The sequence below is a fragment of the Aquarana catesbeiana genome, linkage group LG02 (assembly GCF_042186555.1).
Source record: "Aquarana catesbeiana isolate 2022-GZ linkage group LG02, ASM4218655v1, whole genome shotgun sequence".
NCBI classification, from domain to species: Eukaryota; Metazoa; Chordata; class Amphibia; order Anura; family Ranidae; genus Aquarana; species Aquarana catesbeiana.
The window spans coordinates 15,426,243-15,485,826 of NC_133325.1; the positions used below are offsets into that span (position 1 = coordinate 15,426,243).

The 59,584-nt window shown below is 46.9% G+C and overlaps 1 long non-coding RNA gene across 1 annotated transcript; it reads left to right on the forward strand.

Annotated features, from left to right (window-relative positions):
• The first annotated feature begins 6,113 nt into the window (after positions 1–6,113).
• LOC141126662 (uncharacterized) lies at positions 6,114–45,013 on the forward strand. The gene is made up of 3 exons (XR_012241420.1): positions 6,114–6,247; positions 36,672–36,719; positions 41,412–45,013. It is a non-coding gene; the product is annotated as an uncharacterized lncRNA (long non-coding RNA).
• Positions 45,014–59,584: the final 14,571 nt, after the last annotated feature.

The window sequence follows — 59,584 nt, forward strand, 5'->3', positions numbered from 1 at the left end:
ACCCCCTGCCACCATCACCCCCTGCCTCCATCACCCCCTGCCACCATCACCCCCTGCCACCATCACCCCCTGCCTCCATCCACCCCGGTGCCACCATCACCCCCTGCCACCATCACCCCCTGCCTCCATCACCCCCTGTCTTCATCACCCCCTGCCTCCATCACCCCCTGCCACCATCATCCCCTGCCACCATCACCCCCTGCCACCATCACCCCCTGCCACCATCACCCCCTGCCTCCATCACCCCCTGTCTTCATCACCCCCTGCCTCCATCACCCCCTGCCACCATCATCCCCTGCCACCATCACCCCCTGCCACCATCACCCCCTGCCACCATCATCCCCTGCCACCATCACCCCCTGCCACCATCACCCCCTGCCTCCATCACCCCCTGCTACCATCACCCCCTGCCTCCATCACCCCCTGCCACCATCACCCCCTGCCACCATCACCCCCTGCCTCCATCACCCCCTGCCACCATCACCCCCTGCCACCATCACCCCCTGCCTCCATCCACCCCGGTGCCACCATCACCCCCTGCCACCATCACCCCCTGCCTCCATCACCCCCTGTCTTCATCACCCCCTGCCTCCATCACCCCCTGCCACCATCATCCCCTGCCACCATCACCCCCTGCCACCATCACCCCCTGCCACCATCACCCCCTGCCTCCATCACCCCCTGTCTTCATCACCCCCTGCCTCCATCACCCCCTGCCACCATCATCCCCTGCCACCATCACCCCCTGCCACCATCACCCCCTGCCACCATCATCCCCTGCCACCATCACCCCCTGCCACCATCACCCCCTGCCTCCATCACCCCCTGCCACCATCATGCCCTGCCACCATCACCCCCTGCCACCATCACCCCCTGCCTCCATCACCCCCTGCCACCATCACCCCCTGCCACCATCACCCCCTGCCTCCATCACCCCCTGTCTTCATCACCCCCTGCCTCCATCACCCCCTGCCACCATCATCCCCTGCCACCATCACCCCCTGCCACCATCACCCCCTGCCACCATCACCCCCTACCTCCATCACCCCCTGCCACCATCACCCCCTGCCACCATCACCCCCTGCCTCCATCACCCCCTGCCACCATCACCCCCTGCCACCATCACCCCCTGCCTCCATCCACCCCGGTGCCACCATCACCCCCTGCCACCATCACCCCCTGCCTCCATCACCCCCTGCCACCATCACCCCCTGCCTCCATCACCCCCTGCCACCATCACCCCCTGCCATCATCACCCCCTTCCTCCATCACCCCCTGCCACCATCACCCCCTGCCACCATCACCCCCTGCCTACATCACCCCCTGCCACCATCACCCCCTGCCTCCATCACCCCCTGTCTTCATCACCCCCTGCCTCCATCACCCCCTGCCACCATCACCCCTTCCACCATCACCCCCTGCCTCCATCACCCCCTGCCACCATCATCCCCTGCCACCATCACCCCCTGCCACCATCACCCCCTGCCTCCATCACCCCCTGTCTTCATCACCCCCTGCCTCCATCACCCCCTGCCACCATCACCCCTTCCACCATCACCCCCTGCCTCCATCACCCCCTGCCACCATCACCCCCTGCCTCCATCACCCCCTGCCACCATCACCCCCTGCCACCATCACCCCCTGCCTCTATCACCCCCTGCCACCATCACCCCCTGCCACCATCACCCCCTGCCACCATCACCCCCTGCCACCATCACCCCCTGCCTCCATCACCCCCTGCCACCATCACCCCCTGCCTCCATCCACCCCGGTGCCACCATCACCCCCTGCCACCATCACCCCCTGCCACCATCACCCCCTGCCACCATCACCCCCTGCCTCCATCCACCTCGGTGCCACCATCACCCCCTGCCACCATCACCCCCTGCCTCCATCACCCCCTGCCACCATCACCCCCTGCCTCCATCACCCCCTGCCACCATCACCCCCTGCCATCATCACCCCCTGCCTCCATCACCCCCTGCCACCATCACCCCCTGCCTCCATCACCCCCTGCCACCATCACCCCCTGCCACATCACCCCCTGCCTCCATCACCCCCTGTCTTCATCACCCCCTGCCTCCATCACCCCCTGCCACCATCACCCCTTCCACCATCACCCCCTGCCTCCATCACCCCCTGCCACCATCATCCCCTGCCACCATGACCCCCTGCCACCATCACCCCCTGCCTCCATCACCCCCTGTCTTCATCACCCCCTGCCACCATCACCCCTTCCACCATCACCCCCTGCCTCCATCACCCCCTGCCACCATCACCCCCTGCCTCCATCACCCCCTGCCACCATCACCCCCTGCCTCCATCACCCCCTGCCACCATCACCCCCTGCCTCCATCACCCCCTGCCACCATCACCCCCTGCCACCATCACCCCCTGCCTCCATCACCCCCTGCCACCATCACCCCCTGCCACCATCACACCCTGCCTCCATCACCCCCTGTCTTCATCACCCCCTGCCTCCATCACCCCCTGCCACCATCACCCCTTCCACCATCACCCCCTGCCTCCATCACCCCCTGCCTCCATCACCCCCTGCCACCATCATCCCCTGCCACCCTGCCACCATCACCCCCTGCCACCATCACCCCCTGCCTCCATCACCCCCTGCCACCATCACCCCCTGCCACCATCACCCCCTGCCTCCATCACCCCCTGCCTCCATCACCCCCTGTCTTCATCACCCCCTGCCTCCATCACCCCCTGCCACAATCACCCCTTCCACCATCACCCCCTGCCTCCATCACCCCCTGCCACCATCATCCCCTGCCACCATCACCCCCTGCCACCATCACCCCCTGCCTCCATCACCCCCTGCCACCATCACCCACTGCCACCATCACCCCCTCCCACCATAACCCCTGTCTCCATCACCCCTGCCACCATCACCCCCTGCCTCCATCACCCCCTGCCTCCATCACCACCTGCCACCATCACCCCCTGCCACCATCACCACCTGCCTCCATCACCCCCTTTCTTCATCACCCCCTGCCTCCATCACCTGTCACCAACAGCCCCTGTTTTCATCATCCCCTGCCTCCATCACCAGTCACCAACACTCCCTGTCTTCATCACCCCCTGTCTTCATCACCCCCTGCCCCCATCACCCCCTGTCTTCATCACAACCTGCCATCATCACCCCCTGTCTTCATCACCCCCTGCCACTATCACTGCCTGCCTCCATCACCGCCTGCCACCATCACCCCCTGTCTTCATCACCCCCTGCCACCATCACCCCCTGCCTCCATCACCGCCTGCCACCATCACCCCCTGCCTCCATCACCCCCTGCCTCCATCACCCCTGCCACCATCACCCCCTGCCTCCATCACCTGCCACCATCACCCCCTGTCTTCATCACCCCCTGCCTCCATCACCCCCTGTCTTCATCACCCCCTGCCGCCAACACCCCCTGCCACCATCACCCCCTGCCTCCATCACCTGCCACCATCACCACTTACCTCCATCACCTGTCACCAACATTAATTATTAATATATACTGCAGATAATTCCATCACTGACCCCTCTATAGATCTGCAGAACATCGCTCCAACCCAGATTCCTAATAATATATGCAGCACCCTGGAGTTTAGTCAGGGAGCTCCTCACCAAATTCCTTGTCAGGGGTAGCTACCATAGTTAAATTGTTAGAGATCCATTGATCTCTAAGTTTCTAAGTTTGGCCTTGTTGTACTTTTTTCTTCTACCACTAGGTGGCCGGGCACTTGGTGGTACTAGATATGAGAAGGACAACTCAAGGTCAGGTTATGGGTATATGGGGTATCTCAGCCAATGGGCAGGGGTTTTCTTGAATCCCTTGGCCTGCTGGGAGGACGCGTATTGTCTTCCCCGGGCTGCTAGGCCGGAGATTGGGCCTATCCCGGGGGCATCTGGCTTCCAGGCTGTGTGAGGACCTATCCAGAAGTAAGAGGGCAGCGCAGGGTTGGGACTGCAGCTTGCAATCCAACCAAAAGTGAAGGTTCTGCCGGGAGGAGAACCTGTCATGGTTGGAGGTAGAAGGGAATCTGTTTCCAATAAGGGACCAACCACCTTTAGCAGGGACCACAGTGAGTAACTGAAGCAAGTACCGGAGCAGTATTCTCACCGAAAGAGCACGGACAATCTGGAAACTTCAGGCGATGATCAAGTCAGGGACCCAACCAACGGAGGTGACGCTTGCAAAGCAGCCTTGTGAGTCAAGCCAGGGACCGAGCTGGTCAGCAGCGGTGAAGCTTGAAGGTATCCGAAGGGCCAAGCTAGGGACCCAGCAGGGAAGCGGGGGTGACGCTTGAGGGAGATACCACCGCAAAAGCCTTGAGGAGCTCATGGGATTCAGAGTCAGTGAATCAGAGAGTTCAGTGAAAGATCAGGAGCTCAAGAGGCTGAAGGACTACAAGGAGCCATTGTAGTGGAGCTGAGAGAACTGTTACGTTTGAATTAGGAACTGTTATGGGGCGTACACACAGTCGGACTTTTCGGCTACAAAAGTCAGACGGACGCTGACGGACCAAATCCGGCGGACAATCCGATCGTGTGTGGGCTTCCCCGGACTTTCAGCGGACTTTTCCAGTCGCAAATCTGACAGACTTTAGATTTGGAACATGCTTCAAATCTTTACTTCGTAACTCCCTTGGACCCAGAAATCCGCTCGTCTGTATGCTAGTCCAACGGGCAAAAACCGACGCTAGGGCAGCTATTGGCTACCGGCTATCAACTTCCTTATTTTAGTCCTGTGTACGTCATCACGTACTAATCCATCGGATTTTTGTATGATCGTATGTAGGCAAGTCCGTTCGTTAGAAAGTCCGCCGCAAGTCCGCCAAAAGTCCTTCGAAAGTTTGTCGGACGGGCTGTCGGACTTTTGTAGCCGAAAAGTCCGACCGTGTGTACGCCCCATTAAATACTGTAGCCATAGGGGGCAGCAAACCTGCGCGTGCAGAAGTGACACCTTGCTGGGGCCTTTAAGCCCTGTGCAGCTGTCCTCCTATTGGAGCCTTGGAGTCTGCCTATTGAAATTGCAACTATTTAAGGGTGTCCTGGCCCTCACCCTCTTTCCCTTGCAAAATATAAAAGGACTGTTAAAAGAAATAAAACCTCTTACATCCAAGAAGTGTCTGGCGCCCAATGACTTTTATCACCTTTGCACCCACTATGCCTCACAACCCACCACATATTGAAGGATTGTCAGCGGTCTGTGGCCTCAGGTTCTCATCAGACTGGAAGAGGTTAGAGATTCTGCTACATATATATACTGCAGATTATTCCATCACTGACCTCTCTAGAGACCTGCAGAACATTGCTCCATCCCATCACCCTCCTGACAGATCCATACTGATATATTCTGCAGATTATTCTATCACGGACCGTTCTAGAGATCTTCAGAACATCGCTCCATCTCATCCTTCCCCTGACAGATCCATATTGAGATATTCTGCAGATTATTCCATCACTGACCTCTCTAGAGACCTCTAGAGATCTGCAGAACATTGCCTCATCCCAGATTCATACTGATATATTCTGCAAATTATCCCATGACTGACCTCTCTGGAGATCTGCAGAACATCGCTCCATCTCATCCCCCTCCTGACAGATCCATGTTGATATACTCTGCAAATTATCCCATCACTGACCTCTATAGAGATCTGCAGAGCATTTCTCCATCGGTCCCATCCCCCTCCTGACCAATCCCTATAGATATACCCTTCAGATTATTTGATCACTGTTCCTCTAGAGATCTGCAGAACATTGCTCCTTCCCATCCCCCTCCTGACAGATCCATATTGAGATATTCTGCAGATTATTCCATCACTGCCCTCTCTAGAGACCTGCAGAACATCACTCCATCCCATCCTCCCCCTCCTGACAGATCCATATTGAGATATTCTGCAGATTATGCCATCACTGACCCCTCTACAGTTCTACAGAACATTGCTCCATCCCATTCCCCTCCTGACAGATCCATATTGAGATATTCTGCAGATTATTCCATCACTGACCCCTCTACAGTTCTGCAGAACATTGCTCCATTCCATCTCCTCCACATACATACCAAGTCTCTGATGCAGTTTGTGTATCTTCTATTTCCATCCCTCACACCCCGTCCCTCCCTCCCCCCGCTCACTCCTCGGACTCATTTCCCCTCTTGTCCTGGTAGAGAAGTGTTCTGTGATGGGATTGTGTCTGCCGTACCAGCCAGAGCCGGCCCAGAGGGTCCAACACACCCGCAACCCGGTGAGTACCACCCTTTATTGTCCCCCCATAAACCATGGGGTATCAGCCAGACACACCTGTTGGTATCATATGACGATGCAAAGATAGTGCAATCAGCACCTCCCTAGAACAGATTTGTGTGGCCTGACTCCTGTGTAATACAAACTCTGATCTATATGTGCGTCCCGTTATCATTTAACTATTGTAGTACATTAGAGAGTCGTAGATCGCACCCAACGATCGTTTTTATTCTCCGCAGCACTTGTTGCTGCCAATTTCCATATACGGGTGGAACTTCCCCGAGGATGTGACCACTGCCTACAATTCATTCTCTGTTTACCTTGTCGGCTCTGCCAGAGCTCAGGACTGGGAGAAGTGGGCGAGGGCCCCCTCCGTGTCTGTCCGGGGGGGGGGGGGGAATAAAATAATCTTTTCCACGATAAACCACAAAATGATATCAGAGAGCAGGAAAAGAGGAACAGGGACCGATCGTCCTTCCGGGACTGAGATCTCATCAGGAAATGGAGAAAAGAAACAAAGCATATGATGTATAGTATGAGATATATACTGTAATATGTATAGTCCAACCGTCCCGGGTCAGGACAGCGCTGGATATATAGAGAGAGGGAGAGAGAGAGAGAGTCCAGAAAAAGAGAGATTTTTTTGATAGGGCCATAAAAATGTTTCTATTGTTGTATATCTAAAAATAATTTTGTAATGAAGGAGAAATTTCCCTGAGAGGAAGATGATGGAACTCATTTGTAGTAATCTAAGTGCCTTCCGGGTCCCTGGCCTCCGGTTTTTGCAAGTGGACAGTGGAACGCACGCCGGCCCATGAGCTTGGTGGCGGCGTTTTCCCCTCAGCCTACATGCAGTGTATCATGTAAGCAGCTATCTTTTGTTTTTAATCAATTATTTTAATAAACTGTATCACGCTATTGGCTCATCTTTCTCTTGCCTTGGTGTGGTGCTGTGGTGGAGAGGAGGAGAGATTCATGACCAACATTAAAGTGGTGCCAATCAAGAACATAGACCCAACCATATAGACTCTATTTGACCCTCTTTTCAGTTAAAGGGGTCATGGTCTTCTGCTGAGTGGACATCTAAATCAGCATGTTTGGGTGATTGCAATTATGTTTTACGCTGGTGATGATCTTCCACAACTCGCCTTATGAACTTTGTTTAAGGACATTTTGTATATTTTGTTAATTATTTGTTGTATGATTATTTAGCACATTATACTGCACTAATTATGCCACAAGTTTAATATCCAAGGATTTTTTTTTATAGTGATTCTAGTTTCTAAATAATCACTTGAATATTCTTTCACTATTAGCACCCCCCCACAATTATTCTCTTTGCTGGACTGGGCTGTCTCTTTGCTGGACTGGACTATCTCTTTGCTAGATTTGGCCTTCCCTTTGCTGGATTGGGCCGTCTCTTTGCTGGATTGGGCCGTCTCTCTCCTGGATTGGGCCGTCTCTTTGCTGGATTTGTCTGTCTCTTTGCTGGATTGGTCTGTCTCTTTGCTGCATTGGGCTGTCTCTTTGCTGGACTGAGCCGTCTCTTTGCTGGACTGGGCCAACTCTTTGCTGGATATGAGCCTGTCTCTTTGCTGGATATGGGGATGTCTCTTGATGGTTATAGGGCTGTCTCTTTGCTGGATATGGACCTGTTGAAATCTCCTGGAAGTGCCTCTGAGCTTACTTTGGTAAGTTCTGGATATTTCTAATGTTTTGTGCAATATTCGTTCACTATTAGCGCCCCCTCACAATTATTCTCTTTGCTGGACTGGGCTGTCTCTTTGCTGGACTGGGCTGTCTCTTTGCTAGATTTGGCCTTCTCTTTGCTGGATTGGGCCGTCTCTTTGCTGGATTGGGCCATCTCTTTGCTAGATTGGACTGTCTCTTTGCTGGACTGAGCCGTCTCTTTGCTGGACTGAGCCAACTCTTTGCTGGATATGAGCCTGTCTCTTTGCTGGATATGGGGATGTCTCTTGATGGTTATAGGGCTGTCTCTTTGCTGGATATGGACCTGTTGAAATCTCCTGGAAGTGGCTCTGAGCTTACTTTGGTAAGTTCTGGATATTTCTAATGTTTTGTGCAATATTCGTTCACTATTAGTGCCCCCTCACAATTATTCTCTTTGCTGGACTGGGCTGTCTCTTTGCTAGATCTGGCTTTCTCTTTGCTGGATTGGGCCGTCTCTTTGCTGCATTGGGCCGTCTCTTTGCTGGATTGGACTGTCTCTTTTCTGGATATGGGGATGTCTCTTGATGGTTATAGGGCTGTCTCTTTGCTGGATATGGACCTGTTGAAATCTCCTGGAAGTGCCTCTGAGCTTACTTTGGTAAGTTCTGGATATTTCTAATGTTTTGTGCAATATTCGTTCACTATTAGCGCCCCCTCACAATTATTCTCTTTGCTGGACTGGGCTGTCTCTTTGCTAGATTTGGCTTTCTCTTTGCTGGATTGGGCCGTCTCTTTGCTGCACTGGGCCGTCTCTTTGCTGGATTGGACTGTCTCTTTGCTGGATATGGGGATGTCTCTTGATGGTTATGGGGCTGTCTCTTTGCTGGATATGGACCTGTTGAAATCGCCTGGAAGTGCCTCTGAGCTTACTTTGGTAAGTTCTGGTGATTTCTAATGTTTTGTGCATTTTACTACATTGCTTTTTATTAATAAATTCCATAAAAACTACTTGTATAGTCCCCTAAAATATACTTGGGCCTCTAAAGGGGCAATGCTAGGAGGTGTGTAGGGGTTGAGACAAGGTGTGGTCCTAGGGGGCAGTTCTAAGGGTGGGTAGGGGGTATACATACAGTGTATGTATATATGTATATATATCAGGGCCCGACAAATCCCAGGTGCCAGGTCGTATTGGCGCCTAAAATTACACTGCGGCAGGTGCCTTGTCCCCATGCGACTCCCCGCGGGTGCGTGGACTAGTATGCTATGCCGGCCGGTAATTGAGGCCATGGCTTTTTGGCCTGCTGGAGTGCAATGCAGCGCTCGCTATGTTGACTGAGGGCATTGCCCTTACATTGTGTACACTGGCAGGGGAACTGGCGCACTCTTCTGGCAGCCGAGGCTGCGACAAGCAGTCACTGACAGCACTGAGGGCTTCCCCTGCCTGCTCTCACTGCCCAACAGCTGGGAAGAGGTTGAAGGCGTTGTGGGCTTCATCTGGCACCCTTTCCATAACGGTGAGCGGACAGGGAGTGTGGGGCAGCTGGTTGGAACAACTTCAGTTCCATTTACACACCCCCTCCCCCACAAAGATGGAAATAGTTTTTTTTTCTGATTTATTTATTTATTTATTTTCATTAAAATAAATTTGTATTTTTCATTCTCTTCAGTTTTGCACTCACTCCGGGTCATGCAGGCCGAAGGCCCCTTTCACACTGGCTGTCCGATCGGGTCCTTCTGTCAGTTTTTCAGGCGGACCTGATCGGACCCTCCAGTCTGAGATCCCCCATTGAGACACTTAGCGGAGGCGTCCATGTGGAAGGGGCCTAAGGTGGCATGAGTCACTGGATCACTGGATCTCCTATCACCCCCACCTTGCTGCCCTATCCTTCCCTATTGAACCAATGCCCATCACACCATCAAGCCTAGTGCACACGAGCCGAATGCCAGACAACATCAGCCGGTTAATTAGAAACCAGCCGAGATTCGACCTGTCTGTGTGTGTGGCAGCTGGTCCATCAAAAGCTTTGCTGTTAAAAAAATAAAAACTTGTTAAAAAATAAAAACTTGTTAAAAGGGGGGCGTGGCTTGGCCGAGCTGAGAGATGGCTGCCTGAGAGACCTGCTCCCGCCGTTGCTGTCTTTTCAGAAGTCCTACCGGAGGTAATTGTCTCTATAACCGTCCGCGCTGCGATGGGAACAGCCTCCCGACACACCTCCACCTCGAGGTCCCGTTCACCCCGAGAAAACACGGGGAATTCGACCCAAAACATCCCTGAAATGTTCAGGACGCAGAGGACCAACATGGCGTCGTCCCGCCAAGACTCCTTACAGGCCCCGGCAGCACAGCTAGCGGGACAGCTCTCTGCCTCCCACCCGTCACTCCCTCTAACCGCGGGATCACAAGAAAACCCACAACCACCATCCCTCAATATAAATGATCTGAGGGCAATTGCTGCTGATATTAAAGATACTTTATCAGCCGCCATTGCGGAATTGAGAATGGACATCCACACCCTAAATGACCGTGTTCTTGAGGTAGAAAAAACTACAGCGAAACATGCTATGGTCCTCCGCAAAGCGACACATAGGATAGATACTCACACCCTACAACTGAGAGAGACACAACGCCGCATCGAAGACCTGGATAACCGCGGTCGCAGACATAACCTCCGCATAAGAGGCCTACCGGAGTCCATTGAAGCGGATAATTTGACCTCTGCTGTGACTGAAATGTTTAATAACTTACTAGACAGACCACCTCAAACCCGCATAGAACTAGAGAGAATCCACAGAGCATTACGCCCGAAAGGCAGAGAAAATGACCCACCAAGGGATATAATATGCTGCCTTGTGGATTACAAGTTAAAGGAGGACATCCTGAAGCAGGCAAGGATCAAACAACCATTGCAACATAATGGTGCGCATCTTCAGATTTTTCAAGACTTGTCAGGAATTACACTACAGCAGCGCAGAGATCTGAAACCACTGCTGGATGTGTTACGCGCCAACGGGATTATCTACCGATGGAAGTTTCCCTTTTGCCTGGCAGCTACTCATCTCGGCCGTACAGCATTTTTAAAAGTGCCTGAAGATTTACATTACTTTTGTGAAAGCCTGGGTATACCTTTGGTTGAGGTACCAAACTGGTATGCAGACTTCCGCCATAACGCTGCAGGACGACACGCTCTGCAGGAGGAGCCGATGGAAGCACAGGATTCGCGCTCACAAAGAAGGAGATCTCCATCTAGCAGCAGAACACGCGCAGGACATCAGGAGTTTCAACAACGCCACAGCCCTACGGACTTCTCACGTTTTAGAAGAGCCCGTAGAGACTACTGATCCCGGTCATACTCAAGGCGGCTGCTAAAGGCCCGGATTACAGTCATCACCTCCGGTGATGATAATCGCCATTTCAGGTTCCAATAGTTTGTTTGGTTCAATGTTTCTGAATATATAAATGCTGTACTCAGTCATAGTTCTAGACCATCCCAGTATCCTCTATAAAAAACTTAAACTGTATACTAGCTCTGCGCAGTATTCCTCAAGAAAAACACCATTTCACTTTACTACCATTATATACCTACTCAGTATGAACCGCGGCTGACGAATTTTAGTCCAATAATACTCAGCCCTGTGAATACTGACACTCTAAACTACACCGACCCTCCTCAATAGGTTCGAAATGACACATACAGCTGCAGACTCGAGTAGAACTACTCCGGTCCCACACATGAAAGCAATACTGCAAATTATATATGATCTGCACAGTAATAAAGGTTTCATGTCTTAGCAACAATAGGAAGAATACCACCCGTTCGTATAACAGGATGGTGTAGCTCATGTGAATGTAGACCTGTTTCCAAAGATGGCTGATTTTGTAAGATACGACGTTTGGTTGAGCTAAGCTTCACTAGTTGCCCATATGCTATATGGACCCCGCATTCACAGTCGGAAAGGGCATTGATATACAACCTTTTCCTGCTGCATCTTTTCACCTCCACCCTTCCAAACAAATAGTACATGCGACTCACAATTGCACCAAATGAGAACATACTCTTCTAACAGTATACTATACAGCAGTTTACCCAATCAATATTTCTACGCCCAGAATACATGCGAAATCGCATATTAGGTTCATAGTGGGGCTCTACTTCTATTGGTCGATCCCCACGTAAGTAGACTGTTCTTTAAAGTAAACTGACTTAAGTAATGATACTGACAGGTGCAATAAATCAGTCGCAGCAGATGACACCCGAAATAAATTTGCCCATATCTCTACTTGCCCCCCTCCTCCTTGTTCCCACATTTCTTTGTCAATGATTCTGACTGGTTGGTACATTTCCCTTTTAATGGTGGAGAGATCAGATGTTAGAGGAATAGATTGAGCCTCAGTATGAGGGAACACAATTTAGCAATATAGCAGGAACTAGTACATCAGAAGCTCATACCTCCTACCATACTTTAACGTTTCACAGGTTTCAATGTTCACACTGTTACTGTTTTCATAGATCAGTTTGCTTTAGGTGTCAATTACATTGTGATGTGAGTTTAAATATCACTGCTTCCAAACCTCAATATCATTTGTGTAGCAAAGATTTGCAGAACGACTATTACAGAATGACTATTACTGAATGCATATCCCACCCACAACACTATGCCATAGGTGACATTTATTCAACTAGGAAATTCCCATACCCTCTACTTTCTACTCTAAAACCATCAGTAAGATTTAGAGAGGGATAGCAGTATAGCGGCTGATACACTCAAGACATTATAATTTATAATTCTTGATCGGACCCCCTCCTGATATAGTAGTAAATAGACTGCAACGGCGGAATACCTCCTTCCATACATCTCACGGTTGATCTGTTGCTTGGTACATACCAACCCCCACACAGTGCAGTGAGAAGGCTTGGACTGGTTCCTAACCCTTCCCACACCCATTGTGCACTGTAATCTTCTGACCTTTCTTTAAGTAGATAAGGTCAGTCAAGTATACCCTCCCCCTTCCATATCCGTCCACCCTCCCCTATCTAGATACGCAGCTTCGTCTCAAGCTTCACATTTTAATCGAAGGAACAGTACCCACATCTTACACAAGGTCTGATACCCTACCAATACTAGACAATGACAGACACTGGCCATAATACTCGCAAGCAGACAAACTCTGATAAACCATGTAAAAATGTCCAGATAAGAATTGAATCCATAAACATCAGAGGGCTGAATACTCCCGAAAAACGGTCACAACTGTTATATTCACTACACAAAAATAAAACGCAAATCGCATTTATTCAGGAAACCCACTTCCGTACTGATAACGTACCCAAACTTGGAAATTGCCACTATCCTACGGTATACCATGCTTCCAATTCATCCTCCAAAACAAAGGGAGTCGCCATACTAATTTCGAAACATTGCCCTTTACAAATCACAGAAACCAAACAAGACCCCAATGGCAGATACGTATTTCTCAAAGGAACTTTATATAATAAACCCATCACTCTTGCGAACATATATGCCCCCAACACAAGACAGGTTACATTCTTTAGAGATACCTTGCAATTGCTCACAGAATTCTTCTCTGGCATCCTTGTACTGGGTGGTGATTTTAATGTAGCGTTAAACCCCCAACAAGATTCATCAAATGGAAAGACATCCTTGCCATATAGAGCTCTGAGAGCGATCAAAAAACAACTCCAGGAGTTGACACTACATGATACATGGCGCACGACCCATCCAAACGATAGGGATTTTACATTTTTTTCACCGCCCCATAACAAGTATTCCAGAATCGATCACATTTTTATTTCCCAGAATGATCTATCCTATATCAAACAGGCGACTATAGACCCTATGATCCTTTCTGATCACAATCCCATTTCACTGACATTAACTATCCCGCTGTCACGCCCCTCACACTCGATATGGCGTTTAGACAACTCTCTACTGACAGACCTAGACTCTACATCCAAAATTACTACCCGACTCCTCCAATACTTTAGAGAAAATGCCAATGGGGAAACCAGCCCATCCGCTGTATGGGCTGCCCATAAATGTGTAATACGAGGTGAATTAATCTCAATAGCTGCATCCAAAAATAAACAACGAAAAGCCCATATAACGTCTTTGACCTCCAAAATCCATGCACTAGAAAGGATTCACAAAGCATCACTAGCCACTAAATCGCTTGCAGAATTGTTGCAAGCGAGGGAAGAACTCAGAGAAGAGCTACATAAATCATTACGGCGCAAATACGTTCTTACTCAAAAACTGTATTATGAATGTGGAAATAAATCCGGTAAACTAATGGCCAATGCACTGCAACGCAAGAAAACAGCTTTGACCATCCACGAAATTAAAGATTCTAACGGGAAGTCTTTCACATCCCCGGAAGACATTGCCACACAGTTTGTAAATTATTTCACCAAGCTATATAACATCCCACAAACAGAAATCAAAGACAATTCACAAAATAGACAAGAAATTATATCCACCTTTTTGTCCCTACATGGTATACCACACATCTCCCCTGAAGAATCTAAGACCCTTGAAGGACCCATTAGTATTGAGGAAACCACTACTGCATTAAAACAACTCAAAACAGGAAAAAGCCCTGGCCCAGATGGGCTTACGGTCGGATATTACAAAGCATTCCAAGAGACCCTGACTTCCCATTTTGTTACGGCTTTCAACACACTCTATACCACCCCACAATATAATAAGGATTTCCTAGAAGCACATATTACCCTTATCCCGAAACCCGGCAAAGACGATACACTAGTGACTAACTACAGACCTATATCCCTCCTCAACGTAGATCTTAAACTTTATGCTAAAATTCTTGCCAATAGATTACTCCCTCTCATCCCTGACCTCATCTCTCTTGACCAAGTTGGTTTTGTCCCTGGCAGAGAAGCTCGGGATAACACCATCAAAGCACTACATATCCACCATATCCTCTCGTCATCATCCTCACACAACAGTAAGGGCTTTCTGCTGTCGCTCGACGCGGAGAAGGCGTTCGACAGAGTGGCATGGGACTACATGTCAGCAACACTACAAGCAATGGGCCTCCCTTTACAATTTCTTCAAATGATATTGGTGCTGTACTCAAGCCCCACTGCCAGAATAAGAATTAATGGACGCCTGTCGGACGCCTTCTCCGTGTCGAATGGTACACGTCAGGGATGCCCCTTATCACCTCTTATTTTTATACTCACGCTAGAACCTATCCTACGCAAACTGCGAGCTAATCCTGACATCAAAGGTATCGACATAGACAAAAAACAGTATAAAATAGCTGCATATGCGGACGATATACTACTTTTCCTTTCAGAACCCCTAATAACATTACCCAATTTATTAAAAGACTTTGCTTTCTTCCACAAAATCTCCAATTTAAAAATTAATTTCACAAAATCTAAAGCCCTGAATATCTCCCTTCCACAGACAGTAGTGACACAATGTAAACTAAATTTCCCTTTCCACTGGGAAACCAGCGCCCTTACCTATTTAGGAATCCAAATACCAATACACCTTGACGAACTATATGACAAAAATTATTTGTCATTACTCAGTAATATTCAAAAAGATCTCATTAAATGGCAGTCAGGACCTTTCTCTTGGTTTGGCAGGATTGCCATTATAAAGATGAATATATTACCTCGCATACTATATATCCTTCAGACGATTCCAATCAAACTGCCCCCATCATTTTTTACCTCATACAAGAGAATCTGTCGCAACTTCATTTGGGCAGCAAAATCCCCCAGACTGAGCTGGACTAAAATGACTATCCCCAAACTAAAAGGAGGCCTCGGCCTCCCGGACATCCAGAAATATCATTGGGCATGCCATCTTACGAGAATCATTGACTGGCACATTCACAGATCTACTAAAGACTGGGTTAACAAGATTCTTCCACCCAACTGCCACTTTCCCACATACCATGGATTAATACGCAGTCAATTCCCAAAAAATACATCACACATCCGCTGACAGGGCCCACTATCCAAGCTTTTACAACAATAACCAAAACTCTGGGATGGTGCACATCTCCAGGACCATTGACCCCCCTGACTAATAATCCAGACTTCGAACCAGGAATATCACTTCAGGACAGATCCCAACCACTAGCACATCATCCCCTTAGAGCATCACAATTGTTTCATAAAGGTATACTTCGGCCTTATGCCCAGATACAATCACAACTCTCTGAATACCATATACCATTTTACAAATTTCTTCAAATCAGGCACTTTCTGGCTACAGCAAAACCCACTTCTCAATGGTGTAGAGACTTAACCCCCTTTGAAGCGCTTTGTACCAGTACGCCTCCACAAAGACATCTCATCTCAGAGGTCTATTCATTAATGTTTACCGATATAGACCCCGCGATTAGGGCAGCTAACCAAAAATGGGAAACTGAACTCGAGATAAACCTTTCTACAGACGATTGGAGAAACATTTACGAACACATTCATAAGGGTTCAGTGAATGTTTCAACACAAGAAAACTCATACAAAATATACTCCAAATGGTACAAAACGCCAGATAAAATTCACAAATACCACTCTTCGGTCTCTCCTATGTGCTGGAGGTGCAATCAGGATGTAGGCTCCCTACTTCATATTTGGTGGAAATGTCCACTGATACAACAATTCTGGAAAAAAGTACATGAGGTGATACACCATGTCACTACATACTCCCTATCCTTTACACCATCTCAATACCTCTTACATCATTCTACGATGTCACATCATGCATATAAGAAATCCCTCACGCTCCACCTAGTAAATGCTGCTAAACAGTGCATACCAATACACTGGAGGAGTAACTCCCCGCCTACTATAGCAGAATGGTTTAAGCGTATAGAAAAAATATCTGAAATGGAAAACTTAATCCACCAGGCCAATGATAATCCTACAAAATTCGGGAAAATTTGGGCTTGTTGGATACACTTTAGGGACTCCCCAAAATACCAAGAGTTTCTACAACACATGTGATCTCACTAGAGCTCTACCAATGTATTGCAAATCTTTCCCCGCTTCATGGTCAAAACAACGACAAAATACTTCTGGGTTCCTTCCCGTCCCCCCTCCTTAACTGACATGAAGCGACATACACCTTTATATGTTAACCTTATATGTTAACCTTATATGTTAACCCTTATGTGTTAATCGATATGTTACTTTGCGTTGAACTCTCACATTACCTGACGTTCAGTACACATATTCCCATTCTACACAATCATTAGTACAGCATCCCAATTGTACATTCCCCCATATCTTTTCTCTCATTGAGAAGCACAATCCATCCCTATAATATCATATAAGCATATTACACCTAAAGATATAACCATACGAGAAAGCCAGAATAAATAAATGTTTGGTTACTAATAAACACCGCACAGAAAGATCCCATTGGGGGTGCGGGCAGATGAAACTGGTGACTTTTGTTTTACCTACCCAATGTAAAGAAAATTATAGGCCTCAGTGATCAAAATGACATACAGGATAGCCTATGTTACTTCTTCCTTCTATTTCAGATTACATGTGTTATGTTCACACATCCATTACGTTGCTCACTACAGTCGATATCATAATTACCAATATTACAATCTGTACCAGTACAGAACGCTGTTCAATTGGATGTACTTGAAATTGTACCGATTATATATGAGGAATGTTTAATGTTCATCTGAAGTAACTGTCATTCATGCTTCATGTAAGTTTTGAACATGTAATGTTTTATCATCTGTACAACAATTATTTCTGAAAATACAATACAATTGTTTGAAACAAAAAAAACTTGTTAAAAAATAAAAACTGGCTCCTAGCTTTTTTAGCTGGCTTCTAAGTTCCAAGCAAATTTGTCAAGCCCTGATATATATATATATAAAAACACTATATTGTCAAAAGTATTGGGACACCTGCCTTTACACACACATGAACTTTAATGACATCCCAGTCTTAGTCCACAAGGTTCAATATTGAGTTGGCCCACCCTTTGCAGCTATAACAGCTTCAACTCTTCTGGGAAGGCTGTCCACAAGGTTTAGGAGGGTGTCTATGGGAATGTTTGACCATTCTTCCAGAAGCACATTTGTGAGGTCAGGCACCGATGTTGGACGAAAAGGCCTGGCTTGCAGTCTCCGCTCTAATTCATCCCAAAGGTGTTCTGTCGGGTTGAGGTCAGGACTCTGTGCAGGCCAGTCACGTTCCTCCACCCCAAACTCGGTCATCCATGTCTTTATGGACCTTGCTTTGTGCACTGGTCCAAATCATTTGGAGGGGGGATTATGGTGTGGGGTTGTTTTTCAGGGGTTGGGTTTGGCCCCTTAGTTCCAGTGAAGGGAACTCTTAAGGCGTCAGCATACCAAGACATTTTGGACAATGTCATGCTCCCACCTTTGTGGGAACATTTTGGGGATGGTCCCTTCCTGTTCCAACATGACTGCACACCAGTGCACAAAGCAAGGTCCATAATAACATGGATGAGTGAATTTGGGGTGGAGGAGCTTGACTGGCCTGCACAGAGTCCTGACCTCAACCCGATAGAACAGGGCTCAAAATTTCAAGTCCTGAGCTACTAGCCAGGCCTCAAGAGTTACTCGCCATCAGTTGCCCCACCCAACCCCTACCCTGCCCCGCCCCTAATTCAGCCTCTAAACATGCCCTCATAAATCATCTCATGAACACATGTTTAATGCAGAATTAAGTTCTAAAAATAAATATTAACAACAAGTTTATCCATGTCCACCAACACAGCCTGCCCTGTGTCCACCAACGGAACTGATGCAGCCTACCCGTGTCCACCAATGCAGCCTGCCCGTGTCCACCAATGCAGCCTATCCTTGCCCAACAATGCAGCCTACCTGTGTCCACCAATGCAGTCTACTTGTGTCCACCATGCAGCCTACCTGTGTCCACCAACACAGCCTGCTCTGTGTCCACCAAGGCAACCAATGCAGCCTGCCTGTGTCCACCAATGCAGCCTACCCTTGTCCACCAATGCAGCCTACCCTTATCCACCAATGCAGCCTACCCTTATCCACCAATGCAGCCTACCCTTGTCCAAAATGCAGGATACCCTTGTCCACCAATGCAGCCTACCTGTGTCCACCAATGCAGTCTACTTGTGTCCACCAATGCCATCTACTTGTGTCCACCATGCAGCCTACCTGTGTCCACCAACGTAGCCTGCCCTGTGTCCATCAACGCAGCCTGCCCTGTGTCCACCAACGCAACAAATGCAGCCTGCCTGTGTCCACCAATGCAGCCTACCCTTGTCCACCAATGCAGCCTACCCTTGCCCACCAATGCAGCCTACCCTTGTCCATCAATGCAAGATACCCTTGTCCACCAATGCAGCCTACCTGTGTCCACCAATGCAGTCTACTTGTGTCCACCAATGCAGTCTACTTGTGCCCACCATGCAGCCTACCTGTGTCCACCAATGCAACTAATGCAGCCTGCCAGTGTCCACTAATGCACCCTGCCCATGTCCACCAATGCAGCCTGATCGTGTCCACCAATGCAGCCTGCCCGTGTCCACCAATGCAGCCTGTGTCCACCATGCAGCCTACCCGTGTCCACCATGCAGCCTACCCGTGTCCACCATGCAGCCTACCTGTGTCCACCAATGCAGCCTACCCTTGTCCACCAATGCAGCCTCCACCCCAAACTCGCTCATCCATGTCTTTATGGACCTTGCTTTGTGCACTGGTCCAAATCATTTGGTGGAGGGGGGATTATGGTGTGGGGTTTTTTTCAGGGGTTGGGTTTGGTCCCTTAGTTCCAGTGAAGGGAACTCTTAAGGCGTCAGCATACCAAGACATTTTGGACAATTTCATGGTCCCAACTTTGTGGGAACGGCTTGGGGATGGCCCCTTCCTGTTCCAACATGACTGCACACCAGTGCACAAAGCAAGGTCCATAATAACATGGATGAGTGAATTTGGGGTGGAGGAGCTTGACTGGCCTGCACAGAGTCCTGACCTCAACCCGATAGAACAGGGCTCAAAATTTCAAGTCCTGAGCTACTAGCCAGGCCTCAAGAGTTACTCGCCATCGGTTGCCCCACCCAACCCCTGCCCTGCCCTGCCCCTAATTCAGCCTCTAAACATGCCCTCATAAATCATCTCATGAACACATGTTTAATGCAGAATTAAGTTCTAAAAATAAATATTAACAACAAGTTTATCTATGTCCACCAACGCAGCCTGCCCTGTGTCCACCAACGGAACTGATGCAGCCTACCCGTGTCCACCAATGCAGCCTGCCCGTGTCCACCAATGCAGCCTATCCTTGCCCACCAATGCAGCCTACCTGTGTCCACCAATGCAGTCTACTTGTGTCCACCATGCAGCCTACCTGTGTCCACCAATGAAGTCTACTTGTGTCCACCATGCAGCCTACCTGTGTCCACCAACATAGCCTGTCCTGTGTCCACCAACACAGCCTGCCCTGTGTCCACCAAGGCAACCAATGCAGCCTGCCCGTGTCCACCAATGCAGCTTACCCTTGTCCACCAATGCAGCCTACCCTTATCCACCAATGCAGCCTACCCTTGTCCACCAATGCAGCCTACCCTTGTCCACCATGCAGCCTACCTGTGTCCACCAATGCAGTCTGCTTGTGTCCACCTTGCAGCCTACCTGTGTCCACCAATGCAGCCTACCCTTGTCCACCAATGCAACCTACCCTTGTCCACCAATGCAGCCTACCCTTGTCCACCAATGCAGCCTACCCTTGTTCACCAATGCAGCCTACCCTTGTCCACCATGCAGCCTATTGTGTCCACCAATGCCATCTACTTGTGTCCACCATGCAGCCTACCTGTGTCCACCAACGTAGCCTGCCCTGTGTCCATCAACGCAGCCTGCCCTGTGTCCACCAACGCAACAAATGCAGCCTGCCTGTGTCCACCAATGCAGCCTACCCTTGTCCACCAATGCAGCCTACCCTTGCCCACCAATGCAGCCTACCCTTGTTCATCAATGCAGCCTACCCTTGTCCATCAATGCAGGATACCCTTGTCCACCAATGCAGCCTACCTGTGTCCACCAATGCAGTCTACTTGTGTCCACCAATGCAGTCTACTTGTGCCCACCAATCTAGTCTACTTGTGTCCACCATGCAGCCTACCTGTGTCCACCAATGCAACTAATGCAGCCTGCCAGTGTCCACCAATGCACCCTGCCCATGTCCACCAATGCAGCCTGATCGTGTCCACCAATGCAGCCTGCCCGTATCCACCAATGCAGCCTATCTGTGTCCACCGTGCAGCCTACCTGTGTCCACCATGCAGCCTACCCGTGTCCACCATGCAGCCTACCTGTGTCCACCATGCAGCCTACCTGTGTCCACCATGCAGCCTACCCGTGTCCACCATGCAGCCTACCTGTGTCCAGCATACAGGGGAAGAGAGGAGAGGAAGAGGATTGCCGGCCGTATGAGCACTGAGGGACATCACTGTAACAGCTTTTATTTTGATTTTTGATTGTGTCACATACAGCCCCGAACTTTGATACACGTCACTCATCCCGGACAGGTGATGTGTCTATCAAAGTCCTGGGACCAGGGGATGGGGCTGTGTGTGACAGCAAGTGCGGGGAAAACTCTGCTATTGAAATGAAAGCCACTAGTGATGTTCCTCGCGCTCTGATGATGCGGCCGCCTGCTCTCCTCTCTCTTCCCCTCGCTGGGAGAAGGACCCCCATACAACCCCCTCCCAGGCATCCCACGCATCCCACGCTTGCCAGCCCTCGAAATCCACTTGCAAAATGCGAGCAGGTGAGTGGAATTTTTGAGGACTGAGATAAAACACCTTTGGGATGAATTAGAGCAGAGACTGCGAGCCAGGCCTTCTCGTCCAACATCAGTGCCTGACCTCAGTTGATTCAAATGATAAAATAAAAAATCACCACCATGTTGCTATAATTAACCTAAGTAAAGAGTAACCAATTAGATGAAGTTACCCCCAGCTGTGTGTCCAGTCACACCCTCACATAATATTCAAGGTGTGGTCCCTTAAGGAAAAAACAGCATATAAGAAAAAGGATTAAATATTATATATATATATATATATATATATATATATATATATATATATATATATATATATATATATAAACTATATTGTCAAAAGTATTGTGACGCCTGCCTTTACACACACGACGTTTAACGGCATCCCAGTCTTAGGGGTCAATTCACTAACGTTTACCTCATACAATAAGGGTATCATGTGACTCATTTACAGAAAATATTGCATGTGGTAAACTAAGTCCAATCCACTAAACCAAAATAATGATTATGCGGTATTTACAGAAAAAAAAAATGTGTCAGTAGATACCACATAAAAACCTCTTAAGTCCAATTCACAAACGGACCAGAGAGTAAAAAAGCATGCGATAATTACCACCAGGGTTTAGCTGGCGGTATCACATGCCGCATTTATCAAAGAAAAAGGTTGGGGGTCGGGGGACCCCCCAGGCTGTTTTTTGACAAATAGCTGGTTGCTAAGCAGCGGGCTGGGAAGCCGTCCGCCGCGTCCTTAAACAGGAGGTCCGCCCCCCCCCCACCGAAAAATTAAAAGTCAGCAGTTACAAATACTGCAGCTGCTGACTTTTAGTATACGGACATATACCTGTCCAGGGAGCCCGCAATGTTGGCACGGGCAGCTGATCTTCAGTGCTGCCAGAGCTTTTGTGACAGATAAAAGAGTGCGTCTGTCCACAGACTCTGTTGAGCGGCTGACATTTTTGAAAATTAATCAGTCCTGGGTTAGCAGCAGCTATCAAGCCCCTGATACAGTTGTTGCTGATTAAATTTCTTGGCTGCCTAGCTTTGTGGGTGTTGATTTTATCTTGAAGTATTTTTTTGGTATAGGTTTCATGGACACAATTAAGACCCAAAGCCAAATTTTTCTGCACATGTTTGACAGGTGCATATGATATCTATTTTTTTTTAAAGCAAGGCCAATTCCTACTTTCATCAAGCGTACCTTTATAGGGTTATGGGGTGAAGGCACCACCAACACCCAAAGACCAATTTTTCCGCAACTGTTTGACAGGGGCATCAAATTTTATTTTTTTACATCAAGGCCAATTCTTGCTTTCATTTTTTTTTTGAACCTTGCTTTGTGCACTGGTCCAAATCATTTGGTGGAGGGGGGATTATGGTGGGCACTAATTGGCAGCATTGGTGGGCACTGATTGGCAGCACTGGTGTGTCACAGCTGAAATCGAGATTCATTAGACAGGCACTGGTGTGCAGTCATGTTGGAACAGGCAGGGGCCATCCAAAAAACTGTTCCCACAAAGTTGGGAGCATGAAATTGTCCAAAATGTCTTGGTATGATGACGCTTTAGGAGTTCTCTTCACTGGAACTAAGGGGCCAAGCCCAACCCCTGAAAAACAACCCCAAACCATAATCTCTCCTTCACCAAATGATTTGGACCAGTGCACAAAGCCAGGTCCATAAAGACATGGATGAGCGAGTTTGGGTGGAGGAACATGACTGGCCTGCACAGACCTCAACCCGATAGAATACCTTTGGGATGAATTAGAGCGGAGGCTGCGAGCCAGGCCTTCTCGTCCAACATCAGTGCCTGACCTCACAAATGCACTTCTGGAAGAATGGTCAAACTTTCCCATAGACACAGTCCTAAACCTTGTGGACAGCCTTCCCAGAAGAGTTGAAGCTGTTATAGCTGCAAAGGGTGGGCCAACTCAATAATGAACGCTACGGACTAAGACTGGGATGTCATTAAAGTTCATGTGTGTGTAAAGGCAGGCGTCCCAATACTTTTGGTAGTATAGTGTGTGTATATATATATATATATATATATATATATATATATATATATATATGAAAGAAAGAAGTGTTATGTTAATATGCTAAAATGTTTTAATATGTGATAACATATTAATAAACTATAAAAATTTAAAACCAAGAAAAAAATTGAATACTAAAAATGTGTATTTATATATATATATATATATATATATATATATATATATATATATATATATATATATATATATATACAGTATCTCACAAAAGTGAGTACACCCCTCATATTTCTGTAAATCTTTTCTTCTATCTTTTCATGTGACAACACTGAAGAAATGACACTTGTCTACAATGTAAAGTAGTGAGTGTACAGCTTGTATAACAGTGTAAATTTGCTGTCCCCTCAAAATAACTCAACACACAGCCATTAATGTCTAAACCGCTGGCAACAAAAGTGAGTACATCTCTAAGTGAAAATGTCCAAATTGGGCCCAATTAGCCATTTTCCCACCCCGGTGTCATGTGACTCGTTAGTGTTACAAGGTCTCAGGTGTGAATGGGGAGCAGGTGTGTTAAATTTGGTGTTATCGCTCTCACTCTCTCATACTGGTCACTGGAAGTTCAACATGGCACCTCATGGTAAAGAACTCTCTGAGGATCTGAAAAAAAGAATTGTTGCTCTACATAAAGATGGCCAAGGCTATAAGAAGATTGCCAAGACCCTGAAACTGAGCTGCAGCACGGTGGCCAAGACCATACAGCGGTATAACAGGACAGGTTCCACTCAGAACAGGCCTCACCATGGTGAAGTTGAGGTCACGTGCTCAGCGTCATATCCAGAGGTTGTCTGTGGGAAATAGACGTATGAGTGCTGCCAGCATTGCTGCAGAGGTTGAAGGGGTGGGGGGTCAGCCTGTCAGTGCTCAGACCATACACCGCACACTGCATCAAATTGGTCTGCATGGCTGTCATCTCAGAAAGAAGCCTCTTATAAAGATGATGCACAAGAAAGGCCACAGACAGTTTGGTAAAGACAAGCAGACTAAGGACATGGATTACTGGAACCATGTCCTGTGATCTGATGAGACCAAGATAAACGTATTTGGTTCAGATGGTGACAAGCGTGTGTGGAGGCAACCAGGTGAGGAGGACAAAGACAAGTGTGTCTTGTCTACAGTCAAGCATGGTGGTGGGAGTGTCATGGTCTGGGGCTGCATGAGTGCTGCCGGCACTGGGGAGCTACAGTTCATTGAGGGAACCATGAATGCCAACATGTACTGTGATATACTGAAGAAGAGCATGATCCCCTCCCTTCAGAGACTGGGCCGCAGGGCAGTATTCCAACATGATAATGACCCCAAACACACCTCCAAGATGACCATTGCCTTGCTAAAGAAGCTGAGGGTAAAGGTGATGGACTGGCCAAGCATGTCTCCAGACCTAAACCCTATTGATCATCTGTGGGACATCCTCAAACGTAAGATGGAGGAGCGCAAGGTCTCTAACATCCACCAGCTCCGTGATGTCGTCATGGAGGAGTGGAAGAGGACTCCAGTGACAACCTGTGAAGCTCTGGTGAACTCCATGCCCAAGAGGGTTATGGCAGTGCTGGAAAATAATGGTGGCCACACAAAATATTGACACTTTGGTCCCCAATTTGGACATTTTCACTTAGGGGTGTACTCACTTTTGTTGCCAGCGGTTTAGACATTAATGGCTGTGTGTTGAGTTATTTTGAGGGGACAGCAAATTTACACTGTTATACAAGCTGTACACTCACTACTTTACATTGTAGACAAGTGTCATTTCTTCAGTGTTGTCACATGAAAAGATAGAAGAAAAGATTTACAGAAATGTGAGGGGTGTACTCACTTTTGTGAGATACTGTATATATATATATATATATATAGAGAGAGAGAGAGAGAGAGAGAGAGAGAGAGATTTTTTTTTATTTATTATATACTTTTCATTTACAGATTTTTAGTATTCATTTTTTTTCTTAGTTTTTAATTTTTATAGTTTTTTAATATGTTGTTACATATTAACACATTTTAGCGTATTAACATAACACTTCTTTCTTTCTCTTTCTTTCCTCTCTCATTCCTATGTGTCACCATCCTGTAGTTATAAATGACTTGGCCTCCATGACTACATTGTGAAAAGTCCCACCCAGGTGTTATCCGGGGACCCCGGGGCCCTCCTCCAGACGTTGTACACTTGTCTCTTGTCTGTCTTCCATACCCTTTGGCTGGGTTGGTATTCCATTGTGGAGACACGTGGAATTTGTTCTATCTATTCGTGGCTTGGGGGTCACATGTCCCCCACGTGTCCTTGGAGCTCCTTTCAGCGCACTAAATATAATCCAGACTTTATGTCACAAAGACATTATAGTGGAGAAGTAGAAAGGAGGGGATGTGAGCGGAGGATGGAGGGGAATTGTATATTGTTAATGGATAGATTGATACATTTGCTGATTTGTCGATAACGGCTCTAGGATAGAGTAGAAAAGGACCCCCCCTCTATTAGTCCTGTCACCATTGACACCAAGACAGGAAGTGATGGAAAGTACATTTTCCCGTTGTCACCAGAACAGGAACAGAGAGAAAAGCTTCCAATGAGGACACCTGTATCACTGACAAAGGTCTGCAGGGGATTTCTTCTTATTTTGGTGAGATTTGCGCTCATTTCTTGTTGAAGCCCTGAGACAGTGCTGCTGATCTCCTGCAGCTTCTTTGCAACCACTTCCTGTCTACATGCACTCCAGCAGTGGCCACGTGGCATTTCTCAGGGCGGGTTTCCTGATGGTGACCGCAGTGGACTGTCCGTGTGATGTGTTTGAAATGGGCGCTTGTAGTCTCCATCGGAAGCCTATGTGACCCGGTGACAACCCAGGAGAACAACTAGGAGATGGACAGAGTGTTGTCACCCTATAACAGGAAGTGCCTGAACAAGGACTTCTATGGCGGGATCACCAGGGATTTGTATCATGAAAGCTGCAGATTTATAGTGTTTGAATGTGAATGCTGGATGATAGAAAATGTCATTTATAAAAAATGATGGTTATACAATGAGCAGTGCACTCCGGGAAGGACCTTTCTCTTTCCTTCGCAATAAACTCAGGATCAAGAATTATTTCAGAATCTTTTCCTTACTGTGCTTGTCACCATTAATACCCGGCTCCTCTCCATCATTATTACCCGACTCCTCTCCATCATTATTACCGACTCTTCTTCATCATTATTACCCGACTCCTCTTCATAATTATTACCCGGCTCCTCTTCATTATTACCCGACTTCTCTCCATCATTATTACCCAGCTCCTCTTCATAATTATTACCTGGCTCCTCTTCATTATTACCCGACTTCTCTCCATCATTATTACACAGCTCCTCTCCATCATTATTACCCGGCTCCTCTTCATTATTACCCGACTCCTCTCCATCATTATTACCCAGCTCCTCTTCATAATTATTACCTGGCTCCTCTTCATTATTACCCGACTTCTCTCCATCATTATTACACAGCTCCTCTCCATCATTATGACCCGACTCCTCTCCATCATTATGACCCGACTCCTCTCCATCATTATTACCCAGCTCCTCTTCATCATTATTATCCAGCTCCTCTTCATCATTATTACCCGGCTCCTCTTCATTATTACCCGACTCCTCTCCATCACTATTACCCGACTCCTCTCCATCACTATTACCCGGCTCCTCTCCATCATTATTACCCATCTCCTCTCCATCATTATTACCCATCTCCTCTCCATCATTATTACCCAGCTCATCATCATTATTACTCGGCCCCTCTTCATTTTTATTACACAGCTCTTCATCAATATTACCTGGCTTTTCTTCATTATTATTACCTAGCTCCTCTTCATTATTATTGCTTCTCATCATTAATTCATGACTCCTCTTCAACAGAATTACACACCTCCTCGTCATTATTTTTACCCAGCTCTTGCTCAAGAGAAGCAAAATGATATCCCAGCTCCACTGCCAATATGATGATCTATGAACTGTGGACCGGTGCTCTAGTCTACCCAGCTCCTCTTCATAATTATTACCCGGCTCCTCTTCATTATTACCCGACTCATCTCCATCATTATTACCCGACTCCTCTTCATAATTATTACCCGGCTCCTCTTCATTATTACCCGACTCCTTTCCATCATTATGACCCGACTCCTCTCCATCATTATGACCCAACTCCTCTCCATCATTATTACCCGACTCCTCTCAATCATTATTACCCGACTCCTCTTCATCATTATTACCCAGCTCCTCTTCATCATTATTACCCGGCTCCTCTTCATTATGACCCGACTCCTCTCCATCATTATGACCCGACTCCTCTCCATCATTATGACCCGACTCCTCTCCATCATTATTACCCGACTCCTCTCCATCATTATTACCCGACTCCTCTTCATCATTATTACCCAGCTCCTCTTCATCATTATTACCCGGCTCCTCTTCATTATTACCCGACTCCTCTCCATCATTATGACCCGACTCCTCTCCATCATTATTACCCGACTCCTCTTCATCGTTATTACCCGGCTCCTCTTCATCGCTATTACCCGGCTCCTCTTCATCATTATTACACAGCTCTTCATCATTATTACCCGACTCTTCTCTATCATTATTACCCGACTCTTCTCAATCATTATTACCCGGCTCTTCTCCATCATTATTACCTGGCACCTCATCATTTTTATTACACAGCTCTTCATCATTATTACCCAGCACCTGCTCATCATTACCTGCTCATCCTTATTACACAGCTCTTCATCAATATTACCTGGCTTTTCTTCATTATTATTACCTAGCTCCTCTTCATTATTATTGCTTCTCATCATTAATTCATGACCCCTCTTCAACAGAATATTCTTCTCATCATTATTACCCACCTCCTCGTCATTATTTTTACCCAGCTCTTGCTCAAGAGAAGCAAAATGATATCCTAGCTCCACTGCCAATATGATGATCTATGAACTGTGATCCGGTGCTCTAGCCAGGACGTTCAGGCCCCAAAATGCAGTACTTGAATCAGAAAAGGGCTGGTGACTTGGATGCTCTTGAATAAAAGTCCTTCATTTGGTTACATGGGTACACGGGTACAGGCTACACTGACGCGTTTTCAGATATGATGAAGGCTTCTTAGCCGAAACGCGTCAGCGTAGCCTGCACCCGTGTACCCATGTAACCAGATGAAGGACTTTTATTCAAGAGCATCCGAGTGGCAAACCCTGGTCTGATTCAAGCTCTTGCTCAACCTTGTTACCGAAGAAATGGAGAAAACTCCCCCTGACGGGACTTTATGGCCCAAATGACAATACGCTTTTAAGATTGAGGCGGATGCTCTGCGAGATTGGGTAGACTTTTGAGTGGAGGATACTCTAAAACGTGTCTAGAAAAGGGGTTACAGGCGCGCTGCTACACCTACAAGACATTCGCTTCTCTACGCCCCTAAAAAAAACGTAAGTCAGACAATAGTACTCGTATAATAACTCGCTATTGTAGTCAGCACTCGCGGGTCAGAATTATGGAAAAGTATTGGCACCTTTATATCAGAAAGGCCAGCTATTACCTATAGACCTGCAAAATCGCTCAAAAATCGATCATTCCACAGCCAATTTAAAAGGCAGTGTCAGAAAAGATCCATGCAAGTATCTTGGCACCTTTCGCTGTTGAAGGCTGCAACTATTGCCGGTAGTACAGATAAGGTGATTTGTTTGCCAAATGGTGCCGTATTTAATCACCGACACTACGCAAATTGTAAAACGATTGGCGCAGTGTATCTCCTGACCTGCGAGTGCGGCTGCTTTTACGTGGGTAAAACCATTCAAGAATTCTGGAAAAGAGCATATCGGCATATTCTAAGCATTAAGTACAAAAACCCTGATGTACCATGGGGGCCATCATGTTATATCTGTCCACAATGGCAGATTTCCCCATATACAGTTTCTTGCCCTGGATAGAGTCCACGGCGGCTCGGTGATTTCCTGCATGAGAGATGGTGAGGCTGCAGATGGGCATCAGACTGCATTGATGGGGCGCAGATTAGGTGGCAGATGGGCACAGATCATGCTGCATTGAGGCTGCAGATGGGCACATAGGCTGCATTGAGGCTGCAGATGGACACATATCAGGCTGCACTGAGGCTGCGGATGGGCACAGATCAGGCTGCACTGAGGCTGCGGATGGGCACAGAGCAGGCTGCAAATGGGCACAGATCAGGCTGCATTGAGGCTGCAGATGGGCACAGATCAGGCTGCATTGAGGCTGCAGATGGGCACAGATCAGGCTGCATTGAGGCTGCAGATGGGCACAGATAAGGCTGCTTTGAGGCTGCAGATGGGCACAGATCAGGCTGCTTTGAGGCTGCAGATGGGCACAGATAAGGCTGCTTTGAGGCTGCAGATGGGCACAGATCAGGCTGCTTTGAGGCTGCAGATGGGCACAGATCAGGCTGCTTTGAGGCTGAATATGGGTACAGATCAGGCTGCTTTGAGGCTGCAGATGGGCACAGATCAGGCTGCATTGAGGCTGCAGATGGGCACAGATCAGGCTGCATTGAGGCTGCAGATGGGCACAGATCAGGCTGTTTTGAGGCTGCAGATGGGCACAGATCAGGCTGTATTGAGGCTGCAGATAGGCACAGATAAGGCTGCAGATGGGCATAGATCCGGCTGCATTGAGACTGCAGGTGGGAACAGATAAGGCTGCTTTGAGGCTGCAGATGGGCACAGATCAGACTGCTTTGAGGCTGAAGATGGGCACAGATCAGGCTGCTTTGAGGCTGCAGATAGGCACAGATCAGGCTGCATTGAGGCTGCAGATGGGCACAGATAAGGCTGCTTTGAGGCTGCAGATGGGCACAGATCAGGCTGCTTTGAGGCTGCAGATGGGCACAGATAAGGCTGCTTTGAGGCTGCAGATGGGCACAGATCAGGCTGCTTTGAGGCTGCAGATGGGCACAGATAAGGCTGCTTTGAGGCTGCAGATGGGCACAGATCAGGCTGCTTTGAGGCTGCAGATGGGCACAGATCAGGCTGCTTTGAGGCTGAATATGGGCACAGATCAGGCTGCTTTGAGGCTGCAGATGGGCACAGATCAGGCTGCATTGAGGCTGCAGATGGGCACAGATCAGGCTGCATTGAGGCTGCAGATGGGCACAGATCAGGCTGTTTTGAGGCTGCAGATGGGCACAGATCAGGCTGTATTGAGGCTGCAGATATGCACAGATAAGGCTGCAGATGGGCATAGATCCGGCTGCATTGAGACTGCAGGTGGGAACAGATAAGGCTGCTTTGAGGCTGCAGATGGGCACAGATCAGGCTGCTTTGAGGCTGCAGATAGGCACAGATCAGGCTGCATTGAGGCTGCAGATGGGCACATATCAGGCTGCATTAAGGCTGCAGATGGGCACAGATCAGGCTGCAGATGGGCACAGATCAGGCTGTTTTGAGGCTGCAGATGGGCACAGATCAGGCTGTATTGAGGCTGCAGATGGGCACAGATCAGGCTGCTTTGAGGCTGCAGATGGGCACAGATCAGGCTGCTTTGAGGCTGAAGATGGGCACAGATCAGGCTGCTTTGAGGCTGCAGATGGGCACAGATCAGGCTGCATTGAGGCTGCAGATGGGCACATATCAGGCTGCATTAAGGCTGCAGATGGGCACAGATCAGGCTGCAGATGGGCACAGATCAGGCTGTTTTGAGGCTGCAGATGGGTACAGATCAGGCTGTATTGAGGCTGCAGATGGGCACAGATCAGGCTGTATTGAGGCTGCAGATGGGCACAGATAAGGCTGCTTTGAGGCTGCAGATGGGCACGGATCAGGCTGCTTTGAGACGGCAGATGGGCACAAATCAGGCTGCTTTGAGGCTGCAGATGGGCACAGATTAGGCTGCATTGAGGCTGCAGATGGGCACATATCAGGCTGCATTAAGGCTGCAGATGGGCACAGATCAGGCTGCAGATGGGCACAGATCAGGCTGTTTTGAGGCTGCAGATGGGCACAGATCAGGCTGTATTGAGGCTGCCGATGGGCACAGATAAGGCTGCTTTGAGGCTGCAGATGGGCACGGATCAGGCTGCTTTGAGGCGGCAGATGGGCACATATCAGGCTGCTTTGAGGCTGCAGATGGGCACAGATCAGGCTGCTTTGAGGCTGTAGATGGGCACATATCAGGCTGCATTGAGGCTGCAGATGGGCACATATCAGACTGCAGATGGGCACAGATCAGGCTGCATTAAGGCTGCAGATGGGCACAGATCAGGCTGCATTGAGGCTGCAGATGGGCACATATCAGACTGCAGATGGGCACAGATCAGGCTGCATTAAGGCTGCAGATGGGCACAGATCAGGCTGCATTGAGACTGCAGGTGGGAACAGATAAGGCTGCTTTGAGGCTGCAGATGGGCACAGATCAGACTGCTTTGAGGCTGAAGATGGGCACAGATCAGGCTGCTTTGAGGCTGCAGATAGGCACAGATCAGGCTGCATTGAGGCTGCAGATGGGCACAGATAAGGCTGCTTTGAGGCTGCAGATGGGCACAGATCAGGCTGCTTTGAGGCTGCAGATGGGCACAGATAAGGCTGCTTTGAGGCTGCAGATGGGCACAGATCAGGCTGCTTTGAGGCTGCAGATGGGCACAGATAAGGCTGCTTTGAGGCTGCAGATGGGCACAGATCAGGCTGCTTTGAGGCTGCAGATGGGCACAGATCAGGCTGCTTTGAGGCTGAATATGGGCACAGATCAGGCTGCTTTGAGGCTGCAGATGGGCACAGATCAGGCTGCATTGAGGCTGCAGATGGGCACAGATCAGGCTGCATTGAGGCTGCAGATGGGCACAGATCAGGCTGTTTTGAGGCTGCAGATGGGCACAGATCAGGCTGTATTGAGGCTGCAGATAGGCACAGATAAGGCTGCAGATGGGCATAGATCCGGCTGCATTGAGACTGCAGGTGGGAACAGATAAGGCTGCTTTGAGGCTGCAGATGGGCACAGATCAGACTGCTTTGAGGCTGAAGATGGGCACAGATCAGGCTGCTTTGAGGCTGCAGATAGGCACAGATCAGGCTGCATTGAGGCTGCAGATGGGCACATATCAGGCTGCATTAAGGCTGCAGATGGGCACAGATCAGGCTGCAGATGGGCACAGATCAGGCTGTTTTGAGGCTGCAGATGGGCACAGATCAGGCTGTATTGAGGCTGCAGATGGGCACAGATCAGGCTGTATTGAGGCTGCAGATGGGCACAGATCAGGCTGCATTGAGGCTGCAGATGGGCACAGATAAGGCTGCTTTGAGGCTGCAGATGGGCACAGATCAGGCTGCTTTGAGGCTGCAGATGGGCACAGATCAGGCTGCTTTGAGGCTGAAGATGGGCACAGATCAGGCTGCTTTGAGGCTGCAGATGGGCACAGATCAGGCTGCATTGAGGCTGCAGATGGGCACAGATCAGGCTGCTTTGAGGCTGCAGATGGGCACATATCAGGCTGCATTAAGGCTGCAGATGGGCACAGATCAGGCTGCAGATGGGCACAGATCAGGCTGTTTTGAGGCTGCAGATGGGTACAGATCAGGCTGTATTGAGGCTGCAGATGGGCACAGATCAGGCTGTATTGAGGCTGCAGATGGGCACAGATAAGGCTGCTTTGAGGCTGCAGATGGGCACGGATCAGGCTGCTTTGAGACGGCAGATGGGCACAGATCAGGCTGCTTTGAGGCTGCAGATGGGCACAGATTAGGCTGCATTGAGGCTGCAGATGGGCACATATCAGGCTGCATTAAGGCTGCAGATGGGCACAGATCAGGCTGCAGATGGGCACAGATCAGGCTGTTTTGAGGCTGCAGATGGGCACAGATCAGGCTGTATTGAGGCTGCAGATGGGCACAGATAAGGCTGCTTTGAGGCTGCAGATGGGCACGGATCAGGCTGCTTTGAGGCGGCAGATGGGCACATATCAGGCTGCTTTGAGGCTGCAGATGGGCACAGATCAGGCTGCTTTGAGGCTGCAGATGGGCACATATCAGGCTGCATTGAGGCTGCAGATGGGCACATATCAGACTGCAGATGGGCACAGATCAGGCTGCATTAAGGCTGCAGATGGGCACAGATCAGGCTGCTTTGAGGCTGCAGATGGGCACATATCAGGCTGCATTGAGGCTGCAGATGGGCACATATCAGACTGCAGATGGGCACAGATCAGGCTGCATTGAGGCTGCAGTTGGGCACATATCAGACTGCAGATGGGCACAGATCAGGCTGCATTAAGGCTGCAGATGGGCACAGATCAGGCTGCAGATGGGCACAGATCAGGCTGCATTAAGGCTGCAGATGGGCACAGATCAGGCTGCAGATGGGCACAGATCAGGCTGTTTTGAGGCTGCAGATGGGCACAGATCAGGCTGTTTTGAGGCTGCAGATGGGCACAGATCAGGCTGTTTTGAAGCTGCAGATGGGCACAGATCAGGCTGTATTGAGGCTGCAGATGGGCACAGATAAGGCTGCTTTGAGGCTGCAGATGGGCACAGATCAGGCTGCTTTGAGGCTGGAGATGGGCACAGATCAGGCTGCTTTGAGGTTGCAGATGGGCACAGATCAGGCTGCATTGATGGGCACTGACCATTATTTTGCTTCAAAGTGGTTTATTTTGGAAAAAATCCCTCTAAAATTGAAGGTGCGTGTTATACGCCGATAAATACGGTGTTTGTGTCCACGTGAAATATATATATATATATATATCTATATATATATATATATATATATAGATATATATATATATATATATATATATATATATATATATATTGTTTTGAATAAACTGCGAGGACCCTCCTTGAGTCGCTGACTCTTTAATACACCATCGCCCCTCCTTGGGTGTGCTCCATCTTTTGCTGGTCTCGCTGGTCGTTCGCTGTTTGTTACTATCTTCGGAAGCATTGGCTGCACCGCTTAGACCCTGGTCGGGACATGACTGTGTGGCTTTTTAGACTAATCTGTGGCTGTAACATGTGTCTGCTTTTATCCTGTCAACATGTAAGTCTTTATATATTCATTCTTGATGCTTTGGGAACATAACATGGTTGCATACAATATATCCTGTATACTATTTATTTCTGTTTGTTTTTAAATACAGAAGTAACCTGCTCTACTTACCTATACACCCCTGAAGAAAGACGTTTCTGAAACGCGTCGGGTGTGGTCTGCATGTTCTGCCATGGTGACTCTCATCACTGTAGTCTTGTGACCGCTTTAGGACTTCCATGTTCCTATGTTTCCATGTATCATATTTTATATTTCTAATAATATTTTGTATACTTTTTCATACTTCTTTTTACGTATTGTCGTTTGGGCCATTAAAGTCACGTCAGGGGGGAGTTTTCTCCATTTCTTCAGATTTATTGGGATGTTGGCCCATTCCATTGATCAACCACACCACTTTCTTCTTTGGAACATTGTCACCCAGCTCATCATCATTATTATTACCTGGCTCTTCTTTATTATAATTACCCGGCTCCTCTTCTTCATTATCACCTGGCTCCTGCTCATCATTACCTGCTCATCTTTATTACCCAGCTCTTCCTCATTATTATTACCCAGCTCTTTCTCATTATTATTACCCAGCTCTTCCTCATCATTATTACCCAGCTCTTCCTCATCATTATTACCCAGCTCTTCCTCATCATTATTACCCAGCTCTTCCTCATCATTATTACCCAGCTCTTCCTCATCATTATTACCCAGCTCTTCCTCATCATTATTTCCCAGCTCTTCCTCATTATTATTACCCAGCTCTTCCTCGTCATTATTACCCAGCTCTTCCTCATCATTATTTCCCAGCTCTTCCTCATTATTATTACCCAGCTCTTCCTCATTATTATTACCCAGCTCTTCCTCATTATTATTACCCAGCTCTTCCTCATTATTATTACCCAGCTCTTCCTCGTCATTATTACCCAGCTCTTCCTCATCATTATTACCCAGCTCTTCCTCATTATTATTACCCAGCTCCTGCTCTTCATTATTACCCATCTCTTACGCATCATTATTACTCAGCTCTTCCTAATTATTTTTACCCATCTACTGCTCATCATTATCACCCAGAACATTCTCTCCATCATTATCTGGCCCCTACTTCATCATTATCACCCGACTCCTCGTCATCATTATTACCCGGTTTCTCCTTTATTTTTATTTTTTTGCTCTTTCTTGCATTAACACATTCATTACTTGAGATATGAGATAATTTGATCTGTCAGGATGGAGAAATAAAATCGATTGCATATTTTTTATGTGAATGTGAACTGGAGCGATATTTTTTTAATGTAATATATAAAATGTATACATTATTATATATAAAGTATTGAAGTATAGTAATATAAAAATAGCTAAAATATTTCACTGGTTTTTACTGAATTTACAGCTTTATTTGTATGACTTAAGAAAAAAAAGGGAAAATATATACAGTATTAATATTCCCAATGTCATCCTCCCTGATTACTCCCCCTCCACCCTGGAGGAAGACTCTGCACCGACATTAAAAAAATAATTAAAGTACTGTATATATCTGTTTCCCTGGAGTCATGTGACATCACCTCATTTATTCCACGATTGGCAGGACCTGAACGCTGCAGAGACATGCATCAAGTAATTAATTGATGCTACTGTGCTCTTCTCCTGTGCCCCTAGGGGGCGGATCCTTGATATCCTGGGCTCACAGGAAACTCAGCACCATCTAGTGGTGGAGAGGAATTTCTGCGTGGGACAGCACTGGAGATAAGGTGAGTCTTACGGGCAGAGTGGCTTTTTTTTAACTTTTAACTTTTTCAACTTTTCATAAGGAATGTTTATGTATTTATTTTTACTTTTCTCTGTTATCCTAGAAATGGAGCAATAAACAATATTCCTTCTCTGTTCTATGTTTTTGTAGAAAGCAAAATCGAAACGTCCAGTAGGTGGTGGTGAGAAAAAGATGGAGGTGGGTAATATTATGTTTTTAATTATGATTTTTACAAGGATGGAAGGAGAATAATAATAATAATAATAATAATTTGTATTATTATTACCATCATCATAATAATATACCACCTTCATCATAATAAAAATGATAATAAAAATGATGATGATGATATCATCATCATCATCATCATTATTATTTTTATTATGATGAAGGTGGCATATTATTATGATATTATTATTATTATTATTATTATTATTATTATTATTATTATTAACACACATTATTATGGTTAATATGTCCTTCTTCTTCTTCCTTTAAGTTCCCTTCACAATATTATTAATAATACATAATAATAATAATAATAATAATAATAATAATAATAATAATAATAATAATAATAATCATATCATAATTTGTATTATTATTATTACTACATATTATAGTCTCCATCACATCATTATAATAATAATTATTATAGTAATAGTAGCAATAGTAATAATAGTAATAGTAGCATCATTATTATTATTATTATTAATACTACATATTATATGTTTCTATCACATCATTATAATAATAATTATTATAGTAATAGTAGTAATAGTAATAATAGTAATAGTAGCATCATTATTATTATTATTAGCATCATTTTTATTATATGTTCCCATCACATTACACAAAGGATGTGTTCATTCTTAGGAATGAAGTCCTATTTTCCAATTGTAATTTTGTGAACATAATAATATTTTTACCTTTTTCTTTCTAAAGGAACACATAGATTAAACAATTCTAAGACATTGTTGAAAGTTTTGATTTATTGTATCTCATCATGTCCTGTAGGAAATGATAAGGTGGGTTCTTAATATATTGTAGGTCAGAACAGGGAAGGTGGTGAATTTTTTGGCATTGTGTCAGTGGGAGGTGCATTCACTACAATGGTTTATCTTTACGTTTTTTTTAGGGTAAAAACTATATTTTACTGATTGTTGAAGGTATATCTTCCTGTTACAGATAGTTCAATCTTAAGCATACACTACTGTGTGATTGATTGGAAGAGATGATGATAGACCTTCGGAGTCTTGGCTGGTGATGGAGACCTTTTCACATCCTTAATCATAAAACCATCATCAAAAAAATTGCATCCGCACAACAGGGACAGTATTACTAATGCATGCACTGTCACTGCTCACCATCCTCGCGGCCTCCTCAAATGGTGACAGGACAGTGCATGCGTCCTTGATCAGTAGCCACTGGCGTGGCGAAATAAAAGCCAAGCTCCCCTGACCCTGTCCTGGTGCCATACTCACACAGGTGCTCATTGATGGCCCTCTGCTGCGTGTGCAGCCGCTGAAGCATTGCCAAGGTTGAGTTCCACCTGGTGGGCATGTCACAAATTAGGCGGTTCTTGGGCAGGTTGCATTCCTTTTGAAGGTCAGCCAGCTGAGCACTGGCATTATATGACCGGCAGAAATGACCACAGATTTTCCTGGCCTGACTCAGGAGATCCTGTAAGCCCAGGTACCTACACAAGAACCGCTGCACCACCAGATTAAGGACGTGAGTCAAACAGGGAACATGGTTCAAGTGTCCCTGTCGGAGGGCAGAGAGGTGGTTGGTGCCATTGTCGCAAACCACCATTCCTGCCTGAAGCCGGCGTGGCGTCAACCACCTCTGAGTCTGCCCCTGCAGAGCTGACAGAATCTCTGCCCCAGTGTGGCTCCTGTCCCCTAAGCAGACCAACTCAAGCACCGCATGGCATCTTTTTACCTGACTGCTTGTGTAGCCCCTTGAACGCCTACGGAGCACCGCTGGTTCCAAAGGACAAATCTGCAGAGGAAGAGGCCATAGAGGAAGAAGAGGAGGAGGGGGTGGAGGAGAGAGGAGTGGCAGAATCACCACTACTAGCATTTTGGAGGTGTGGTGGCGGAACAAGCTCCAACAATACTGAACCCTGTCCTGCATCCTTCCCAGCTGCCAGCAGAGTTACCCAGTGCGCCGTGAAAGAAAGGTAACATCCCTGTCCATGCCTGCTGGACCATGAGTCAGCAGTAATATGCACCTTACCGCTGACTGCCCTGTCTAACGAGGCCAAGACATTGCCTTCCACATGCCGGTAGAGAGCCGGAATGGCCTTCCATGAAAAGAATTGGCGTTTGGGAACCTGCCACTGAGGTACCGCACATTCCACAAATTCACGAAAGGGGCAGAGTCTACCAGCTGAAAAGGCAGCAGTTGGAGTGCTAGCAATTTAGCCAAGCTAGCGTTCAGCCACTGAGCATGTGGATGGCTGTTACCGAATTTCTTTCGACGGTTTAGCAACTGGGGTAGGGAAATTTGCCTGCTACAATCGGATGTTGGTGTAGCGATAGCAGATTGCCCGCAAGTACTTGGCACACCTAATTCTACACCTTAATTCCTCTCAGTGCAGGTTTCTGAGAGGACTGAAGGTATAGTGGGGTTGGAGATCCCAGCTGATGAGGAGCAAGGAGAGGTCCGCCTTGTTCTTTGGTGTGGGTCTTTTAAGTACGGTTGCCAATGGACTGCATGGGAGGTCGACATATGTCTGGTTAAGCATGTGGTGCCCAAGCGGCTGCTGTTTTGGCCATGCTTGATACGCTTCAGACATATGTTGCAAACAGCAACGGTGCGATCTGCTGCACAGGTATCAAAAAAAGCCCACACCAAAGAACTGTTCAAAATACGCGGGGAGTCAGCAGCGCCCTGCACATTCGGAGCTCTGCGGTGTGATGCAGTCGGGTGGCTGCCCTTAAGCTGGCCCCTGGAGGACATCCTGTCTCATTGGAGATGTGCCTCCTCCTCTCTTCTATCAGGCACCCACGTAGATTCAGTAACCTCATCATCCCCTCCCTCCTCGTCACTGGAGCAAATCTGCAGCTAGGGGAACATGACTGACAGTTTCTAGTCCTTATTGGGCACCCCCTCTCTCTGGGCTCATGTTACTGCCTTCCTCAACCTGGGTACCATCATCGGAGCCTTCAAAATGCTGCGCATCCTCCTGCAGCATGTACCCGACACTGTGGTCGAACAGTTCGGGGGACTCCTCCGTGCATGATGGTGGGGCTAGGGAAGGAGTGACTGATGACATTGAGCTGATGGAATAGGCCGATTTGGCAGCTGCATTGGCAGGCAAACTACTCTGAGCCTGGGTGACAGAGGATGAGGAGAATGAGGACGGCTTAGTTATCCACTCTACCAACTCTTCTACATGTTGTGGATCAACATGGCCAGCTGCCGAAAAAGAGTACAAGCATGCCCTACCGCCAGGTGCTGAGGATGCACCGTGTCCATGACCAGCACTGTTGGCTGTAGACACAGAGCCTGCTTGCCCTCTTTAAGTGGCCTGTGAGCCTCTGCCTTTCCTTGGTGGCCTTCTGGACATGCTGTAAAATTTTATTAGCAAAACACAGCCTGAAGTTTACTAGAAAAAGTACACCAGGAATGACCGGCAGTCAGAAATAGGCTTGGCTAGACTAGAACGCAGTGGATATATATATATGTAGGAGACTGTATATATATTTAATGCACTGCAGATCACTGAATCACCTGCCTGCCTGAAAGTGTATTTGAAAACGTACACCAGGAATGGCCTGCAGTCAGATATAGGCTTGGCTAGACTAGAATGCAGTGGATATATAAGTAGGAGACTGTATATATATTTTATGCACTGCAGATCACTGAATCACCTGCCTGCCTGCCTGAAAGTATATTTGAAAACATACACCAGGAATAGCCTGCAGTCAGATATAGGCTTGGCTAGACTGGAATGCAGTGGATATATATATGTAGGAGACTGTATATATATTGTATGCACTGCAGATCACTGAATCACCCGCCTGCCTGCCTGAAAGTAGGGCAGGCAGGCATCATCATCACAGGATCAGGTGAGTAAAAGTGCTGTTCCCTTCCCCTGGAAGTTAACTCTTGCACTGTGGGTGTACTTTTACTATTACCAGAATTGGGGTTTAAGTTTGAGGTGCACAGCTGCCTGGGTTTAGCTTTGGACTATTGATCCCCATGAGCTGGCCAAAAAAGAGGAAGTTTTTAATACTTAGGGTTATGCACCAGGTGACGACAGCCTCCTGTGATTTCCTTACACGTTACTTGGGAGTGTAATTCCTTTTATCTGTTTAATTGTTCATAAATGCACAAGTATCTAGTGTGCTTCACTCTTTGGTGTAAATCCTAGCGCCTGTACAGTTCTTGGTTGTTTCTGACCAGGACCGTGAATAAGGAGGTAGCACCGGTCTTCCTGTAGGGGGCCAAGGCCCCAATGAGTTCAGCAGGGGGGCCCAAAGCAGCAGGAGGGGGTGCAATTACTGGAACCAATCCCCCTGTGGCCTCCTGCAGCAAAGTTGACTTTTCCTCCTTCTGGATTTAAGCTTCCGCAGGGGGAGCCACAGGGGGAATGGTTCCAGTAACTTTGCCCCTGACCACTCCAGGCCCCCCTTCACGATCCAACCCCCGCCACTGGAGCTTCGATTCGATCCCCCCATTGTTAGGTAGGCTGTACAACAGGGCCCTATCATTTCTAACAGCAGCCCTGTTTCTTAACACAGATTAGCCCCTGCTGCAGCCTATAAACATTGTAACTTGTAAAAAAATATGTAAAGTTACTGACTTTAAAAAATGCCTTGTTTTGTATATTTCTATGAACCTCTGTGAACCTCTATTGAATGTCTTGTCTCTTTGCAGATAAAAACTCATGTGCTTTGGAGTAAGAAAAACCGAGGCAGATTGCAGAAGCGATGACGCCCTCTGTAGGTGGGGTGTAAGGCAAGAATGGATTCTGGGTATATATACACACAGAAGGAGAACTCTGGATGTTACAGAGGATAAAAATTGACATTTTTATCATAAACCTTGATTATACATATCACTGCAGACAATGAGACAGCAAAGTCCTAAAAAAAAATCTTTTTATTGCAGCAAGCGCCTCTTCAAGGATGAAGACTGATGGTCCAAACTCAAGATGGAAAGGAGGAACACATTTCTGTCACTCACACTGCTTAATCAGATGTAATCTGACCAATTTCTTTCCAATGCTGGAAGTTAGGAACACATACATTCCTACAGATACCATCCAACCATTCTCTATAGTTTTAGTCCTGGTGACACCCAGGCATACCCCCAGAAACAGATTTTCATCAAACAGGAAGGAACAGGCTGATACTGGTTCTAGGAAAAGATTGTGTCCTCCATCTGGCTCAAACCCAGGGCTGTTTTCTAGCACATCAGACCATTGTGAAGATGGTGCTCCACGCCAATGGAAAGTATTATAATCTGCCCTCTATGGGAGCTACTTAACATTTAAGGGGGCATGCAGTATATGTTCATCAATGCTCATATTTTTACAAGTCAACCCTTATACATGTTTTGCATTGAATTAAATGTTGAGGAATGTTATGGAGACATGGCACCAAGTTTCATAGACAGGTGGAAAATAAGCCATAAAAAATTACTCAAACTATATTATTTGTGTAGGGTCTTATCTATCCCAAGCCACATCCTTTGACTTTTAAAAATTTGGATTTTGAACTTCATTTGGGTCCTAACAGGCCTCATATTATATCACTACATTCAACACACCCTATCGCTAGATATAAAATAAAAGTTAGGCATATACCAGTTAGGCCTATTATCCCTGACAGAGACAAAAATTTGTCAAGCTCTAGAAACGCCAACCATGACTACTACAAAGGTGGCACATACTACTTCCTTGGCATTGCAGCATACACTACATCAGGGATATGCAATTAGCGGACCTCCAGCGGTTGCAAAACTACAAGTCCCATCATGCCTCTGCCTCTGGATGTCATGCTTGTGGCTGTCAGAGTCTTGCTATGCCGGGACTTGTAGTTCTGCAACAGCTGGAGGTCCGCTAATTGCATATCCCTGCACTACATGGTCAAAAGTGAACACTTGCCCATCACATCTACAATTAGGGATGTAGTTTGAGTTCACCGCTGCCATCAGTTCACTGCAGATTTGAGAGTCACAATCCCAGAAAGATTTTATGCAGATTCACTCAGGAGAATTTTTTAAAAACCATAAAGCACTACCTGGCATTTAAACTTTGGCCAGCACCAGACCCAGAAGAACCAATAATAGGCTTATTGGATAAGCCAGCACCCTAATTATACAGTGCCTTGAAAAAGTATTCATACCCCTTGAAATTGTCCACATTTTGTCATGTTACAACCAAAAATGTAAATGTATTTTATTGGGATTTTATGTGATAGACCAACATAAAGTGACACATCATTGTGAAGTGGAAGGAAAATGATAAATGGTTTTCCAAATTTTATACAAATAAATATGTGAAAAGTGTGGCGTGCATTTGTATTCAGCCTCCCTGAGTTCACTGCAATTACAGCTACAAGTCTTTTTGGGGATGTCTCTACCAGCTTTGCACATCTAGAGAGGGACATTTTTGCCCATTCTTCTATGCAAAATAGCTTAAGCTCTGTCAAATTGGATGGAAAGCGTCTGTGAACAGCAATTTCTTGTCAAAGTCTTGCCACAGATTCTTAAAGTCTTAAAGTATAACTAGAGGCAAACCATTTATTTTTTTTGGATGGAGTCTAGAGGGATTAGAACATCTGTCAGTTTTTATTGCTGTTTGTGCCCCCTTTAGGGAGATTCCCCCACTCAATTTGCCCTGTTTACCATTATCATTGAAAGTGAAAGTATGGGAAAATTCCACATTTTGGGTTATCCCCAGAAAAGTAATAGGGAGGAAATCTTTCAACGAGGACACTAGTTCTGGTGACCTGGGGGGTCCACAAGGAATTCCCTTAATTTGCAGGGATTTCCTCTCACTTCCTGTTTGGCTATGGGACAGGAAGTGATGGGAAATCTCTGCAATGGGACACAGATGTTGATAAAAAAAATCTGACATATATCCCTCCCTTACTTTATCCAAAATGAAAAAAAATAAGTTGTGTGTTCTACTTTGACCACTTGCTGACCGGGCCATAGCTGAATGACGGCTACAGTGCGGTCGGTTAATTCTGGAAGGGTGTACAATGACGTCCTCCCAGACTCGCGCTTCCCGTGCACCCCCTGCGGCGCGCACACTGAAGTGTCCGTGCTTGCCGGGTTCACCGGACCCCACGCATCACGGATCGCGGTAAAGAGCCTACGACAGCGGCCCTTTTACCACGTGATCGCATCATCCAATGACAGAGCAATCACTTGTCATTGAATCGGCGCATGTCCGGTTCAGCTCCCACCTCTCTTTGCACACTGTACATACCGGTCGGTACAGTGTGCGAGGAGAGGAGGGAGACTGCAGCAGCACTCTCCCCTGCCTCACCCATGCCTCATTCTAGCCCATCTGTGCCTTATTCATGCCTCATACATGCCCATATATGCCTAATTCATGCCTCATCTGTATCCATATGTGCCTCATTCATGCCTCAACTGTGCCTCATTCATGCCTCAACTGTGCCTCATTCATTCCTCATCTGTGCCTCATTCATGCCCATATGTGCCTCATTCATGTCTCGTCTGTGCCTCAATCATGCCCATATGTGCCTCATTCATGCCCATCTGTCCCTCATTCATGCCTCATCTTTCCCTTATTCATGCCCATCTGTGCCTCATTCATGCCCATATGTGCCTTAATCATGCCCATCTGTGCCTCATTCATTCCCATATGTGCCTCATGCATGCCTCATTCAAGCCCATATGTGCCTCATGCATGCCTCATTCATGCCCATATGTCTCTCATTCATGCCCATCTGTGCCTCATTCATGCCAGTATGTGCCTCATTCATGCCCATCTGTGCCTCATCCATGCCTCATTCATGCCCATCTGTGCCTCATCCATGCCCATCCATGCCACATAAGTGCTTATCCGTGCCTCGTCCATGCCACATTAATGCCTCATCCATGCTCATTTGCACCACATCTGGCCTCATTCGTGCCACATCAGTGCTCATCCGTGCCACATCAGTGCTCATCCATGCCACATCAGTGCTCATTTTTGCCACATCAGTGCCACTAAAGTGCTTATCAGTGCCCTACAGTGCCTCACAAAAGTGTAATAGATAGTCAGGAAATTTGATTTGTAATTTTATGTCCCTAGGACACCTGACGGTGCCCCCTGCATGTTGGGCCTCTGTATATGGCCAGGCTGTTTAAAAGTCTCCCACATGTGGTATCACCATACTCAGAAGGAGTAGCAGAATGTATTTTGAGGTGTATTTTTGCTATGTACATGCTATGTGTTAGACAAATCTTATAAATGGACAGCTTTGTGTAAAAATAAAAATGCATTTTCATTTTCTTTCTACATTTTCAAAAACTTGTGAAAAAAATGACACTTGCTAAAGACTCATAATGCCTCATAGAATATACGTTGGGGTGTTTGCTTTGCAAAATGGGGTGATTTTGTGGGCGTTTCCATTTACCTGGTGCTCCAGGGCCTTCAAAATTATGATAGGTAATCAGGAAATTAGATTTTTAATTTTATGTCCCTAGGACACCTTACGGTGCCCCCTGCATGTTGGGCCTCTGTATATGGCCAGGCTGTTTAAAAGTCTCCCACATGTGGTATCGCCATACTCAGAAGGAGTAGCAGAATGTATTTTGGGGTGTAATTTTTGCTATGTATATGCTATGTGTTAGAAAAATCTTATAAATGGACAGCTTTGTGTAAAAATAAAAATGCGTTTATTTTCTTTCTACATTTTCAAAAACTTGTGGAAAAAAAATGACGCATGCTAAAGACTCATAATGCCTCATAGAATATACGTTGCGGTGTTTGCTTTGCAAAATGGGGTCATTTTGTGGGCGTTTCCATTTACCTGGTGCTCCAGGGCCTTCAAAATTTTGATAGGTAATCAGGAAATTTGATGTGTAATTTATGTCCCTAGAACACCTGACGGTGATCCTTGCATGTTGGGCCTCTGTATGTGGCTGTCAGAAACCATGAATCAGACTGAGACAGAAGTACAACTAAATCACACTTGTTTAATAATAATAAAAAAAGGTAAACAGAGTAAACGTAGTCAAAACATAGCCAGAGTTCAGGAACCGTAACGGATAGTCAGACAAGCCAAAACGTCAGGGAGCCAGTGATGAGCGTAGTAGAACAGCAAGCAGGATCTGGACCCAGAAGGAATGTCAACCAAGCAAGTCTTTAACAGGAACACAGGAGAGCATCTCTAGAGTAGTTACCAAGGCAAAGGCAGAGATCGTCTGGGCTGGGCGGCTTAAGTAGGCAGGACTGACGAGCAGGATATCATCAACAGGTGAGTCACTGTGGAGAGATAGGAGCTGGCAATTAGCTGACAGCTGAGCGGCCAGCTCTGAGAAGGAAGGGCTGAGCCCAGCCCTGACAGTGGCCAGGCTGTGTAAAAGTCTGACACATGTGGTATCGCCATACTCAGAAGGAGTAGCAGAATGTATTTTGGGGTGTAGTTGCAAGTATGCCTATACACTGTGCAAGAAATAACTTGGTATTATGACAATTTTGTGAAAAAATAAAAAAACGTAATTTTGCAAAAAATTGTGGGGAAAAATTACAACTTCAAAAAACTCACCATGCCTCTTACTAAATACCTTGGAATGTCTACTTTCCAAAAAGGGGTCATTTGGGGGGTATTTGTACTGCCGTGGCTTGTTAGTATCTCAAGAAATGAGATAGGCCGTCAGTACATCAGATGTGATCAATTTTCAATGATTACCACCATAGCTTGTAGACTCTATAACTTTCACACAGACCAAATAATATACACTGATCTGGGTTATTTTTACCAAAGATATGTAGCAGTATAAATTTTGGCCAGAATTCATAAAGAAAAATTACTAATTTGCAACATTTTATAACCGAAACAAAGAAAAATGCATTTTTTTTTTTTTTTACAAAATTTTTTTTTTTATTATTATTTATAGCGCAAAAAATAAAAAACCCCAGTAGTGATTAAATACCACCAAAATAAAACTATTTGTGAGGAAAAAAAAAAGTAAAAAAATTTCATATGGCTACAGTGTTGCATGACTGAGTAATTGCCATTCAAAATGTGAGAGCTCTAAGGGGGCTGTCGGGTGATTCGCTCCACTTTGTATCTGCCTAAATGGCGAGGCGGGCTGGGAGTTCCCCATTTTTTTGCGATATTATAGAGCGGCACAAATGGTCCAACTATATCAAATCTTTACTGAGACATACAAAATTGATTGGGACCACTTGGAAGCACAGGCTAGCCCGACTATGCCTCTGGACCTCCTCATGTGGCTTCCTGCTAGGGAACGTTGAGCGGTGTTGAGCCCTCCTTATTCCACTCTTTGCGTTTGTGGGACACGGCCTGTAAGTTATACCCTTTAAAATCTCCCCATTCGCCGGTGGCCCCTCTTTTCAATAATCCTCACTTCCTCCCAGGCCAACAGATGTATCAATTTACCTGGTGGGTCAACAAGGGGTTATATGTCTTATAAAGAAGGACCCCTATGCATGATTTGAAGATGGGGGCACTGTACATCTTATCATGGAAGTTTCCTGTATGACCTGAGTGTCACTCGCTCTCTTTCACCCCTCTCTTTTTCTTGCTAACCCACCTCTTGCTTCTCTCTCTCATCCCCCTTCTCTCTTTCTCAGCCCCCCTCTCTCTCTTAACCCCCCCCTGTCTATCTCCCCTCCTCTTTCTCACCCCCCTTCTCTCTCTTTCATCCCCCTTTCTCCTCCCACCTCTACCCCCCCTCCATCTCTCTCCTACTTTCTGATCTCCCCCATCTCTCTACCCTAGCCTGTCCATATATGAATGATGAATGAATGAATGAGTGACTTGTATAGCGCTACCTATACTACCCTAGCCTGTCCATATATTACCATAGCCTGTCCCTATACTACCCTAGCCTGTCCATATACTACCCTAGCCAGTCCACATACTACCCTAGCCAGTCCCTATACTACCCTAGCCTGTCCATATACTACCCTAGATTGTCCACATACTACCCTAGCCAGTCCACATACTACCTTAGCCAGTCCTCATACTACCCTAGCCTGTCCACATACTACCCTAGCTTGTCCGTATACTACCCTAGCTTGTCCAAATACTACCCTAGCCTGTCCACATACTACCCTATTCTGTCCATATACTACCGTAGCCTGTCCTCATACTACCCTAGCCTGTCCTCATACTACCCTAGCCTGTCCTCATACTACCCTAGCCTGTCCACATACTACCCTATCCTGTCCATATACTAGCCTAGCTTGTCCATATACTACCCTAGCCTGTCCGTATACTACCCTAGCCTGTCTACATACTACCCTAGCCTATCCATATACTACCCTAGCCTGTCCATATACCTGCATGCTGGTGCCGCCACTATTCGTCTTTAGGCCAAGTCCAGAGGCACAGGTGTGAGCGGAGAGGCGCCTCTACCCCCCACCACCTCCACCGTATACATGGGTAGGACAAAGGGGGTGGAGTCAGGGGCGGAGCCATGGAGGGGGTGGCAATATGAGGTTTCGTCTAGGGTGTCAAAAAACCTTGCACCAGCCCTGCTCCCTAGACATTGGGCCACCTTGCGAGGAGAGGCCCGGCTAAGGGAACCTACTCTATTCTGATCTTCTACTTTTCTTCTGTTTTTTTTTTTATTTTTCGCTTCCTTGTTTTTGGATCGGTTATACCATATTGACAAATGTTTTGGTAGGATGCTGTGGGGGGGGGCTTCCCCAATTGTACTATATTCTCGGGATCGGGACCCCCTAGGTTGAGGTATCAGGACCCATTTTAGATGCTAAAGTTATATCGCACTATGTTAGGGGAATATGCATGACCAACAACTTGCTGTAATGTCACTTGATAACTATTCTTATTTCTTGAAATTTTTGGATACCTAGTGGTTGATACCTAAGGGCTTACAGCCTTAGGAAAATGGTCATGCTAACAAGTAGACCTAGATTGCCAGGCCTGAAAACTTCTTGTAGCAGCTGATCCCAACAGCCGGTCAGGGCCTCTGATCACTTGGTTCAAGTATCCATGTTTTGACGATTACCTGATAACATTCAAGAATAAAATTTTGTATTGTGCCTAAAATTGTAGTAAAAATTATTGAAAGCTGAAAATTGGCCTGGTTAGGAAGGGGGGTTAAGTGCCAAGTGGGCAAGTGGTTAAGAAATTAAAAAATAACTTTCACAATTTTTTTTTTTTTTTTTACATACTGTCATCAGTACAGTACAGCGTCATCATATAACTGGTGTGGCGGTGATCAGGAACACTGACTGGGAAAAAAAATTGCAGTAATTTTTTTTCAATTCTTTTTTATTACTTTTTTCCAATTTTTTTAACACACTGTGACCAGAGCAATATAATGTTACCACCATAGTAAATTTTTTTTTACACATTGTGATTGCTTATAGCAGTAAATTTCATTGCTATAAGCAAGCATTTTACTGAATGAAATCAATTCATTCTGTTATTCAGTTTTTGTTGTGATTAGCCACAGCTAATCACATGTTACAGATGGGCTGTGATTGGCCCTGTCTGTACCATGTAATCACTGTGACCAACCACAGGTAGCAACACAATTGTACACAATGGATGGCATGAAAGGAAGCCATTCATTGTTTACAACTGTCATGTGACCTGCTGTGATTGGTCACAGCAATCGCATGGTACCGGCAGCAAGCCGGTACACTGATCGGTCATCGGCTGTTTCCAATTGACACAGTCAGTGACAGACCACGCCGCAGTGCGGGCCCATGAGGACCTCATATGATGTCCACCCGGATCGTCGAAAGCCCCGCCCCGGCTGTCATTTTGCTATTGGCCAGATGGAAACTGGTTAAAGAGGCACGTCAACCAGACGCACTGCTCTACAAAGGCTTTGTACGTTTTCTTTGATTTGAAGAACTCTAAAAAAAAAAAAATTATATCTCGACCATATCCTGAGATTTAATTTTTTAGAGGAGCTGATTTCCTACAAAGTAAAAGTGATCCGAGTGGCTTTAGAGCTGCTGGATCACTTTTATAGGCAGTGGAAGGGAGTCCCCCCCGATGCCGCTTGCTCCTTTACTGGGGTCTCCCCCAAAAGATCGGAGAGTCTGGTACTGCCACAACCGGGATCTGTGATTCATTGAGAGGGGAGGAAGTTACATCAGTATCCGCCTCCCTTCTGTGATGTCAGAAGCTGGAAGCGATGAGGATTTCTTCACTTCCTGTTTCAGTTTGTTGCTGACACCCACAGTGGGAGCCCGGTGGCGGGTACAGTGGACTCCATGTGCGCCGGCACCCACCAGTGATCGAGCAGAGAGGCAAACTTCCTTTCACTGGCCGGTACGTTGGGGCCCAAATCTAGTGTTGGAGCGCTCAAATGTGACTACCACAAGTCCAGGTGTAGATGGCTTGATATTCCAAATGGCATTTAAATAGTGTGCAAAGGGTATGGCCAGCTGCCTCTCACCGACACAAAGGATGATCACTTGTCTCCTCCCACTCTCTGTCTAGGGCACAGGCTCAGTCTCCCTGGACTATATCTCCCATTAGTCCTTGCTCCTCCCAGCAGGCTTTGTCCTCTCCCAGATTGCACAACATTATATTACAGCTTCCTCTGCTGTCCCTGGTGGTGGGCAAGGCTTTCCTCTGCTCTCCCTGGTGGTGGGCAAGGCTTTTCTCTGCTGTCCCTGGTGGTTGGTGGGGCTTTTCTTGACTCTCCCTGGTGGTGGGCAGGGCTTTCCTCTGCTCTCTCTGGTGGTGGGTGGGACTTTTCTTGGCTCTCCCTGGGGGTGGGCAAGGCTTTCCTCTGCTCCTTCTCGTGGTGGGCGGGACTTTTCTTGGCTCTCCCTGGTTGTGGGCAAGGCTTTCCTCTGCTGTTCCTGGTTGTAGGCGGGGCTTTATTTGGCTCTCTCTGGTGTTGGGCAAGGCTTTCCTCTGCTCTCTCTGGTGGTGGGCGGGGTTTATTCGCAGCTGTCTGGTGGTGGGCGGGGTTTATTCTCAGCTCCCTCAGGGGCTGCACACAGCCCTGGAAATGTTCTGTCTTTCTCTCGCTCATCTCCTTACTGACAGGCAAGGAGAGGGAGAGCAGCCGTAGCATTGGCTGTGTGTGAGCGTGATATATGCTGCTGATTATTTCTGATTAAGTATTGCATTTCTTGTAACTTGTTTTATGTTTGTGCCACAAACTTGTTGGACCTATGGCATCAGGATTTGAAGGGAGAATTCTCTTCCCTTTCATACCTGGGGGGTCATAGGTTCTTTCAGGACCAACTGGTCAGTGGCGGCTGCTGCTCAAAGCCAACCAGCCACCCCCACCCCCAGCCAACCAACCACCCCCCACCCTCCTGGTGCTCGCTCGATCGATTGCTGCTTTCCCCCTGTTTCTCAATCGTCGCATCGCCCGCCAGGGCCCCCGCCAGCCCCACACTTACCCCATCCAGGTCGCCGGCTTCCCCCCTGCGTCTCCTCCCGAGACCCGGCGGTTGCTTCTCCTCCCAGCCAATCAGGACTTTGGACTCCCGGCCAATCGGGTCTCAGTACCCGCTTCCTGATTGGCCGGGAGAAGAAACAGGACTAGCGAATAATAATCTGCTAATGTCACGCAACTGGGTGGGCTCCGGGCGCAGTGCTCAGCGCCCCAAGCCTACCCTTTTTGAAGCCAATTAGAGCCTCTGGGTATAATCATGTGCTTCAAAAAAAAAAACCCTTTGGAATCCATGCATCCGGCGCCCTGCATGTAGATTACAGGCCGGATGCATAGATTAGGGGGGCGGTGCCCCTGCACTCTGTGTGAGTGGCCACCACTGCTACTGAATACTACTATTGGACTTATTGTGATTTTCTTTGCATTGCATGCTCTTTGCATATTTCCCAAGAGTAAGAGTTTAACACTGAAAGATATCTGCCTAAATCAATCCAGTTCTTATCTGCTTGGGTAAAATACTTGTTTACTTTGCTACAGTCGTTTCTTTTGCACTTCACAGTAATTTTATTCAACACGGTGTGCCAGAGGAGCTGAGGTTATTCTTGGCGTTGAGGCATAGAACAGAGAACCCACAATTACCAAGTGGCTCCTTCGAGGGTGGTGCTACATACAGACAGGGCCGTCTTTAACACGGGGCAAAAGGGGAAGCTGCCCCGGGCCCAGTCATTGTTGTGGGGGCCCAAGGCAGCTTCCCCTTGGGCCTGCACTGCCCACAAATAGTTGATAAGTGGGTTTGAGATGGCCCAAGAAAATGTTTGCCCAGGGTCCAATCAATATTAAAGATGGCCCTGCATACAGATTATCATTATCATAACACAAAAATACAAAAATAGATTTTTTTTGGTTTCATATTTAGTTTCATGGTTACTTTTCATCTACAGATTATCATTATTAGTAGTAGTAGAAGTAGTAATAGTTGAAGTTGCAGTAGTAAGAAAATACATTTTTCCTTACAGCTTATTATTATTATATTTATTTTTTGTTTCCCCTCCTACGGTTCTACTTTTAGTTTTTTTCATTTACAGTTTATCATTATTATATCTACTATGTATATCTTACTATACTATATCTTGCTATCTTACTAATATATATATATGTATTTTATTTTTATTTTTTTCTCTTTATTTACTTTCCATTTACAGATTTTTAGCATTCAATTTTTTTTATAGTTTTATTAATATGTTATCACATAATAACACATTTTAACATAACACATATTCACACAGTGAATATGTTTTTTTTTTCTTTCATCTACAGGTTACCATTGTTAGAATCTTTCAGTCTTTCTTTCTTTCTTTTTCTATATATTTTTCTCTCTCTCTCTCTCATTCCTATGTGTCACCATCCTGTAGTGATAAATGACTTGGCCTCCATGACTACATTGTGAAAAGTCCCACCCAGGTGTTATCCGGGGACCCCGGGGCCCTCCTCCAGACGTTGTACACTTGTCTCTTGTCTGCCTTCCATGCCCTTTGGCTGGGTTGGTATTCCATTGTGGAGACACGTGGAATTTGTTCTATCTATTCGTGGCTTGGGGGTCACATGTCCCCCACGTGTCCTTGGAGCTCCTTTCAGCGCGCTAAATATAATCCAGACTTTATGTCACAAAGACATTATAGTGGAGAAGTAGAAAGGAGGGGATGTGAGCGGAGGATGGAGATTGATACATTTGCTGATTTGCCGATAACGGCGTCCTCTTGTTGGACTTCAATGTTTCCATCTGTTAAGCAGTAAGAGTATGTTTAGCCAAACTGCTTCACCAATTTAGGATAGCGTAGGAAAGGACACCCCCCCCCATTAGTCCTGTCACCATTGCCACCAAGACAGGAAGTGATGGAAAACACGTTTTGCAGTTGTCACCATAACAGGAACAAAAGAAAAAGCTTCCAATCGGGGACACCTGTTTCAGGGACATTTTGGTGAGATTTGCTGTCATTTGTTGTTGAAGCCCTGAGACAGTGCTGCTGATTTTCTGCAACCACTTCCTGTCTACATGCACTCCAGCAGTGGCCACGTGGCATTTCTCAGGGCAGGTTTCCTGATGGTGACCGCGGTGGACTGTCCGTGTGATGTGAGTTTGAAATGGGCGCTTGTAGTCTCCATCGGAAGCCTATGTGACCCGGTGACAACCCAGGAGAACAACTAGGAGATGGACAGCGTGTTGTCACCCTATAACAGGAAGTGCCTGAAAAAGGACTTCTATGGTGGGATCACCAGGGATTTTTATCATGAAATCTGCAGATTTATAGAGTTTGGATATGAATGATGGATAATAGAAAATGTCATTTATAAAAAATGATGAATATACAATGAGCAGTGCACTCCGGGAAGGACCTTTGTCTTTCCTTCGCAAAAAACTCAGGATCAAGAATTATTTCAGAATCTTTTCCTTGCTGTGCTTGTCACCATTAATACCCGGCTCCTCTCCATCATTATTACCCGACTCCTCTCCATCATTATTACCGACTCTTCTTCATCATTATTACCCGACTCCTCTCCATCATTATTACCCGACTCCTCTCCATCATTATTACCCAGCTCCTCTTCATCATTATTACCCGGCTCCTCTTCATCACTATTAACCGTCTCCTCTCCATCATTATTACCAAGCTCCTGTTCATCATTATTACCCGGCTCCTCTCCATCACTATTACCCGACTCCTCTTCATCACTATTACCCGGCTCCTCTTCATCATTATTACCCGACTCCTCTCCATCTTTATTACCCGACTCCTCTCCATCTTTATTACCCAGCTCCTCTTCATCATTATTACCCAGCTCCTGTTCATCATTATTACCCAGCTCCTCTTCATCACTATTAACCGTCTCCTCTCCATCATTATTACCAAGCTCCTGTTCATCATTATTACCCGGCTCCTCTTCATCATTATTACCCGGCTCCTCTCCATCACTATTACCCGACTCCTCTTCATCACTATTACCCGGCTCCTCTTCATCATTATTACCCGGCTCCTCTCCATCACTATTACCCGACTCCTCTTCATCACTATTACCCGGCTCCTCTTCATCATTATTACCCGACTCCTCTCCATCATTATTACCCGACTCCTCTCCATCATTATTACCCAGCTCCTCTTCATCATTATTACCCGGCTCCTCTTCATCACTATTAACCGTCTCCTCTCCATCATTATTACCAAGCTCCTGTTCATCATTATTACCCGGCTCCTCTCCATCACTATTACCCGACTCCTCTTCATCACTATTACCCGGCTCCTCTTCATCATTATTACCCGACTCCTCTCCATCTTTATTACCCGACTCCTCTCCATCTTTATTACCCAGCTCCTCTTCATCATTATTACCCAGCTCCTGTTCATCATTATTACCCAGCTCCTCTTCATCACTATTAACCGTCTCCTCTCCATCATTATTACCAAGCTCCTGTTCATCATTATTACCCGGCTCCTCTTCATCATTATTACCCGGCTCCTCTCCATCACTATTACCCGACTCCTCTTCATCACTATTACCCGGCTCCTCTTCATCATTATTACCCGGCTCCTCTCCATCACTATTACCCGACTCCTCTTCATCACTATTACCCGGCTCCTCTTCATCATTATTACCCGACTCCTCTCCATCTTTATTACCCGACTCCTCTCCATCTTTATTACCCAGCTCCTCTTCGTCATTATTACCCAGCTCCTCTTCATCATTAATACCCACCTCCTCTTCATCATTATTACCCGGCTCCTCTTCATCATTATTACCCGGCTCCTCTTCATCATTATTACCCGATTCCCCTTCATCATTTTTACCCGGCTCCTCTCCATCATTATTACCTGACTCCTCTCCATCTTTATTACCCAGCTCCTCTTCGTCATTATTACCCAGCTCCTCTTTATCATTATTACCCACCTCCTCTTCATCATTATTACCCTACTCCTCTCCATCTTTATTACCCGACTCCTCTCCATCATTATTACCCGACTCCTCTCCATCTTTATTACCCAGCTCCTCTTCGTCATTATTACCCAGCTCCTCTTTATCATTATTACCCGACTCCTCTCCATCATTATTACCCACAACTCCTCTCCATCATTATTATCCGGCTCCTCTCCATCATTATTACCCAACTCCCCTTCATCATTATTACCCGGCTCCTCTCCATCACTATTACCCGACTCCTCTTCATCACTATTACCCGGCTCCTCTTCATCATTATTACCCGGCTCCTCTCCATCACTATTACCCGACTCCTCTTCATCACTATTACCCGGCTCCTCTTCATCATTATTACCCGACTCCTCTCCATCTTTATTACCCAGCTCCTCTTCATCATTATTACCCAGCTCCTGTTCATCATTATTACCCGGCTCCTCTTCATCACTATTAACCGTCTCCTCTCCATCATTATTACCAAGCTCCTGTTCATCATTATTACCCGGCTCCTCTTCATCATTATTACCCGGCTCCTCTCCATCACTATTACCCGACTCCTCTTCATCACTATTACCCGGCTCCTCTTCATCATTATTACCCGGCTCCTCTCCATCACTATTACCCGACTCCTCTTCATCACTATTACCCGGCTCCTCTTCATCATTATTACCCGACTCCTCTCCATCTTTATTACCCGACTCCTCTCCATCTTTATTACCCAGCTCCTCTTCATCATTATTACCCAGCTCCTGTTCATCATTATTACCCGGCTCCTCTTCATCACTATTAACCGTCTCCTCTCCATCATTATTACCAAGCTCCTGTTCATCATTATTACCCGACTCATCTTCATCATTATTACCCGGCTCCTCTCCATCTTTATTACCCGACTCCTCTCCATCTTTATTACCCAGCTCCTCTTCATCATTATTACCCAGCTCCTGTTCATCATTATTACCCGGCTCCTCTTCATCACTATTAACCGTCTCCTCTCCATCATTATTACCAAGCTCCTGTTCATCATTATTACCCGACTCCTCTTCATCATTATTACCCGACTCCTCTTCATCACTATTACCCGGCTCCTCTTCATCATTATTACCCAACTCCTCTCCATCTTTATTACCCGACTCCTCTCCATCTTTATTACCCAGCTCCTCTTCGTCATTATTACCCAGCTCCTCTTCATCATTAATACCCACCTCCTCTTCATCATTATTACCCGGCTCCTCTTCATCATTATTACCCGGCTCCTCTTCATCATTATTACCCGATTCCCCTTCATCATTTTTACCCGGCTCCTCTCCATCATTATTACCTGACTCCTCTCCATCTTTATTACCCAGCTCCTCTTCGTCATTATTACCCAGCTCCTCTTTATCATTATTACCCACCTCCTCTTCATCATTATTACCCTACTCCTCTCCATCTTTATTATCCGACTCCTCTCCATCATTATTACCCGACTCCTCTCCATCTTTATTACCCAGCTCCTCTTCGTCATTATTACCCAGCTCCTCTTTATCATTATTACCCGACTCCTCTCCATCATTATTACCCACAACTCCTCTCCATCATTATTATCCGGCTCCTCTCCATCATTATTATCCGGCTCCTCTCCATCTTTATTACCCAGCTCCTCTTCGTCATTATTACCCAGCTCCTCTTTATCATTATTACCCGACTCCTCTCCATCATTATTACCCACAACTCCCCTTCATCATTATTACCCGGCTCCTCTCCATCACTATTACCCGACTCCTCTTCATCACTATTACCCGGCTCCTCTTCATCATTATTACCCGACTCCTCTCCATCTTTATTACCCGACTCCTCTCCATCTTTATTACCCAGCTCCTCTTCATCATTATTACCCAGCTCCTGTTCATCATTATTACCCGGCTCCTCTTCATCACTATTAACCGTCTCCTCTCCATCATTATTACCAAGCTCCTGTTCATCATTATTACCCGGCTCCTCTTCATCATTATTACCCGGCTCCTCTCCATCACTATTACCCGACTCCTCTTCATCACTATTACCCGGCTCCTCTTCATCATTATTACCCGGCTCCTCTCCATCACTATTACCCGACTCCTCTTCATCACTATTACCCGGCTCCTCTTCATCATTATTACCCGACTCCTCTCCATCTTTATTACCCGACTCCTCTCCATCTTTATTACCCAGCTCCTCTTCGTCATTATTACCCAGCTCCTCTTCATCATTAATACCCACCTCCTCTTCATCATTATTACCCGGCTCCTCTTCATCATTATTACCCGGCTCCTCTTCATCATTATTACCCGATTCCCCTTCATCATTTTTACCCGGCTCCTCTCCATCATTATTACCTGACTCCTCTCCATCTTTATTACCCAGCTCCTCTTCGTCATTATTACCCAGCTCCTCTTTATCATTATTACCCACCTCCTCTTCATCATTATTACCCTACTCCTCTCCATCTTTATTACCCGACTCCTCTCCATCATTATTACCCGACTCCTCTCCATCTTTATTACCCGACTCCTCTCCATCATTATTACCCGACTCCTCTCCATCTTTATTACCCAGCTCCTCTTCGTCATTATTACCCAGCTCCTCTTTATCATTATTACCCGACTCCTCTCCATCATTATTACCCACAACTCCTCTCCATCATTATTATCCGGCTCCTCTCCATCATTATTACCCAACTCCCCTTCATCATTATTACCCAGGCCCCTAGAGAGCCCCCCACTTACATTAGGGTCCCCAGAGAGCCCCCCCTTACATCAGGGTCCCCAGAGAGCCCCCCCCCACTTACATCAGGGTCCCCAGAGAGCCCCCCCACTTACATCAGGGTCCCCAGAGAGCCCCCCCACTTACATCAGGGGCCCCAGAGAGCCTCTCCTCACCTCAGAGTCCTCAGAGAGCCGCTGCTTACATCAGGGTCACCAGAGAGAGGGCAGGCAGTGAGAGATGATGTAATCTTTATGCTCACTCTTGCCCACCTGGCTCTCCCGTACTGCCCGCTGCATGGCTGCATAGAGGCCATGATCCCTGTGGTTGAGGACCCCTGGGACTCGGGGCTATGGGCCCCAGATTCGGGGCTATAGCCCCAAAAGCCACCCCCTAGCGACACCACTGGCTATCGCTGAAACCTGTCCACTGAGCCATCGGCACACAGGGAAACTCCCGGTAGTCCCGATGGCCAGGGCCGTCTTTAGCGCAGGGCAAACGGGGCACTTGCCCTGGGCCCAATCTTTGTTGGGGGGCCCGCGCTAGCCGTAACTTGGGGCCCCGATGACAGCTTTGCAGAGCGCACAGAGGACACGGGAGGATGTATTCCTCGCTAGCCAGCTGAGAGGGGGCGAGGCCGGGAGCTCCACTGACGCTCTGACCCCGCCCACGTGCAGCCTGTGTACTCGGGAAAAGAGCTTCTGTAGTGAGAGCCAGTGATCGGAGTGGGAGTGTCAGTGGAGCTTCAGGCCCCACCCCCTCTATACTGGCTGGTGAATACAGAGGTCCGGGGGCGGGGCCGGGAGCTCCAATGACACTCCCACTCCGATCACTTGCTCTCACTACAGGCGCTCTATTCCCAGTACACAGGCTGCACGTGGGCGGTGTCAGAGCGTCAGTGGATCTCCCGGCCCCGCCCCTCTCAGCTGGCTAGCGCGGAATACATCCTCCCATGTCCTCTGTGCGCTCTGCAAAGCTGTCATCGGGGCAACCATTCACGGGTGATGTGGGCCCAGGGCCCACCCAACAAAGCATCAGTGGAGCTCCCAGCTGCTTTAGTGAGAGCAGAGAGTGGAAGCCCCGCCCACAGTCCTGAATGTATGTAGTGTTTGGCTGGCCAGGTATGTCCTTACAACCATAAAATGCCTGACTGTTTAAACCCTGAGCTGTGTTATTTAACTGTAAAGCTGTGCATTGCTGAAAGTTCTCTGACCATCTCCTGTATAATGTCTGCAGTCTCTGAGTGTCTCCTGCAGTATTTCTGCAGTCTCTGATTGTCTCCTGCAGTATGTCCGCAGTCTCTGATTGTCTCCTGCAGTATGTCCGCAGTCTCTGATTGTCTCCTGCAGTATGTCCGCAGTCTCTGAGTGTCTCCTGCAGTATTTCTGCAGTCTCTGATTGTCTCCTGCAGTATGTCCTCAGTCTCTGGTAATCTCCTGCAATATGTCCGCAGTCTCTGAGTGTCTCCTGCAGTATTTCTGCAGTTTCTGATTGTCTCCTGCAGTATGTACACAGTCTCTGATTGTCTCCTGCAGTATGTACACAGTCTCTGATTGTCTCCTGCAGTATGTACACAGTCTCTGATTGTCTCCTGCAGTATGTACACAGTCTCTGATTGTCTCCTGCAGTATGTACACAGTCTCTGATTGTCTCCTGCAGTGTGTCCGCAGCCTCTGAGTGTCTCCTGCAGTATGTCCGTAGTCTTTAATTGTCTCCTGCAGTATGTCCGCAGTCTCTGATTGGCTCCTGCAGTATGTCCGCAGTCTCTGAACCTCTCCTGTAGCATGTGTATTAATGTGCCCCTTTACTTG